This window comes from Hemiscyllium ocellatum, chromosome 6 (genome assembly GCF_020745735.1).
Source record: "Hemiscyllium ocellatum isolate sHemOce1 chromosome 6, sHemOce1.pat.X.cur, whole genome shotgun sequence".
NCBI classification, from domain to species: Eukaryota; Metazoa; Chordata; class Chondrichthyes; order Orectolobiformes; family Hemiscylliidae; genus Hemiscyllium; species Hemiscyllium ocellatum.
In genome coordinates, this window is record NC_083406.1 from 118,940,944 (window position 1) to 119,013,032 (window position 72,089).

Below are 72,089 nucleotides of genomic sequence, written 5' to 3' on the forward strand. Positions count from 1 at the left end.
TTCAGCAACATTCCCTAGGACCTTACCATTAAGTGTATAAGTCCTGCTAAGATTTGTTTTCCCAAAATGCAGTGCCTCGTTTTTATCTGAATTAAACTCCATCTGCCACTTCTCAGCCCATGGGCCCATCTGGTCAAGATCCTGTTGTAATCTGAGGTAACCCTCTTCACTGTCCACTACACCTCCAATTTTGGTGTAATCTGCAAACTTACTAACTGTACCTCTTATGCTCTTATCTAAATCATTTATGTAAATGACAAAAAGTAGAGGACCCAGCACCGATCCTTGTCGCAGGCCTCCAGTCTGAAAAACAACTCTCCACCACCACCCTCTGGCTTCTCCCTTTGAGCCAGTTCTGTATCCAAATGGCTAGTTCTCCCTGTATTCCATGAGATCTAACCTTGCTAATCAGTCTCCCATGGGGAACTTTGTCAAGTGCCTTACTGAAGTCCATATAGATCACACCTACTGCTCTGCCCTCATCAATCTTCTTTGTTACTTCAAAAAACTCAATCAAGTTTGTGAGACATGATTTCCCATGCACAAACCATGTTGACTATCCCTAATCAGTCCTTGCCTTTCCAAATACATGTACATCCTGTCCCTCAGGATTCCCTCCAACAAATTGCCCACCACTGAGGTCAGGCTCACCGGTCTCTAGCTCCCTGGCTTGTCTTTACCGCCCTTCTTAAACAGTGGAAATACATTTACCAACCTCCAGTCTTCCGGCACCTCACCTGTGACTATCGATGATACAAATATCTCAGCAAGAGGCCCAACAATCACTTCTCTAGTTTCCCACATGGTTTGTGGGTGGAATGAACTTCCAGAGGAAATGGTGGATGTGGGTACAGGGATATGTTAGGAAGATGGGTCTGGATGGGTTTGTGTAGACTTGTTTCTGAATGGCCTGTTTCTACAATGTAAGGACTCTGTGGAGGAAGTGGTGGATGCAGGTATACAGTTACAATGTTTAAAAGACATTTAGCTAAGTACACAAATGAGAAATGTTTGGAGGGATATGGGCCAAGTGTAGGCAGGTGCTACTGCTTTAGTTTGGCGTTATGGTCGGCATGGACTGGTTGAACTAAAGGGTTTGTTTCAATGCTGTATGATTCTATAAGTAAGTACCTTGTGTAACTTTAGTTAAAAGTCACACAACACCATGTTATAGTCCAACAGGTTTATTTGGAAGTTGAAGCGTTCAGAGCGCTGCTCCTTTCTCAGGTAGCTCATGGGGCAGGATCACAGAACAGAGAATTTAAAGTAAAAGATCAAAGTGTCACCTTTTTTATAAAACCTTGTTATCTTGGGACTGTGACTTGAAAGAAGTTCTGGAATTTACATATTAATCAATTCTCATTCTAAGCGATTTATACTTAATAGCAATCTCAGTTTATTAAATATATCACATCAGTTGTATGACACTTTGATCTTTTACTATAAATTCTGTGTCTATAATCCTGTCCCACTAGCTGCCTGATGAAGGAGCAGCGCTCCGAAAGCTTGTTGGACTATGATGTGGTGTTGTATGATTTTTAACTTGGTCCAAACCCAACACCTCCACATCCTATATAGGTTTGATGAGGAAGTGCCAGTGTTAAACTGAGTTTGAGGAGAAAGTGAGGACTGCAGATGCTGAAGATCAGAGCTGAAAATGTGTTGCTGGAAAAGCGCAGCAGGTCAGGCAGCATCCAAGGAGCAGGAGAATCGACGTTTCGGGCATGAGCCCCTTCTTCAGGAATTCTTCATGAAGGGCTTCTGCCCGAAACGTCGAATCTCCTGTTCCTTGGATGCTGCCTGACCTGCTGCGCTTTTCCAGCAACACATTTTCAGCTCTGATCTCCAGCATCTGCAGTCCTCACTTTCTCCTCAAACTCAGTTTAACACTGGCACTTCCTCATCAAACCTATATAGGATGTGGAGGTGTTGGGTTTGGACCAAGTTAAAAATCAAACAACCCCAGGTTATAGTCCAACAGGTTTATTTGCAAGTACAAGCTTTCGGAGCTTTCATCAGTTGGCTAATGGAGTAGGATCATAGGACACAGAATTTACAGCCTACTCCACTAGCTACCTAACAAAGGAGCAGCGCTTCAAAAGGTTATAATTACAAATAAACCCATTGGACTATAACCTTGTGGTGTGATTTTTATTTTTTCGATACCCAATCCAACACCAAAATTTCCACATTCCATGCATCCTTCATTGCGACTGCTGACACCGAGGAGCATGCGCAGTTACAGCCCCCGGAAGGGAGGAGGCGGACCGTGGCGTGGCCAGGCATTGTGGGATACTGGAGGACCAGCGGCACTCTGCCAGGCGGCGTGCGTGCTGGCGTCACGGCAAAGGCGCGTCAAAGCCCTCGGAGCTCTGGCGATTTTCAATCGTTCGGCGGCGGCCGAGCCTGTGGTCCTCCGCCGGAGGGAGAGAAACAAGCGTGCAAGAGGAGGAAAACAACTGATTTCGAGACGATGCCGAACTTCTGCGCGGCACCCAACTGCAGCAGGAAAAGCACCAACTGCCCAGACATCCCTTTCTTCAGGTTCCCCAAAGACCCCGAGAGGTGAGGCAGCCCCGTTACTGGAATGTTCTACCGATTGCACACAGTTAGGGAGCTCTTCATCACCCCGTGTTGCTGTACTAATCGATGTGTCCCTTTGTTTGTTGTCTCCCTCCTGGGCCCACCAACACCAACACCAACACCAACACGTCGGACGGTGACCAGTGCGCATGCGCCTGCCCCTGGGCCCCCCCAGTTCTCATCATAGAGAGTCTCCACAGTGTGGAAACAGGCCATTCGGCCCAACAAGTCCACACTAACCCTCAGTAGAGCATCCCACCCAGACCCCTCCCTCTACCCTGAACTCTTCTCTCCTCCACCTCACTCAAGATGTCTCTCAATTCCCTTACTGTACACAAATGCTGCCAACTCACTTGCCAGAGTGAGTCTTCTGGCTTTGTGATGATCTGCGCAAACCCATGCTTTACCCCTCCCCCCACAGAGTCAACATCATAAGATGATTTTAGGGGGCTCTTGTGGCACAGCAGTACTGTTCTTTTCCCTAGCCCAGAAGGGCACGGTTTCGAGTACCATCTGACCTGGAGGTGTGTCACAGCATGTCAGAACAGGTTGATTAGATTGAATGGTTAACAAGAAACTGTCATTCTTTCTTAGTCCCTTGTATACCTTCATGGTACAGCTTGGAGCCATCAGTGTGGCCCAAATGGGGTTTCACAGTGTGTGATCTGAATTCTGATCATTGTCGTGATGTTGGCAGTTGTGATCATCACCAACTTGGTGCATACTGCAAAGTCCCAGAGGGCTTTTGGCTGAAAAGATTGGAATTGTGATTCCTGTTGTTTTATATGAAATTACCAATTTTACATGCACAGCAAAGTACCACAAATGGCAGACAGTGGCCAGATCATCTGTTTCAGTGAATTTTTTAAAAAAAATTACTTCATTGCTCTTTACATACAGTGCCCTTGCATCCTTCTGTTTGGAGCCTTTAGTTTAAAAATTTCTCTGAAATATGACGTCTGACAATGCCACAGTAAGATATGCCAGATTAAACTGGACTGATGCTGAAGTTGCTGAAGTGGAGCTAGATCTGAGAGCCTTCTGATTCAGAAATGAAAGTGTGACCAGTGGGCTAGTAAACAAAAGAATTTTAGCATTGAGGAGTTGTCAGATTGGGAACTGATATAAATTAGCCATCAACACGGTGATGAATCAATCAAACATGGCGCTAATTAAATATAAGTCGCAAAGTTTTGGCTCAGGGCAAAACCTGCTGCAGGACTGTTCATAAAATGTTAGTCAAGCTTCTGCCTCCCTTTTGACCAGAGCTGGAAGAAAAAGCCAAATGATTATGACTCTATGAAGAAAATAAAGTACAAATTGGTGACAATAAATCTCCTCTGATAATGGTCTGAGGAGATTGCAAGTGAGATGTGTGAAATATGGCCAAAAATATGAGATCTTTTAAAAAATGTACCTGAGACATCACCTGTCACTGCACAGTGCACTAGTACTTCAGAGGTGCAGATCTTGGAGATTGAGCTCAAATCCCACCACAGCAGCTGGTCTGATTGAACTCAATAACTCTGGGATATAAAGCTAGTCTCAGAAATGGTGAACGTAATACTATTAACATAAAATCAATTGTCATAAAAAACACATCTGGTTCACTACTGTGGGAAGAAAATTTGCATTGAACTACATATGACTCTCTACACACAGCAATATGGTTGACTGTTAAATGACCTGTGAAATGGTCTAGCAAGGCACTCTGATCAAAAACGATTAAGGTTGGGCACCAAGTGTCAACCTTGTCAGTGACACGCATGTTTCATGGTAAAGAAAATATCTTGTAGAATGTTAACATAAAGCTGTACACAAGCCATTTGCCATATTATAAGAAAGGCATAGTCATAAATTACTTAAGTGACTTGAAAGATTTTTCCTCGTTGTTCTTCACCCTTTGAGACTGCAGAAGAATGGTGTCATTAACAATATCTATTCAGCTGGCTAGATCTATTCTTGCGTAGCTCCATTCTTATCTAACTAACCCATAGCTAGAGAATTATTTGCAATGGTTTCACTTGCTGCTGTGCCACCATTAACACTGTTTTCTTATGTATGCTAATGACACCAGCTGTACGTACAAAACACCTTCTTAAATCCTCCACTGTTGCTAAATTATCAGATTGCTTATTTGAAATCCAGTGATAGATGGCCAAAAATTTCTAAAATGCTCATTTTTGTTTTTAAATCTTTCCATGGTGCCATCCACCCCCTCACTGTATCTCATCCAATCCCACAACCTTCTGAGGTAGCTACATTCCTTTTAATCCTGGCTTCCTGTGCATTCCAATTACAACCTCTCTTCCATTTTGGCTGTGCCTTCAAATAACTCAATCCTGAACTATATAATTCCCTCCCTACAGCTATGCCTCTCAATCTCATTTTCTTCCTATAAGATACACCTTGTCAGAATCTCCTTGTTGGGCATGTTTGTTACAGTGTGGCTTCCATTAAGCAAAAGCCTTTGAATTGGGTCTCTTTCATTCCTTGTTAAAAGAGAAAACTGAAGGGTGACCAAACATGATGAAGGATTTTAAGAGACTGACAGAAATAATATTCCCAGATGTAGGGAAAAACAAAACTAGAGGTCATTGACAGTCACCAAGAAATCCAGTTGGCAATTCAGAAGAAACTTCTTTATCCAAAGTATGGTGAGAATGTAGCGCTCTCTACCAGATGATGTGATGAAAGTGCATCGTAGAAATGTAAGTAAGAGAGAAGGAAATGCAAGGTTATGTAATGACACAGCAGTGAACCTAATGCTAATTAAATCAAACACATAGAAAAGCTTAGGTAAAAACAAGGTTTCCAGCATCTGCAGTCCTTGTTTTTGCCACATAGAAAAGCTTACCTCGCCTTGTAAGCTGTTAAAGTATGAGTGACAGAGAACTTCCCAAATTCCACTATTTAAAGAAAAATATCAAGTTTATTCTTTAACTCTAAAAGTGAACATTAAACAACAACTATTTACAACTCTAAGCCTCCTTTCTCTTAAAGGTCTGTTACCTACCTCCAACTCTATAACACTATACTGATCCCATTAAAATTGCATCAACTTAATTTTCAAAACCACCCAGCGATTTGGTGTCAGTGCTTATCGTCTTTCAGCTGGAGATCTCCCTAGGACATCTTTGATCTTTTGCTGCAAGATGTTTCCTATGAAAAATGTACCATTTGATAGTCAATGTTTTGAATAGCAGTCTCTCTCTCGATAGCAGATTGTCGAGCTGTCTGGCTAACTCTCCAAAATGCCAGCTTCTTTTATACCCTGAACATCGGATCATCTCATTGGTTTGATGTTGTCAAAACAGTAAAATTCAAATTTGATTGGGTTTTAGTATCCTGAGGCATAATTTAAACTGATTGGATAAATTCAAACTGTTGTGAACATAGCAGCCAAATGTTACATATTTTCAATTTTCCAGTACACTCTGAGACTGCTAGTCAGTCACATAACGGGTGCCTGCAAACTCTCACTGCCAAAACAGCTTTCACTCTCTCTTAAAGGTACAGTACATGCCTTCAACTTCATAACAGTTATGATGATGGAATTGGATGAGGAAACTGTGATGGCAAATAAATAGTGACATAAATTGATTATGCCAAATTATTTGTTATTATGTTGCTTTGCTATGTCAGAAATGTATGGGGTAGAATCAGGCTATTCAGCCCAACTAGTTTACATTCTATGGGAAAAACCATTCAGCAGCCTTCATCAAACTTCATCAATAAGATAATTTTCTTGCTTCCCTTAAACATCTTTATGCTGTTTGCCTTGAATGCTCCTTCTGGCAGTCGAATGATTGTCAATACAAAAACTAGCTTTCGATATAAACTCAATGGCTGAAAGTAAGATATTAGAATTTTTTCAGTCATTTAGGATGAAGCATAGGATTGTAAAAATTAAGCATTGTCAGACTGGAAGCTTTTATTATAAATTAGCAAGCACCAGGCCAATTAGTGAATGAAATTGATTGACTGAATTAAGATCTGAACAAAAACAAAGTTGAATAACTACAAATTCATGCAGCATGGAAGATGATAGACTAGACATAACAAACTAGGAATGAGGGTTTCAGCATCACAGGAGCTGAAGAAGGGATCTAGCTAAGTGATGTTACAGAGGTGGCAATAGGAACTCTTTAATGATCTTGGTCAGAACTGAAACCAAGTTTGCGAACAGTCTGGTTCAGGCTCAGACGGTTGCCAGCGAGTGGGCTGAAGGTGATATTTAGGAAATGGCATTTGCAACAGGATCAAAAATGATGCCTTCTTTCTTCCCAAAGTATTTGTTTGAAGGACATTTCTGCTCATCAGGACAGGTACAATAGTGGCATCTATCCCTCAGTGTGGAAAATTGTCCATGTATGTCCTGTGCACAAAAACACCAAATTCAAACAACCCTGGAATGTGTCATCACCAAGTAGCATGTGCACAGTGATAACCACTTCACTGACATCCAGTTTGAATTCCACCAGGATCACTAAACTCTTGACCTTATTACAGCCTTAGTTCAAGCATAGATAAAAGAACTGAATTCCAGAGGTGAGATTAGAGTGGCTAACCTTGACATCAAGGTCTCATTAGATTGTGTGTGGCAAAACTGTTGTCAATAGAAATTGGAGGGTCGGGGGATCTCTGCTGATTGGTGTCATATCAGGTAAATAGGAAGATAGTTGTACTTAAAGTCATAGAGATGTACGGCGTGGAAACAGATCCTTTGGTCGAACTTGCTGACCAGTCTACTCTCATTTGCCAGCAATTGGCCCATATCCTTCTAAACTCTTCCTGTTCATGTACACATCTAGACGTCTTTTAAATGTTGTAATTGTACCAGTCTCCTCCATTGCCTCTGGCAGCTTGTTCCATATATACACTACTCTTTGTGTACAAAAGTTGCCCCTTAGGTCCCTTTAAACTCTTTCCCCTCTCTCCATAAAACTATGCACTCTAGTTCTGGACTCCCCCACCCAGGGAAAAGACCTTGTCTATTTACCCTATCCATGCCCCTCATGATCTTATAAACCTCTATAAGGCCACCCCTCAGCCTCCGCTGCTCCAGGGAAAAAGTATTTGTTGGAAGTCAGTTATCTCCGATGCACGAATTCCTCAGGGTAGTTTTTTTTAGTCCACTTACTTGGAGAAGTTACACGCCTGTAGAATAGGTACGACTTGAATCTAGACCTCCTGGACCAGAGGTAGAAACACTACCATTGTGCTACAAGAGCCCTTAGTTCCTCAGGGTAGAGTCCTAGGCCCAATCATCTTCAGCTGCTTTCTCAATGACCTTCCCTCCATCATAAGGCCAGAAGTAGGAATGTTCACTAATGATTGCATAATGTTCAGCACCATTCATAACTCCTCAGAAACTGAAGCTGCACTTGAAATTGAATGCAAGATTTGGCTCAAAAGTGGTAAATAACATTTGTGCCACAGAAATGTCCGGCAATGACCATCTCAAATAAGAGACAATCTAACCATCTCCATTTGACATTCAATGGCATTACCATCACTGAATCGCACACTACCAACATCCTGGAAGTTACCATTGACCAGAAACTTAAATAGACTAGCCATATAAATACAAGGGCAAATCAGAGGCTAGGAATACTGCAGGGAGTAACTCATCTCCTGACTCCAAAATCCTCCGCAATGTATACAAGGCACAAGTAAGTTGTGTGATTGGATACTCCCTACTAATCTGGATGAGTGAAGCTCTAACAACACTCAAAAAACTTGAAACTATCAGGAGAAACAGCCTGTTTAATTGGCACTGCATTGACAAGCAGCCACTATCTCTGCCATCGACACTTAGTAGCTGCAGTTTGTATGCTGCAGAAATTCATTGAAGATACTTCGGAAGCATCTTGGAAGCCCACAAACATTTCCATCTGGAAGGACAATGGCGGCAGATACATTGGAATACCATCACCTGCAGGTTTCCCTCCAAGACATTCACAATCCTAAGTTGGAAGTATATCACAGTGTTGCCAGGTCAAAATCCTGGAATTCATTCCCTAACTGCTGTTTTTTTTTATGTAACATCCTCCATGACTTCCAGATGCACCAAAAGCATTTTACAGTAATTTTGAAATTAGCCAATGCTGAAATGTCAGAAAATGAGTGGCCAATCTGTACACACTGAAGTTTCACAAAAATTAATTAAATGTATAACCAGATAATCTTTAGTTCATGTTGGTAAAGGAATAATTATTACCGAGGAACCCATGAAGAGTTCCTCTGTTCTCCTTCAAATGGTGGCTGTTCTCACACCCTGCTTCCGCGACATCCTAGTACACTGCCCAAAGACTCCTCACACTTCTTAACACCCTGTAATGACAGGATGTAACACTTGCCCTTTCACCTCCTGCATCCTCACTGTCTAAAGCCCCAAACGTTCCTTGTATATTTTGTGACTTTGTAACCAGTGTGGCCTTGTGAGTTCAAGGTTTGGGGAGCAATGGCTGCCCAGGGTTGCAATGTCCATGCACCACAAGTTGTTGATTTAAAAAGCAAACTCCTCTATCCTTTGTTTTACCCGAGGACACTGTGTGGTCCATACAATGGATAGAAAAACCATCAGCCTGAAGTGCGCAGTTGGGAATGGATGGGTTGATCAGGTTTGTGTGTGCAGCAATCCCACAGTTCACACTGGAAGCTGATCTGTGATCTGAGTTCGTTCATCTTGTTCTCCAGAGATTGAACATTTGCCAGGAGTAAGCTAGGAAGGGAGGTCTTGAAACTGCGTAGTCTCAGTCTTACTATCAGGCTGGCACACATACCCAGCTTCCTTGCAGGTTTCTTACATTTGGGTGGTCTGGTGGAGTGAATTCTGACTCCTTTCAGTTTAGTGATCCACCCTAGGAGCCTGTGGACCAGGTAGGTTGCAGTTTGGTGTATTTTTGCAGAGGGTCTGCTTAGGACCCAATGGAGACGGTAAGTTTCTGCTTCTGTTCTGATTTGTCCAGTTAGTTCCTGGTTTCAGTTGCTGCCAACTTGTTGCTTCAGCTCCAGCCACGTTTTTAGCAGAGGTGTTTGGGCTGCTCTCCAGGTAAGTTCTGATAGATTTCATGTCAGGTAGGTGTCTTATGGGACCAGGAACCTTTTGTGTCAGTTCTGCTTCCCAGGGCGGTCTCTTGGATCCCTCAGTTTTCCAGCAGGCTGCCCCAGGGTGGTCAGACGGGTCGTGGGTACCACATGGTCTGCTGCCTTCATCCAGTAAGCTGGCTTTGAGGATCGTAGGAGCTTCAAACCTGTGAATATAGATAAAACAGAGGTATAAGTACTTTTTAAAAGGATACTATTAAGTTTAGAGTGTGGAACAATTGTGGGAAATAGGAAACTTAGATCTGCACGCAGGAGTTCGCAAGGAGACGACCATATCCAGCACCGTCTTGCTTCAGTGCCTGTGTATCTTAGAGAGAACAGCAGTGCCTGTTACAAAGATTTATTTGGAAGTACTAGTTTCCAAATAACCCTGTTGGACTATAACCTGGTGTTGTTTGGACCCAGTCTAATATCGGCACCTCCACATAATGTACACAAGACCTCATTGTGAGCAGTGAGTTCAAGGTACATTCCTTGTAGAAGGACGCACTGGTTACAAAGGCCCGACAACATCTCCTCTTCCTCAGGCAGCTGAGGAAATTTGACATGACAGCGAATACCCTTGTCAACTTTTATAGGTGTGCCATTGAGAGCATTCTGTTTCACTACCTGTTATGGCAACATTCAAGATCGGAGATGGTTACAGAGAGTGGTGAACTCGGCCTGGACAATCACAAAGGCCAACCTCTCATCTGTAGTATCTATCTACCAGGCACACTGTCAAGAAAAGGCTGCCAGCATTCTTAAAGATCCATCCCACCCTGGCAATGTTTTTCTACAACCTCTACCATCAGGGAGAAGGTACAGAAGCCTGAACACACACACCAGCTGGTTTTGTTACAGTTTCTACCCTACTGTTGTTAGAATACTGAATGGACTCACATACTCTTAACATTTGCCTGTACCTGTGTTTTTGTTTTTGCCGCTGTTTACCTATTATTTACTATCTATGCTACTTAACTCTGTGATCTGCCTGTATTGCTTGCAAGACAAAGCTTTTCACTGTCTCAGTACACATGACAATAAATTCAATGCAAATTCAAATTCAATTCAAATGACATCTTGCAATTTAGTCTTTTCCTTTCAGTGCTCACAATGAGGTCTTGTGAACATTATGTGGGGGTGCCGATATTGGACTGGGGTGAGCAAAGTTAAAAATCGAGCCACACCAGGTTATAGTCCAATAGGTTTATTTGGAAGCTAGTACTTTTCTGAATTATCTCCTCATTCCATATCTGACTGCAATTTGATTGATCTGTTCTCAGTGTAAATTAGCTTACTAATCAGAACAATCCCTATCTTAGTAATAGCCTATCTCATCATCATCATCAATATTCAGTAGCTGCAATGCCTATCTAAATTACTTTACCATCTACAAGATGCCCTGCAGAAATGTAAAGATCCTTAAAAAGTAGCTTTGACTGTAGCCTTCGATCTTTAGTCTTGATTTCTTCTTATAAACAATTTCAGTAATCTCATTATGAATTTTAATTGAAACAAGTTATTGGAGAAATTGTTCAGGGATGATTTCGCATCACTTCTCAGTTGGACTTGTTAACAAGATACACCAAAAGTCTTTACCCAACTTAATAGTAAAATGTCAATTTTTGTTTTTCTCATATGGGTTCTGAACTTAAGAAATTTAAAACAGCAGCAAAAAATGAAATACTATACATAATAGGTACATCAAAAAGCACATAAGGTTCCAGCAGTGTTCTTAATGCAACGAGGAATGTTATGAAATGGGTGAAAGGTTGGTGACAGCAGATTTAATAATAACTTTCAAAAGGAAGTTGGATCCATTCTTAAAGGGGTGAAATTTAAATCGTTGTGGGGAGTGAGATGAATTGGATAGCTCTTTGATAGAGCTGGCAAAGGCACAATGGACCAAATATGAGCTGTAAGGTTTAAGAATTAGAAGCAGGTTACTCTAAGAATTAACCCACCCTATCTACCAGCATTTACCTTCCACGTAATCAAATAGTTGCACATGAAAAGCAAAAGTAAGCCTTTCTCAAGCCTACTCTGCCTTTCAACAAGGTTATGATTGTTCTGACAGTAAACTCAAATCCATTTTCTCACCTGCCCTGATAAATGTTTACCCACTTGCTTAACAAGAAGCTGTTTACATGTGCCTTAAAATATTTGTTTTCTGTTTCGCTTCAATCACCTTTTCAGGAGGCATTACAAAGACATACAGTTTTGCCTTGCCCTTTTGACTCCTGAGTTTTAAAAAGTAAACCCTAGTTTTTGATTCCCCCACAAGAGAAAATACTCACGAAATCCAACATGTCAAGATCAGTTTGGGTCAATTATGTTTCAATCAAGTCTGGAGTAAGGTTTTGAAGCTTGAGGATCTTCAAGTCTGAGTTGAGATGGAATCTGAATTGCAATCATTGCACCACATTAGGGAATAGGAAAGGTTTCCTTTCTTTTTCACTTGTGATACATAGTAAATGCTGGTCCAACCTGGCTCTAGTTCCCCTTGAGTAAGTCATAGTGAGTGTGCTGCCTTGAACGTGCATTACGTGTACTGTAAATAGACCCACAATGCTGTTGGGGAGGAAATTCCAGGATTTTGACCTAGCAACACTGAAAAAATGGTGATATATCTCCAAGTCAGGAGGGAATCTTGCAGGTGTTGATCCCATGTATCTGCTACTCTTGTCCTTCTAGATGTTAATGATTGTGGATGTGGAAGCTACTTTTTAAGGATCTTTGCATTTCTGCGGGCATCCTGTAGATGGTAAAGCAGTTTGGATAGGCATTGCAGCTACTGAATATTGATGGTGAGACAGTGGATGTGATGCCAGTCAAGTGGGTTGCATTGTCCTGGGTGGAGTTAATCTTCTTGAAATGTTTTTGGAGCTGCCCCCATCCAGGCAAGTGGGGAATGTGCCATCACTCTCCTCATTTGTTCACTTGCAGATGGTCAACAGGCTTTGAGGAGTCAGGAGATGAGTTACTCGCTGCAATATTCCTAACTGCTGTACAGTGCGCATGAACATGCACCACGGGCATACACACACACGGAAGGGACACCAGCATAAAAGAAACTTAAGAGAATTGGGGTACAGAGGTGAGTGTAATGGCCATCACTAAGCTGGAAGGTCTGAGGGTAGGTAAATCACCTCGACCAGAAGGACTATACCTCTGAGTTCTGATGGAGATAGGAAAAGATTGTATAGCCAGGAGTCACTGGAATCAGAGAAGGTGTCAAAGGTCTGCAAATGGCTAATGTAACACCCCTGTCTAAGAAGGGAAGGAGACAGAAGACAGGAAAATATAAGTCAGTTAGCCTGACCTCAATCATTGGTAAGCATTTAGAGTCTATTATTAAGGAAGAGATTGTGAAGTACTTAGAAGTCCATGGTAAAGTAGAGCTGAGTTAGCACGGCTTTGTCAAGGGGAGGTCATTCCTGTCAGGACAAATTTGCTACAATTCTTTGAGGAGATAATGAACAAGTTAGACAAAAGGGAGCCAGTGGACATGACGTGTTTGGATTTCCAGAGGCCTTTGACAAAGTACAACACAGGAAGCTGCTAAATAAGATTAAAAGTTCATGGTCTTGGGATACTGGCAAGGATGGAGGATTGGCTGACTGGCAGAAAACAGAACAGGGATAAAGCAGTGTTTTTCAGGGTGGCATCCTGTGATTAAGAGTTCTGCAGGAGTCCTTGCTGGACCACATCTATTTACGTTATACATTAATAATCTGGATAAAGGAACTGGGGGCCTTCTTGTGAAGTTTGCACATGACACAAAGTTGGTGGAGGGACAAGTGGTGCTGAGGAAGCAGGGAGGCTGCAGAAGGATTTAGACAGGCTAAGAGACTGGGCAAAGAAGTGGCAGGTGGAATACAATGAGGTTTTGCATTGTGGAAGGAAGAATAGAGGTGTCAGGTGTATTTTTTGAACAGGGAAAGAGTTCAAAAATTTGAATCACAGGGATTTAGGAGTCCTAGTTGAGGATTCTCTGAAGTTTAACACGCAAGTTCAGTTGGCAATTACAAATGCATACGCGATATTAGCTCCATTTCAAGAGGGCTAGAATATCTGAGCAGAGATGTACTTTGAGGCTGTTTCAGGTTCTGGTCAGCCTGCATTTGGAATATTATGAGCAGTTTTGGGCCCCATACCTAAAGAAGGATGTTCTGGCCTGTGAGGGTGTTAGGTTTACAGGAATGATCCCAAAATGAAGAGCTTGTATGAGTAGCAGTTGTGTCTGTACTTAGAGTCATAGAGATGTATAGCATGGAAACAGACCCTTCGATCCAACCTGTCTATGCCGACCAGATATCCCATCCCACTTAATGGAGTTTTAAATGATCTTAAAAGATCAGAGGGTATATCATTTAAATATGCAGAATATTGAGAGGTCTGGATAGAGAGAACATGAAGAAGATGTCTCCACTAGTAGGAGAGACTAGGACTTATGTTAGGTTCTTTTTCTTGAGATTCTTATAAACCTGATGCAAATACAATATGCCAACTTCTGTGAACAGCCAAAATTTTATTAAGCAAGTACAAGCTTTGGAGGATCACTTAATATCTTTGCAATGCCTGCAAAGCGTGTTAAGAGAAGCTCGCGCTCTCTGAACAAAGGAACAGTCCTCCCTTTATACAAAATCTTTACATCAAAGTCAGTAATACCACAAACAACCCCATCCATTCTCCCACAGTCACCTGCCACTCAAGGCACAATGTAGTGATCACAAACAATATTATGTAACTCATCCTTTAATGACCAGATCTGTTGTTAATCATTTTTTTAACTGTAGGGAGTAGTCAGAATTTTAATTGTAATGTTCTTATTGATTCTGAATAGGGGATGATAATGTAAATTCTTTTACTCTGAGTAATTAGAAAATGGCCATGTAAATTGCTCTGAATGGCAAGAGATGGGAATGTAAATTCCTTACATTCTACCTGTAAGACATAGACAGGCCACCCTAAGACAGAGGCATATTACCCTATCCCCGGGACATCCAATGTCCTACAGTTCAGCAGAGCAAATTAACCCTTTAATATCTCAACCTGAGGACACAGCCTTTAATACTGAGATGAGGTGGAATCTCTTCAGCCAGAGGGGGGTTAATCTGTGGAACTCATTGCTGCAGAGGGCTGTGGAGGCCAAGTCACTGAGTGTATTTAAGACAGAGGTAGATAGTTTTCTCAACCCCATTCTCCTCATATGCTTGATCCCCTTACTAAGCAAGAGCCTATCAGCTATGATTGAATGGCGGAGCAGACAAATGGCCTAATGATGGGCCAAATGGCCTACTTCTGCTCCTATATTGTATGGTTGTGTAAGGGAGGCAGATTCACTTGTACCATTCTTTGAAACATTGGAAATAGGAGCAGGAATAGGCTTTGGGCTCCTAGACCCCGCTCATCATTCAACACGATTGTGGCTGACTATCTCAATGCCCTATTTCTGCGCAGTACTCGTATCCTTTGCCTTCCAGAAATCTCTCTATTTTGTTTGCAAATATATAATCAGCAACTGAGCCTTAACCCATTGTTATAGAACCCTGGTTGGGAGTCCCTTCATACAGTCTGTTTAGCCCTGTCAGAATTTCAGAAGGGTTTGGAAGGGTATAAACCAAACACATGCAAATGTCAGTTTGGGAAACCTGATCAGTATGGATGGGTTGGGTTGAAGGGCCTGTGTCCTTACTGTATGATTGAGTATAAAAGGCCTACATTTGTCTCCGCTGAAAATGTGTTGCTGGTTAAAGCACAGCAGGTCAGGCAGCATCCAAGGAACAGGAAATTCGACGTTTCGGGCCAGAGCCCTTCATCAGGACTACTACATTTGTCTCCACCAACCATCTTTTTACATGCTTATAGAAGTTCTTGCAATCTGCTTTTATATTCCTTGCAAGGTTGCTCATATTCATTTCTTTCCCCTCTTAAACAGCTGCTTTGTTGAATTTTGAATTGCTCCCAGACCATGGGCTTGCTACATTTTTTGAGCAGTTTTATGATTTCTCATTGGTCTAATACTATCCTTAATTTGTTTTTTAACCATCATTGGACCTCTTTTCCTGCTGTGTTCTTTTCACCTGAAAGAACACCTTCCAACCCCCAACCCCCATTTGTGCATTCATGGGTGCCCTCTTGAGGTGCAGTAGTAATGTCCTTACCCCAGACCAAGAGGCCTAGGTTCAAGTCCCACCTACTCTAGAGGTGTGTAATAACCTCTCCCAACAGGTTGATTTAGAAAAATAGGTTTGTGCACTCATTCCTTAAATATTCACTATTGCTGTCAGTTGTACTGAGGTTGTAATAGGGTTGTCTGGTGCATTGCAGCCAACTTAACTCTGAAACTTTTGTACTCTGCTTAGATTTAGGACCTTAGTTTTGGATTGGATTTCTTTATGTTCCATCCCAATGAAGAATTCTATCCTGTTTTGGTCACTCTTGCCTAATGGAACTCTCCCAATAAGACTTAATTAGCTTCTCCTTGTTGCACAAAACCAAATCTCGGATAGCCTGTTCCTGAACTGGTTGCTCAAATGTATTGGTTTGTGAAAAACATTTGTAAACACTCCAAGAATTTCTGTACTACTTTCCTTCCATTTCTATCTGTTTCCCTTGCTCTTGTCTTCCCATTCAGGCTCCTCTCCCTGCCATTCTAGTTTAAATCATCCCCGGTTGTACAAGTGAACTGCAAGGATATTGGTCACAGCCCTGCAGGGGTACAACCTGTCCACCTTCTACAGGCCCCATCTCGCCTGGAATTGGGAATGTACTGTTACTAAAAAGAAGAAATGAGTAGGGTTATGAGAAGAAGGCCAGAGAGTGGCACCAGATGGGATTCTCATTTGAAGAGCTGGCACAGACACAATGGACCAAATAACCACCTTCTACACCATAACAGTTCTGTTATTTTGTGTATTTTCCTGCTTCTCGGATGCTGCCTGACCTGATGTGTTTTGATCAGTGATGTTAGATCAACATCAAATTTTAAATCTGAAAATGATATAATGCTATCCAAAGTTATAAAGGAAATACATCTGTGGTGGTGGGATCCGTTTGTAGGTGGCGAAGGATGATGCGATGTATCTGGAGGTTGGGGGGGTTGGTAGGTGTTCTGTCCTCCTTGCGTTGGGAGAGGTGGGGAAGGGCGGTGGAGGAGCTATTTGTAGGAGCTTGTTGTGTGCAAACTGACTGACTCTTTCCTGTATTGCAACAATAATTAACTATAGTTCAAAGTTTCTTACTTGGTTGTAAAGCACTTTGAGATGTTCTGTTGTGAAAACATTATTTTTTATGCTGATACCCTTTTCATATATCAAAACTTCTTACTCTTTCCATCCTCTTCTGTCCAGATCTCTTTAGAAGCCAGTTACATTGCTTGTTTCATATTCCTCCTCGCTGATTCCACAATGCACTTGCACTTTGGAAGAAGCTCTTCCTGATATATCCTTTGATTTTACTTCAAATTTTTTAACCGGATTGAACAATTTCTTTTCATTGAGTTTTGTATCTTCTGGTTGCATGTGAAAACTTGATCTACACTATTCTGAAAATTTCTCCTTTTCCAGATAAAAGCCCAGCTTCCTAAACTTTCCCTTATAATGTCTTAATCACTTTTCTCACTAAACCTTTACAATGCCAGCACTTACACCACTTATTGATGAGGTTGCCCTTCAGGAAACAGGTTTGTCACTTATTGTGATGAAGACCGGAACTTCGACTGTCCTGCTCCTTGAATGCTGCCTGACCGGCTGTGCTTTTCCAGCACCACACTGATCTCTAGCATCTACAGTCCTCACTTTCTCCCATGTAATAGCATGTATGCTATTTTTGAAAGGGCCTTCGGTATAGGAGTAAAGGCGTTGTTAGAGTGCCCTTTGAAGATTATTAATGCACTAGTTGACAAGTGGGTAGGCTTGATTTATGGAAATCCAAAACATGGGGACACAGTTGGGACCAGATATTTATTTAAACCTTCTGAGTGAAGTGATTTATTATGAAAATCTGGAATTCTTTACTGCAGAGGGTTGTGAATACGGCATCATTGAATATATTTGATCCTGATATTAACAGCTTTTTGGTGTCTCAAAGAATTGACATATCGAAGAGAGTTGAGTTGACATGATTGATCACGATTGTATTAAATAGCAGAAGAGGTTAGCTAATCTTAGTGGACAATGCCTTTTCAGATAATTTAACTTATTTAATAATTGTTTATTTTGAGTCCAATTGAAAATCTTTCATTCACTACAAAAATATGAGTGCTTTTAAAATCAGACACATTGATGTGAGGTAGTACCACTATTTTCTTGTTCCCTATTGTGCAGTTTCTTGTGTGTCTCTGGAGACATGAGTGAATATATGTTTCATGTTCTGATTCCTTCATGTCCTCCCAGAACAAAAGTAAATATTTTCTAATTTACCTGTTCAGGAATGTTGTTACACGCTTGTGGTGGGACTTAACCCAGGCCTCCTGTTCAGAAGTTGGGACACTACCACAGTACCACAAAAGAATCTCTACCATCATAAAAGTAGTAGTGTTTTCCACGTTTTTAAATTGGAGTAATTTGGAAGATTTTTGAAGCTGGTCCGGATCTCCTGATGGCCTCGCAGCTGACACTTGCCAGCAGCATTCTGCCTGTGCAATTTATATTTTCTAAATCAATCGATTCAGAGATATTATTGCACACCTCTGGATCAGGTGGGACTTATCCCCCTGGTCTCACGACCAATACGCCACCAACAGCCTCTCCAGATGGGCAGTATCCTGAGAGCTCTGATAGCTGGAAACTTAATGAGTTACTATTATTGTATCTGAATGTGTGGGGTTGGTTTGGCGCGTCGGCGCGGCGCATTGTGGTCTAGCGGAGGTCCTCACTTGACCTCCCAAGCCGCATCTGTAACAGAGCAACCCAGTGGAAGAGGCGTTGTTGCTTCAGAGGAAGGGGGTGGGGCAGGAGGGATAGTCCCCGCTTTTTTCCAAACAAAAGGGAAGATAAATAAATTAAATCTATACGAAATGCCGAATTTTTGCGCGGCTCCGAACTGTAGCCGCGGGAGCACCAATTACCCGGACTTACCTTTTTTCAGGTTTCCTAGAGACCGCGAGAGGTGAGCACTCGATATTTTATCAATCTGTTCTGCCTTCAATTAAAAACGACTTCTTTTCGTGAAACGCTTTGCTGCCACCCCCACGGTCGCGCAGATGTTGGCTCGGAGCTTCGATGTTGACCCAAAAATTTAACCTCAGGCTTGTGCTTCCACTTCCCGTCGCTAGGCCCCGCAGACCAAGGAGGGCGCATGCGCAAAACCTGCTTCACTCTCCGGAGCCTCTTAACAATGTGCATCGTTGATATGGTTCAAAGACTAGAACAGAATCCCTACAGTGCGGAAACAGGCCCAGCAGGTCCACACTGACCCTCCCGAAGAATAACCCATCCAGACCCATTCCCCAACCCTGCTACTTTACATTTACCCCTAACTAATGCACCTATCTTACACATCCCTGAGCCCTATCGGTAATTAGATTAGATTAGACTTAGTGTGGAAACAGGCCCTTCGGCCCAACAAGTCCACGCCGAAGCGCAACCCACCCGTACCCCTACATTTACCCCTTACCTAACACTACAATCACCTAACCCGCACATCTTTGGACTGTGGGAGGAAACCGGAGCACCCGGAGGAAACCCACACAGACACGGGGAGAACGTGCAAACTCCACACAGTCAGTCGCCTGAGTCGGGAATTGAACCCGGGTCTCAGGCGCTGTGAGGCAGCAGTGCTAACCACTGTGCCACCGTGCCGCCCACGATTTAACATGGCCAATTCACCTAACCTGCATATGTTTGGACTGTGGGAGGAAATCCATACAGGGACGTGGAGAAACTGCAAACTCCACACAGACAGTCGCCCAAGGCTGCGGGTCCCTGATGCTGTGAAGCAGCAGTGCTAAATTGCTCTATCCATGCGCTCGCTCGGCTCTCTCTCTCTCCCCCTCACACGCTCTTCCCTGCCCACTCATTTATCCAAAATGTCGCCATCTCCACCACCTGATGCTGCCTGGCTTGCTATGCTCTTTCAGCCTCCTTGTCAACCCATCTCTAAAAGCAAGGTTGCTGTAAATTTGACATTAAAAGTAGAAGACGCTGGTAAAACTCAGCATCAACACAGTTAATGTTTAAAATTAAGTCACATACGACAGGTGTGGAAATGTCTTCCATGACAACAGTTGACGCTAAACCAGTAGTTAATTTTAAATCTGACATAGATAATTTTTTGTTTCGCGAAAGCGTGCGAAAGCATGAAGGGATGTGGGCCAAAGGTAAATACATGGAGTTAGATTCAATAAAATGTGGTGCTGGAAAAAACACAGCAGGTCAGGCAGCGTCTGAGGAGCAAGAGAATAAATGTTTTGGGCTAAACGCTTCATCATTAGGCCACAGATCAGCCACAATCTCATTGAATGGCAAAACAGGCTTGAGGGCACTGAAATACTTACTCCTGTTGTTATATGATCTGAACAAGTATTGAGGTTGAAGCATTAACTGTGTTCTCTCTACAGGTGCTGCCAGAGCTGCTGAGTTTCTCCAGCAGTGTTGGTTTTCATATTTGTTCATTGAGTGTAGATACACTGACAAGGCCACTGATTGCTGCCATACTTGTTTATGCTGTAAATACTTGCTGTCCTCTCACCCACTCATTTGTATGTTCTTCATCTCACCCTAACAACGTACCCTCTTATTCCTTTCTCCGTCCAGTTCATTCAGTTTGCCCTCTACCGTGGTAAGTGTGCCACATCCTGTACCTATGTCTAATGCACGTTGTCACACTCTGCTTTTGGTGTATACTGTTTTCCATGCTCCTTTTACCCTTTCCGGGTCATAATCTATTCTGACATGCAACTTTCTGAATCAGCATTTCTGCTGTGTCCTTTTCTTGAGGCACATGTTTTCTGTGCTGTAGGTGGTGACCTTTCCTTCAATTGTGCTTGCTCCCCCTCTGTTATTTCTGCTCTGACTTACTCCAGGCCTGAACCGAGATAGACTTTAATACCTTTCACTGTGTAAGCTTTGACATTCAATATTACAATTTACTGCAGGCACCTGCACAATGCCATCACAATATATATAATCCCCTCCACTTTCGCCATTCTGAAGCATCTGTTTCCTATGTGACACTTTGGTGTGCACCTTACTTATCCCTAGCTCTTCCTTTCCTACAAAAGCTTCTCATGCAAGCTCAGGAGCTGTAACATCTGCCTCCTTGTCTCCTCCCTATTCATCATCCAGTGCCACAAATACTATCTTTACGTGAAATAGTGATATACTTGTTTTTTATTCTCATTTGGGTCTACTGTATTTCCATTTTTTGTTGATCTCTTGAGGAGAATTCAAAAGATTGCGTGACTACTTTGTCCAACACTTGTATTCAACCGTGAGTGTGGTTGCAAACTTCCAGAAGTATTAATTTTCCCCCCTCATCCCATACTTCCACTGCCTTCCCTATTCTCTTCTAATATAGAGTCATGGAGATGTACAGCACGAAACAGACCCTTCTGTCCAACACAACCATGCTGACCAGATATCCCAACCCAATCTAGTCCCACCTGCCAGCACCCAGTCCATATCCTTCTAAACTCTTCCTATTCATATACCCATCCAAATGTTGCAGTTGTACCAGCCACCACCACTTCCTCTGGCATCCTCATTCCATACACATACCACCCTCTGCATGAAAAAGTTGCCGCTTAGGTCTCTTTTATATCTTTTCCCCTCTCACCCTAAACCGCTGCCCTCTAGTTCTGGACTCCCCCACCCCAGGGAAAAGACTTTGTCTATTTATCCTATCCATGCCCCTCATGATTTTTAAACCTATATAAAGTATGAATGCTAGCTTTTTGTGATTTCATCCATGAGGATCCTGAAATCCTTCTGTATATCTTGCATTTGATAAGGAGCCTATCAAAGGAATTTACCACTAAAATTATGATCCTCTTTGCAGTGCAACATTTTTGTCTCATTTGTTGTCATTGCTTCACTTTAGATGAGTTGTGTTTTCTTGCTTGTTTCCACTCTAGTGCTCCATTTTTAACTACCTAATAGGTCTTTTTATACTACAGGATGGGGCTGAATAAGGAATAAGTATTAAGTTTCTTCAAGGAGATGGTCATAAATTTGTTCGGGAAGAGGCCAATATCAATTTAACCTTTTTTGTTACAGCACTGTTTAAAAACTATTTTTGAGAAGATTTATAGCTGAGGTTGGTGCTAAGTATGTAAGCTAGCTTGCTGAACTTGTTTGTTTTCAGACGTTTCGTCACCATACTCGGTAACATCAGTGAGAGTCACCCATGAAGCACTGGTGGTATGTCCTGCCTCTCTCTTTTATTACTTCAACGAGCTACATCGCACTGCAGCACCCAAGAACTACAAAAAGAGCTACAAGAAGAAAACTATCTCTACAAAGTTTTCATGAAAAACAAATACTCAGTAAACGCAATCCGCCAAATCTTCAGAAATAAGCCCAAACAAGCAGGCACAATGCAACCAAAAACTATAGCACATTATGTAACATCAAAGATATATCAGAAATGACTTCCTGTCCACTCATACCTTGTGGCATCATGGTAGCCCACAAATCTTCCAAACACACTTAAGCAGCGACTAATGAAACTAAAGGATCCATTAGATATTACCAACAAATCCGATGTCATTTGCAAGATACCATGCAAGAACTGTAAAAAAACACTATGTTACCGAACAAGCAGGAAACTTTCCACCAAGATACACGAACACCAACTAGCCACCAAAGACATGACCCACTATCACTAATTTCCATACATATAGAGAAACAAGGGCACCACCTTAATTGGGAAAACACACACAGTCTAGGACAGGCAAAACAGATACGCACAAAAATTCTCAGAGGCATGGTATTCTAACCAGAGCTCCATTAATAATCACATTGATCTAGATCCTGTTGACCTTCCCTTGGGGGGTGGGGGGGAATGAACCAGAAATGACATCACCCACCTTAAGAAACCAAGACCTATAAATAGAGAGGCAGAACATACCAACAGCCTTTACTGGAGACTCTGATGATGTTACGAAATGTGGTGACGAAACGTCTGAAAACAAATCTTCCAGCTCAGTGAGCTAGCTAACTTATTATGTAAAAACCCCAAGACTGTAGGCAGACAAATATTGATGCTTGTTTTGGATTGTATAAATTCTGAAGGTGCTTTCATCTTCAGTAAGGTTGTTGATTTCTGCAATGGGGAGTGAAAGAGAAGGGAAAAACTTTACAGTAGAACCAGTAAGAAATTTTTCAGTCTTAGCTAAACCAAATTAGCTTCATGCAACCCTGAAGTCTTCCACTTCAAAGTACCGAGGCACTGTTTTGAAAAGTTTTTATTTTGCTGGAAAAGTAATTGGCAATAAACCTATAACATCATACTCATTATGACAGAGAGACACCATTTGGCCCATTGAGTTTATGCATTTCTTTCTCATAACGAAAACATAATCTGTCTGAAATGCAATCTGTTGTATCAGATGTTGGGTCATAACAGTCATTATTTTTCTTCTATTGATGTAGGTGTCAGAAATGGGTAGAGAATTGTCGCCGAGCTGACTTGGAAAATAGGTCCGCTGAGCAGCTTCACAAACAGTACCGACTCTGTGCAAGACACTTTGAACAATCCTTGATATGCACAAATGTAAGTTGGAATTCTGTTTATTCCACATCAAGCTGTTAGAGATAATAAGGAATGGCCATTTGGATTTGTTCTATGCATCCCACCAACCAAGTCCCAGCCCACTTCTTCTTATAACTAAGATGTGTATTGCTCAACCTTTTGATCTTCCAGCAAAATAAACTCCTCTGTAAGGTCACAAATTTGAACAAAAATCAGACAGTACTGCAGTCTTCCTCAACAGTCATATACTTAATTGACATTTGTCTCTACCTCTGGGCTGTACAGTTTTTGTAGGGTTGGCCATTCAACTTGTCAAGCCTTCTCTTCATTCCATTGAATCATATCTGCTACAATATGTACATTGACTCTAATTATTCACTTAGTTCAATGTTCTTTGATATGTTTACCCAATAAAACAAGCATCCCATCCTAATACATTTCTGACATTCTAACCATGAATGCTGTATTTTGTAACTTGGGCACTCATTTCATTGCAGATGTTGCAACTACCCTTGCTCACAATTGCAGAAACAAGTAAACAAAACTAAATAGAAGGGGTGAGGGGTGCACGTACAGAAATAAAACTGAGGCAGAGAGACACTGTGGGTACAAGAGAGCAAAGGTTGTCAGGGTGGGATGGTGTGAAAATGACTAAAAAAAATGTGCTTTTTAAATTTTATGGACTTTTCTCCAATATGTAAATTGATATTTTTTGAAAACTTTTTAGGCTAATTCTATTTCCTCATTTCAGTGACCAGTTTTTCAAAAACAAAAAATTATCCCCAGCCCCCTGCGTGTAGAGAGTTGGTTGGTTTCAGTCTTTGAAAACTGAGATAGTTCCTTAGTGGCTTTTTGAGCAAACTAAGTGCGAAACTAAATCATACAGTACCAGGTTAACTTCAGTCCTTGCCTTATGATAGGAGTGCTGCTATTGGCTTTATCATTTCAAGGGCAAGGAGGGAGAACATTCTGGTCAACAATCTTGCCTGTGGTTAAAATACTATGATCCTGCTGGAGGGTTTTGTACTTTTTCTCATCAGACATTCTCAATTAGGAACCGAGGGATTGCTGCATGAGAAAAGACAGAGGTCAGTCTTATTTGCCTTCCATTATCCTGTGATGTTAATAGCGGTAATGGTTAATCAACCTCTACAAACTGGTTTGCAACAGGCCCAGCAATGAGACAACAAAATTCTCAACCCTTGAAAAGCGTTCAGAAGTGCAGGAGCAAAGTCATCTTTCCATCCAAGCCTGAGACATTTGTTCAAGTAACCCGTGTACAGTATTATGATTATTATTCTGAACAATGTCAATCTAAGTTGCATTTAAATGAATCAATGTTTGCTGCTTCTCTACTTCCTAAGCTAGCAAGTATATGTTCTGACAAAGAGTCATTGGACTTGGAACATTAACACTGTTTTTTCTCTACCAATGGTGCCAAACCGGCTGAGTTTCTGCTTGCTGTCTTTGTTTCACAAATCCAACATTTACAGTTCTTAGTGTTTATTAAGTGTAGTAGATTGGTTGCTTTCTCACTGAAGCATTCTTGTCTCTGGCTTTGTTATAATTTGAGTGCCATACCGTCTGTTTGTACTATCCTGGACAAAATAAAGAAGCATTGGGCTATATTCTCTATTTGCTGTTAAATCTTAAAAACGGCCATCTTAACATCTCTTGGGCTTCCTTTCTCAAGTGGCAACATAAACAAGTTGTATAGTCTTCACAAGCTGATTAGTATACTCTCTAGGTCAGTGTAGTCATTCTCCTCTGTGCTGTCTCCAGAGGTACAGTATTATTACTAAACCAGCAAGAACTGCACACTGACTTTGAAGTGAGATTAAATTGCAAGCTTAGTTTGCAATTTCACTTGAATATTAGCTTTTTTTTAATGTATCCAGCATCCTAATTGCATATATATAAAAGGTAAAATACAGTAGAAATGGGAAATCTGGAAAAAAAAACACATCTGGGAAAACTCAACAGGTCAGGTGAAAGGTTACCAACATGAAATGTTTCAGTCTTTTCTCTCCACAGGTGCTGCTGACTTCCTGAATTATACGGGGTTTTATTTTAATTTGCTGTACACGTTCATGAAGTGGCCTATGACTGTCAAATATTATGTACGACTTGGTATCTGGCTGTAATATTATGAACTGGCTGAATAAGTTAGAGGCTATGAGACAGCAACAGAGAAACTGTAAATGGGGAAATTTGAGTTAGAAAGCAATTTGATATCAACAGTAAAGCATGTAACATTATTTGAAATTATAAACTTGTTTCCAGAGCCCTTACAGAACTGTCCTTAAGGATAATGCCGTGCCAACTTTGTTTGACTTAACGAGCCATCTCAATAAACCTGAAGGCAAACACAGAAAGCACAAGAGAATAAAAGACCTGGTAAAGTCACTTCATTACAATAATTGTCGCTTTTTTCCTCTTTTTGTGAACCTCAGGATATGTTAAGATGGTATAAAGCCTTTTCCTTTTCTTTCCTTCTTGTTATAGACTGAGGAAGATTTATTAAGGGTGAAGGCACCAAGAAGTAAGTAGCTCCATCACGCGTAAAGTATGTAACCCTGAAAATAGTATGAACTGATCATATGTTTTTTTTTTAAACGTATATTCCTGGAGCTTTAATTTTTAGTAGGCTGTCTAACCAGATATATGTTTGAACTGGAAGGTGTTATTTCAGCATTAAAAATGATTTCACAAATATTTCTAGAAATATTCTTTCAGAAATAGCTCAATTGCTTATATGATGGCAAGTGACTATAATGTAAAAATGGCACCTTAGAAAATGCCTTGTGTGTACATCCTCTATAGGAATACAGATAATGCATGTAAAATGATTAGGAAAGTTATGACTGAAAGCTAAGTGTGCAAGAAAACAAATTTTTAAAAACCTATAACTTGCATCAGAAAATGTCAAAGCAATTAAAGGTTATGACATGGTCACAAATGAAAGAACCAAGTGCTCAGAGATTGGTGACTGCTGATTCTGAAAGGAAAAATATATACCTGAAGGAAAATGATGAGACGTCTAGCTTAGGGTAAAAAGAGAACTGGTTGATTTGGAGAAAGAGGATCAAGAGGTGGATTTCTTGCATAAGCTGAGTTTGTGGCGAAGAAAGGCAAAATGCTAGAGTAAATGTTTGTTTGACATGGAGTTGAACATGAGTGAACAACGTGGAGTTGCTAAAGGAAAAGATTTAAGTCTTGGGCCAAGAGATACTATGGTCTAACTATGGTCTCAGTTTTGGTGGGGAGAACATTTAAAGTCTAAGTTTGTTCTGAAAAGTAACTAGGATAGTTTGACAAACCCACAAAGTTGGAATCCAACCAACAGCATTAAGGTGAAGTCTATGCTGGTAGAGAGACAGAAAAGAGATTGTGTAATAATAAGGGCACTGAATATGAGATGAATGATTAATTATGCAAGTTGACAAATGCAGATGTCATGATAATATCCAGGCCAAAACTGAAGGAGTTGTATCTAGTTGGAATTAACCTAGAGAGAGAGAGAGAGAATTTTGTGCAAGTGATGGAAATAATGAGATTGAAGGAAGGTGAAGTTAATGATAAAATGGTCAGCCAAAGTCTTTTGTCAACAAGCCCATTTGCAGAAAGATTACAAGATTGAATGTGCATCTGAGGGTGTTTAGTTTATTTTTAATTTGTTCTTGAGATCTGAATGTTATGGGCTAGTGTGGTACTTACTGTTGTTGCCCACAAGGTCTGATGCTTAGCTTCCTGGAACTGTTGCAATTGCGAAGGCATATCCACAGAGCTGTTCGGAAGGGTGGTTCATGACTCTATGACAAGTAAAGGAACGACGATTACAGCTTTAAGTCAGAATGGTGTGTAACTTGCTGGAAAACCTGGTGGTGTTCCTATTGCATCTGCTGCCTTGACAGCTGGAATGAATTTTGAGGTGTAGAGCAAAACTTGTTTAAATTCAGATTGAAATTAGTTCATTATTGATGCTGAGGGAAGAGAAGTACTTGGAAAATTTACATTTTTTATATTTGTTGTTTATTTAATAACTGGGAAATGATGGGCATTTTTAAACAAATGACCTAAAGTATTTCTCTTGGGAGCACAGCCACCTGCAAGTTCCTCGCTGAGCCAGTCACCATCCTGGCTTGGAAAATTATCAGCATTCTTTTTGTATCACTAGGTCAAAATCCTGGAGCTCCTTACCTAACAGCTTTGTGGATGTACCTACCCTCAGTGAGCTTCAGTTTAAGAAAGCAGCTTGTCACCACCTGTTCAAGGGCAGCTACGGATGAGTGATTAATGATGGCTCAATCAGCAAAGCCCATGATCCAGGCATAAAACAAATCTTTGGCCCAACCACAATCCCATTTTAAGGAATTTCTAATTATTTTGGGATCTATTTGCTTTTGATGTTTGAAAGCTACAATCCACACTAGATCTGAAACAACCTTAAACTCTTACCTGTTGTGGTGACCGTTTGGTACTTCAGTGACACCAGAGTTCTAATTTATATAAATCCTCTGAGTGGCCAATTTCTTATCGTATAAATTTCTTCCTATCTATACCAAATTTACCTTCCTCCTTGTATGATTGCAGCTGGTGTTACCACAGGTCAAGCTAGATGCCAGAATGAAATCTGGCATAGTTGATCACAACGCAAACATTGAAGGCTACTCTCTTTAACAGTCAAAGAGAAGTTTGATATATCAACGAAATACAAAAAAGTAAACCAAGCCACGCTATCTATATATAGCAGATTAAAAGATTTCAAAACACAGAGCAAAACTAAGTCTTGTTCACTTTTCATCTGTACCAGTACTGTGAGCTATGAAGCCTTTTCAGAGCTTAGATTTCCTCAGTCTTTTAATAATCTGTTGAGTTTTAATCAAATGCTCCTGCCTTGGAAATTAAACAAACAGCTTTTAATTGCGGTTGTTTATTTCTTTAACTGGTCTGAATGATATCTTTTTTGTAGGAGAGACTATGTTTCTGATCCTGGTCAAGCCACCTTTGAATTGCACCCAAAACACTTCTGAACTCATCCTAGATTCTGCAGCTTAATATTTTCTCTCTCCTATTGTAAAGCTGTACAATATAAACAAACTTCCGTGACCACTTCAGGACGCCTTGCAGTCATCTGCAATCTGAAGCGTATTGGTTTAAAAATGTGATCTAGAAAGAGTGACCGAGTTAAATTTAAATCACTTTGCAAAATTAGATTAACACCCATGTTCCACCAGTGTGAATAGTTGCTAAAATATATCATTTGCATTACCAAGCAGCAAAAAAATTACTGGAGCCCAGGAACTGCAGCAATATCATTGATGTTTTCCAGAAATCTGAAGCTGATACAATAATTTTTAGTATCCTAGTCTAACTCTTCTTTCACAATGTATGGGTACCATTCTGTTAGGTACTTGCTGTACTCTGATTCAGTGATATGTAAGCAATCTGTTTTAGCCTGTTTATCCCCGATACATTTTGGTCTTCACTGGCACAAAACTAAAATGGGAAAGGTGGCCTAACCATGGCTAACAAGGGAAATTAAGGATAGTATCTCATCCAAGAAAATGACATCTAAATTGGACAAAAGAAAACCGTAGATGTGTGGATAGAGAGCAGTTTAGATTCAGCAAAGGAGGATTAAGGGATTGAATAAGAGGGTGGAAATTAGTGGAGGGGGCGGTGATTGGGTTCAAGAGCCTCAAGGTTATGTTGCAGATCTGTAGAACCCAGGTTACACCATACTTGGACTATTGTGTTCGGTTCTGGTTGCTCATTATATGAAGGATGTGGAAGCTTCGGAGAGGGGACAGAGGAGATTTACCAGGATGCTGTCTGGACTAGAGGCCATGGTCTTATGAAAAAAGATTGAGGAGGCTAGGGCTTTTCTCATTGGAGCGAAGAAGGATGAGCGGTGACTTGATAGAGAGGTACAAAATGATGAGAACCATAGTTAGAGTGGATAGCCAGAGATCTTTTCCTAGGATGGAAATGGCTATCGCTAGGGGGCATAATTTTAAGGTGATTGGATGAAGGTCTAAGGGAGATGTCAGAGGTAGGTTCTGTACTCAGAGAGTGATTGATACATGGAATGCACTACCAGCAGTGGTAGCAGACTCAGATACATTTAAGGACATTTAAACGACTCTTGGATCGGCACATGGGAGGTAGTACAATGAAAGGTATGTAGGTTAGTCTGACCTTATAGGAGCAATGTCAAGGGCTGAAGGGCCTGTACAGTTCTATGTTCTATGAAATAAGTACTAGAGTAAGATTGTGGAAAAGATACAGAATCTTTTACAAGCAAGTTGAATGTAAGTGAAGGGCAGAAAATTAATGAAGAAAAATGTAGGTCTCATCACAGACACGGAAGTTATAATGGGGAACAAAGAATGTCAGACCAACTAAATACATTAGACAATAGGTGCAGGAGGAGGCCATTCTGTCCTTTGAGCCTGCACCACCGTTCAATGTGATCATGGCTGATCATCCTTAATCAGTATCCTGTTCCTGTCTTATCTCCATAACCCTTGATTCCACAATCCTCGAGAGCTCTATCCAACTCTTTCTTAAATGAATCCAGAGACTGGGCCTCCACTGCCCTCTGGGGCAGAGCATTCCACACAGCCACCACTCTCTGGGTGAAGAAGTTTCTCCTCATCTCTGTCCTAAATGGTCTACCCTGTATTTTTAAGCTGTGTCCTCTGGTTCGGCACTCACCCATCAGTGGAAACATGTTCCCTGCCTCCAGAGTGTCCAATCCTTTAATAATCTTACATATCTCAATCAGATCCCCCTCTCAGTCTTCTAAAACTCAAGGATATACAAGCCCAGTCGCTCCAGTCATTCAGTGTAAGGTAATCCTGCCATTCCAGGAATTGAGCTCGTGAACCTACGCTGCACTCTCTCAATAGCCAGAATGTCTTTCCTCAAATTTGGAGACCAGAACTGCACACAGTACTCCAGGTGTGGTCTCACCAGGACCAAATACATTGTTAGTTTTGCCTTCACAAAGGATACAAATAATGCTCTAAAAATGTTGGGGATCCCTGGGTTTCGAGAGAGGGAAGAACTGAAGGAAATCAGTATTGATAGGGAATTGGTGTAGGGAAAATTTAAAATGATTGAAGCCTGATTTAAAAACTTAGGCCCAATAATCTACACTCTAAAGTACTTCAGAAAGTGACTGTTGAAATAGTAGATGCATTGGTGGTCATCTATCAAGCTTCTATAAACTCTGGAGTAGTTCCTATGGATTGCAGAGTAGCTAATGTAGCCCTCCTGTCTAAAAAGGAAGTAGAGAGAAAATGGAGTTATAGACCAAGTAGCCTGACATCAGTCGTGTGAAAAAAATCCATTCAACAAGATTTAATAGTACAGCATTTGGGAAACAGTGACAGGATTGGCTAAATGGATTTACAAAAGGGAAATCATTCTCAATGCATCTCCTGGAAAGTTTCAAAGATGTAATTAGTTGATTTGATAAGGAGGAGCTAGTGGATGTGATTTATTTGGACTTTCAGAAGGTGTTTGATAAAGTCTGAAATAAGAGATTAACATGTAAAATTGAAGTATATCAGATTGGGGGTAGTGTACTGATATCGATACAGAAGTGGTTAGCAGATGCGAAGCCATGGAAATAAATGGGTCTTCTTCCAAATTGCAGACAGAGACCAGTGACGTACTGCCAAAGTTAGTGTTTGGACCCCAGCTATTCACAATGTGATAATTTGGGTTAAGAAACTAAACGTAATATGTCCTAAGTTTGCAAAACATGCAAAGCTGGGTGGGAAGATGAGCTGTGAGAATAGAGACATACTTCAGTGTGATTTAGATAAGTTGAGTGAGTGGATAAATGCGTGGCAGATGAAGTATAATGTGAGGTTATCCATTTTGGTCGTAGGAAAGCAGATAATCTGAATAGCAATCGATTAGAAAAGGAGGAGGTGAGTCCTGGGTACCCTTGTACACCAGTTACTGAAAGTAAGCAAGTCCAGCATAGGGTGAAGAAGGCAAATGGTATTTGACCTTGGTGAGATCACGCCTAAAATATTGTGTGCACTTTTGGCCTCCTTATCTGTGAAAAATGGTTTGGCTATAGAGTGAGTGTAATAAAGTTTTACCAAGGTGACTCCTGTAACAGCAGGACTGACGTATGTTTCCAGTGACTGGGAAGACTAGAACCAGTGGTCACAGTTTACAATATGGGATAGGCTGACCAAAATGAGGAGAAATTTCTTCATCCAGAGAGTGGTAAGCCTATGAAATTCTTTGCCACAGAATGAAGTTGTGGAGAAGGAGTTAGATATAATTCTTGGAACTAAAGCGGTCAAAGGATATGTGGGGAAAAGGTACAAGCTCCTGAGTTGGATGATTAGCGGTGATCATGTTGAATGATGATGTATGCTCAATGTGCCAAATGCCTGCTCCTCCTAGTTTCTGTTTCTATATAATGCTGCATTTCAAATCTATAAATTCCCTTGTACATTTATTCCATTAGGATCGCCGATGCTTTTCGAGTTGTGATGCAATAATATACTGATGCACTAATAATACCACTTGACTTTCAATCTACATCTTAGCATTTTTGGCCTGTTAATATTATTTACAGTCTTGAGTTTAGAAGTTAAAAGTAGACAAGGTGAATATAAGAGAGTAACTTAATTGAGTTAGTATTTATTCTTCAGATTTTTGTGTCACAGGTTTGTGCTTATAAACATAGCGCTATAATTCTGTGTAAATTTTGTCCTTAATTTAATTGTCTTTAGCCAGGAAATAACTTGTGTAAATATGTTGAATATGTGACTCTTGTGTTAGCAGAACTTACAGGGAGAGTTTGTCAAATCAACATTTAAGTTGGGTGTATGATTAAGTATAATAAAAATTTTGGCAATAGTTTAAAACATTTTTTTTAATGTTTTTAAGCTGACTGTGATGTCCTGAGAGGTCTGCAGTGTAAACAGGAGGCAATCAATGAACTTGACAAAACAGAACTGGAAGGTGCTACAGAGAGCCTTGAAGAGTCTACTCTTTTGGAAGAATCTTTGAATTTGACACCTGAAGAGAAAGGGAACAAAGAATTTCTCAAAGTTTTATTTGAAACTGTATTGTTGTTGGGGAGGCAAAATGTCCCTTTGGGAGGATCAGCCACTGAAAACCTGAGTAACTTGTGCAATACTCCTGACAACATTCAAGCACTACTGGAATTCCGAATGAATGCAGGCGATGAAATTCTTAGAAAGAGATTTGAAACAACTGCTGTGAATGCAGTGTACTGCCCTAAGAACTTGCAAAAAGACCTTTTGGACATCTGTGAGATGTGCATACGGGAGGAGGTACTCCGAGAAGTTCGTGACAGCAACTTCTTCTCAATTGTGACAGATGAAGTGATCAATGTAGCAGGACTTGACCATGTGTCCCTGTTAATTCGGTTTGTAGATGAGTCTGACTGTCTGAGGCAAGAATTTGTTGGCTTCATACCCTGTGATCTTGACGGGGAGTTCTTGGCCAGTCGGATCCATGAGACTCTTACAGAAAAGTGGGGTCTGAACATGTATTACTGCCGTGGACAAGCATACAATGGTTCTGGCACAATGTGTTACAAAAAGCGAGTTGTTGTGGCTAGCATTTTACAGCAGTGTCCAAAGGCATTGAGCACTCCTTGTTCTTCCTATCCCCTAAACATATGGATTGCGAAGTCCAGTCTCATTTTTGGTATTAACATGGTATTAAGTTTGATGGAAAACATTGTATCATTTTTCAGTTTGTCACCTCAACTCCAGAAGGTTTTTGATGTTGGTGTTGACGGTGTCTATCAAACAAATGAGGAGAAGGCAAAGGAGCTGAAAAAACTCTTTCAAATTAATTGGTATGAAAGACATGACTCTTTTGAAATCTTGGCAGATCTTTATGAAGTACTGGTGACGTGCTTGGATGAGATCAGTTACGATACATGTGGTAGGTGGAATGCTGAGATAGCGACCCAGGCCAGCATGTTGTCCTCAACCATGAGAGATTTTGAAATAGTTGTCTCTGTTATGGTGTTGAAAAATGTTCTCTCATACACAAGAGCCTTTGGCAAAAATCTCCAAGGTCAAGCATCAGACACTTATTTTGCCTCAAGCACTTTGACTGCGGTCCTGCACTCATTAAACGAAATGAGGGACAATATTGATGTGTATCATGAGTTCTGGTTAGAAGAAGCCACCAATTTGTCAATCAAAATGGGAATTGAACTAAAGCTGCCTTGGCGATGCCGCAGGCAGCCTCAAAGTGAAGAGGTTTCTGAGGACACTCCTGAAAACTACTATAAGGAAGCAATTACTGCACCCTTTTTGGACCACATTATTTTAGAAATTGAGGACATGTTTTCCGAGCAGCAGCTAAAGGCTCTCAAGTGCCTGTCGTTGGTGCCTTCTGTTATGGCTCAGCTGAAATATAATACTGCAGAGGAAAACATGGCTGATTTATATAAAGACGATCTTCCAAATCCCGATACCCTTTCAGCAGAATTGCACTGTTGGAAGATAAAATGGAAGCATCGAAGCAGAGATGTTGAACTTCCTAGTACTGTTTTTGACACGCTACGCCATCCTGACATCAAATTCTTTCCAAATGTGTACACTTTACTTAAAATTGTCTCAAACCTACCTATTATCAAGCTCGAAACTGACAAGTATGAAATTGGACGGAAACGGCTGAAAGCGTACTTAAAAATCACTCCGGTTGAGGAACGGACAACCAGTCTGGCACTAATCCACATCAGTTATGATGCTAAACATGACTATGACATGATGGTTGATACCTATGCAAAACTGTACCCAGAGAAAATGCAGCTCGCCCATGTGACTGATTCAGATAGTGTGGACATTAGCAATCATGATGGAAACAGTGTTGAAATTAATAATTTGGATACAAGCACTCGGACAGTGTATGAGGTTGATGGCGAGTGCATGGAGGTGGCAAGCCATACAGTGGCAAGTGGGGTTGTACTCCACCATCAGTCTGCAGGAAGCCTCATGGAGGTCTGCCAGAATTCAGATAAGACTATCATAGAAGTGACCCAGCATCCAGAGGGGACCACAGTAGAACTGCAGCAGTTTCCTGTAAGCGGTACTATGATTGTGACTCAGCATACAGCCGAATCCAGTGTGGAATTGCAACACCATCCGGAAGGGGCTCAGATCAGCCAGCAGCCAATAGAAAGCAGTGTGGGACTGCAGCACCACATAGAGGGAAGAGTGGTGGAGGTGATCCACCATCCAGAGGTGAATGGTGTAGAATTGCAGCATCACTCGGAGGTGAATGGCTTGGAATTGCAGCACCATCCAACAAGCCAAGTTATTGAGGTGAGCACTGTGGAGCTCCAGCCACAAATGGAGTCCAGCAGTGTGGAGTTGCAGCACCAGGTACAGGAGGGTGCAGTATCTCTGCAGCACCATCTGGAGGAAAATACTGTTGAACTACAGCACCACCCAGACACCAATACTGTGGAATTGCACAATCCACAAACTAGCACTATTGAGCTGAGCCATGGAATAGAAGAGACCACCATGGAGGTGGGTCATTGTTTAGAGACTAGTGCCACAACAATAATACAACAACAACAACAGCCACAGCATGGTGCTGTGGAAATGCAGAGCCAGTGCGACTTGCAGCCTAGTGAGATGGAGATACGGCCGCATAAGGTGTCTGTTGCTACAGAGACAGACCATCCGGAGATCGATGAAGTAGATATCATGCCCCATGTGGAACCAGTTGCTACAGAGGTGCAACATCCTTCAGAAGTTACTAGCATAGAAATCCAACATAACCCAGAGCCTGGTGCTACAGAGGTGCAGCAACATTCGGAATCAATCTCTGCAGAGGTACAGCAACCACTGCAGACTAATGCCCCAGATTTGCCTCATTGTGATGAATCTAGTACTGTGATGGAGGACAATCCAGAGAAAGGCGTAGAGGCAATAGAACACCAATCTGTGGAATTCGATCCACATCCCGAGTCGCGTGCCATTGAGCTGGAACAATGCCCTGAGGCAAATGTGGTGGAACTGGAGAACCGTCCAGAAGCAACAGATCTGCAGAACCCTCCTACAGAAGCAGCCACAGTGGAAGTAGACAAAGTGAGCTTGTGTAATCAGGATCTGAATGGTGATGGAATAAAGGTTTTGGAAATAAAAAATTCAGAAGACAGAAATTCAGAGACAGACATTTCTAGTGTAAGTAATGTAAATAGCTCTGAAGTAGCAGTACAATAAAATGATACATTTGCTACTTCCATTATACTTATAACAGTCAACGACTTTAATCTGTGACCAATGCAGGTTGGGCATGTTGAAATGTGAAGACTCCTGCATGAGGGTGCTCTTCAAGATAAGATGTTCGTTTAAGGGTGAAATAAACAACAATTTTTGAATTATTTTCATTCATTGTTTTATTACCCTTCCCTTTGAGTACCATGACATCTTTTACCCATCTCCAATTACCTCTGATTTAAAAATTCTTTGGGCCCAGGAAGGTACCCTTGCCAAAGACACGTCCATGTGTGCAACCTGCTTGCCCATGATGTTTGTTCAAAGGAGTGATATGCTTTTCCTTTAAATGTAGTCTTTGTCAAAACTGCTAAAGTTAAGTATCGAAAAAATGTGAAGGTAAATAACATTTATATACGAACAACAATGTTTAAATTGACATTCTTACCTAGGTACCTTTTCTGGGAGTTGAATTTCCTTAACCTTAAATCTGTGATTTGGAATTTGGTTGTGTCATATTACTCTGATACTTCGTATGAATTTGTAGTGGTTTACCCAGTGTCCATATAAATGTATTGGGTGCTCAACAGGAGTGCAAATTCAGCCTGTACGTTTTAATGCTTTCTTATTTTCCCCTTTGCCCTCAACTGAGATGGAGATACTGATGATATGGTTTGAGCATTTTAATTTCCTGATCTGTTGTAAAAAAAAAGTTACAATCATTGATGGCCATCAAGCTTATTTTAGCAATATGTTTTAACTGAAATGTTTTCTCAAATTGTTTGTCCACCTGCGGTGTCTTTTAAAAGATAATTTGTTTAATAGTTTTTCCTGGGGCAGCTTTGATCCAGTTAGCTCCCCTCACTCCCCCCAGCATTCTCTCTCACTTTCAGATACCATGTCTGTCCTTTCTGTCTCCACTGCTAGGAAAACAAGAATTGGGTGCCACCGCATACTATTTGATAACAATTGAAAATGCTAAAGCTGTTGTGAATTAATGAGCAGTTTCAGAAATTATGTTCTAATTCTTTACATCGCCCCCCCACACCATTCTGGAATGTATTAATTCCGAGCTGACACCTTTTTCTGATATCTGATCAATGGCACTCTTCCACTCTTTACCTAGGTAAGAGGCATAAGATCCACTAAACTGGTCATCATCCTCACCATTAGCCTGGAGTCCAATGATAGGGTTTAGAAGCATTGGCTAACTATCCTGGAAACCAACTTAGTAAAGGAACTATTTAAAGTAAAAATTAACAACTTTATTTCTTAAAGTATAACAGAGAATAATTAACGAACTGCTATTTACAATTTCTTTCTCTAACCTATCTTTTAGCTTCCTTCTATAATACTAGTCTGATAAAACTCCCAATTAAAATTTACAAAACACTTCTTATCTCAAAACCAGGCGACTGTAGGTTCTTGTCTCCAGAGCTTCATGCGTCATCTTTTCTCCTTGTTAGGAATTTCTGCATTGCAGGTTACTGATTGAAAAGGTACTTTTAAGAGAGAGCTACTTTCAAGCAGTGTGTTTACATGCTGGGCTGTGGCACTTCTCCTCTCAACTGTTCAATTTTCCCCAGTCTTACGCTCCAGAACATTGGAATGTGTCGTTGGCTTTTAAGATTGTTAATATGCTTATTTCAAACTTGATTGGAGTTTATGTTTGGGGTATAATTTAACCTGATTGGCCAAATTTGAATTTGTTTTTGTCTCCCAGCAATGAGCTAATAGAGTTTTTTCGATCCAGTGTTATATTGTTTCCTTTTTGGGAACTCTTGGTGCTGTGTTTGGTAGTTCTGCTGTTTTTAACTGTCTTAAAGGTATGCCCACATCTACATGACAACTGGGTGTAATAGTAATCGAAGCAATGTGTTCTTTCTGTCTCCAAGACACAACTTTTAATATTCTTCACTTCACCTTTGTCCATGTGTACTGAGGCTAATTGTAACCATCCGCCTGGGTAAAAGGTGAGGAATGTTTCAGAAATATACTTGACCTCTTCTATCTTAGACTTAGAGATGAGCAAGGAGTGCTGAGTTGCAAAATAATTTCCTCCTTTAAAATCCTGTCTTGAACGCCAGACTTCTGCTTTCACCCCATACTTCTTGTTACCTTTAGCTTAAAGACACTGCTCTTCACTGACAAGTCCACAGGTTTCACCATCCACTGTAACGACATTTCTTCTCATCTCAGTTTGAAACGGCCTACCATGTATACTGAAACCATGACCCCTTGTTCTGGTCTACTCCCTGGCTTAGGGAAGTATCATTCCTGCATCCAATCTGTCCGAACCTGTCAGAAATGTAAATATTTCAGTAAGATCTCCACTTATTCTTCTGAGGTCTAGTGAATACAGGCCCAGTCAAACAATCTCGCTGCATGCCTGGCAAACCTGCCAGCCCAGGAGTCAGTCTGGTGAGTTTTCACAGCATTCCCTCTCCTCCGGCAAAGTACACGATGTGTAAGGAGAACAAAACTGCACATAGTTCTCTGGGTGTGTTCTCACTAAGGCTCCGAACAGCTGGAGTAAGATTTAATAGCTGCTGTCCTCCTAACCTTCACAATGAAAGCCAACATGCAGTTTACCTTTTAAATATTTGTCATCAATGATGAATGTTCAAGGACACTTTCGTTCCTTTGCATATCATTTTCCAATCTCTCACCATTTAAATATTGTTTTGCCAATTTGTTTTCCCACCGAAGTGGATAATTTTACATTATCTATGTTGCACTACATCTGCTATGCATTTTCTCGCTCTTTTTGCCTCTGTCTTCCTCATGGCTCAAAGTCCCATCTAGTTCTGTCTCATCAGCTAATTTGGAAGTATTATGCTTGAATATCTCATCTGAATTGTTGATTTACATTATGGATAGCTGGAACTCGAACATTGATGCCTGAAGTCCTCCACTCCAGAAATAACACATTCTGTTTTCCGCTCTGTTTTTCAAATAGATAACTCAATCTATACCAGTATATTACCAGCAACTTCATGTGTGTTATCCTATATGGGATTTTATTAAATGGTTTTGAAAATTCAAATTCATTGGTCTCTCCATCCATTTTGTCATGTACTCAAAAATAAAACTTCCAGATGGTTTGTCAATTTCCTTTCATAACTCCATGTTAACTTAGTGTAATCTCATTAGTAATTTCTAAGTGCTATATTATGACATTCTTAATTATTGACCTGCACTGTGATTATTTCCTTGCACTACTGAAAACACAATCAGCTGTAATTCCTGATTTTTTTTCCTTTTTTCTTAAACAGTGCGGTTACTTTGTCCCCCCTGTAATTTGTTGGGGTTGTTCCAGAATCTATGCAAATAATGTATTCATGATTTCTTTGGCCACCTCCTTTAGCTACATGGCATGCAGGTAATCAGGCCCTGGGAATTTACCAACTTTTTGTTCTTCTTTTTTAAACTAATACAATATTTCATTCCGTTCCCCTTCCCAAAAGACCCTAGCACCTCTGGGAAATTATTTGTGTCATCTTATGTGATGACAGAACTGAAATAGTTTAGTTGTCCTGCCGTTTCCTTATTCTCCATGATCAATTTCTTGTTTCAGGGTGTAAGGGGCCTTCGTTTGTCTTTCCTATTTTACATACTTAGTTTTTCCAGACTGCTTTTTTATATTCTTTGCAAGCTTGCTCTCATTTTATTTTCCCCTGTTCAGTAATAGTTTGGTTCTCCTTTGCTGAATTCTACACTGCTCCCAATCCTTATGCTCTGCATTTTTTGAGTACTTTATATGACTACTCTTGAGACCCAAAACACCATCCTTAATTTCTTTAATTAACCACGGTTGGAGAACTTTTCCTATTGTGTTCTTTCACCTGAAAATTATAACTGTAGCAATGCATGCATTTGTTCCTTAAATATTAACCATTGTCTGTTGTCACCTGTCACTGTCCACTATTGCATCTTTTGAATTGAGTCACCTTGTCCATTGCAGTTAATTTGTGTCACATCTTCATTGCTTTCTTTGTTTAGATTTTTCAATTTGACCTCTTTTCGACTTCAGTTAAAGAATTCTAAAAGGAAAAAAACGTGATCATAAAGAACTCCTCAGAAGAATATTAATTAACCCCTCGCTGCAGAAAGCCAAATCTAGGATAGTCTTATTCCTTCATTGGTTCCTCAATGTGCTGGTCAAAAAGAAAATCTAATACACCACTCCAGGAATTCACCCACGATGGTATTATTGGTAGTGTTATTTGTACAGTCTATATTGGAATTAAAACCACCAAAGGTTACAGTAGCACTCTTGTACGTTTCTAATTTCCCGTTTAAAGCTATGCTAGGTCACCACTACTGTGTGGAGGCCTAAAGATGAACTCTTCCTAATGTTTTTCACTCCTTGTTGCTTCTTTGCTACACCTGGACAGATTCCACATCTAGTTAACCAGTTTGTATCACGTTGTGGTAATGTTAGTGCGGTAACCCTCTATTTCCTAAATAATCGAAACTATGGATAGGGTAAGCTGCTTACACCTGCCAAATAAAGACCCAGTGGGTAAGTGGTATTGATACAGATAGATGGAGAAAAGTGTATGATCTGAAATGTGCTAAATGTCTTAATCTCACCCATGGTGGCAGGTAGAAGATTAGAGGCCAGTGAAGTGAAAACACTTTGGTCTGCTGATGTCTGTGAAACAGTAATTCTTCATTAGTCATCATTACAAAAGAGGAGGGAAGGCAGAAAAATATATAGTCATTACTGTATTTTAAAACCAATTTAAATCGATATCTTGGAGTTAAGAGAAAAAAAAATATATATATTATATCTAACACATCAGTTTCTTTATTCAGTTAGTGTTTTGTACTTCCAAGGTGAAAATTCCAGCAATACAACATCTGACATGACACCAAAATGTCAAGCATGAGAAAAGGCCACCTATCAATTAAGTCAGGAATCATATGACATCAGGTTATAGTCCAGCAGATGTATTTGAAATCACAAGCTTTTGGAGCGCTGCTCCTTCAGATGAAGTGACTTGGACTATAAACTGGTGTGTGAATTCTGACTGTGTCCACCCCAGCCCAACACTAGCACCTCCACATCAATTTAGACAGCTATTTCTGTTCCCCATAGAATTTAACTGTATTACATGTTAATTTAGTTGATGCTGCTTGGCATCAGCTTTATACTAAACATCTTATTAACAGAATTTACCACTAATTTGCAGGAGGATAAGCCAAGGCAATCTGAGCAAGTCAGTATTTGATCTTACTAAATTAATTCTTGCATTTAAACAGTGACGATTCTTATCTCAGGATCTCTGGGAGTGTGCAGCAATCTTGCCAACAGCCAGAATGCTAAGAAAATATCAGATTACTTTCAAGTTTAGGTTTTATTCCCCTTTTAATGTGTTGATCAGTGATTTATGGTGGCTGACTCAAGAAAGGGAGGAATCCACCAGCTAATGCTGAAACTTTTGCCGTTTTCTTAAACCTGCTCAGAAAAGGAGCACTGTCTCCAGAAAAATTGATTAATTACTCATTGAAAGAAGTGATTGCTATCACCATTAAGTGCATCTCCACAAAGTTAGTATGGAGATATGTATTTAGGACAATTATAGGGCCAACTTCAAGATGCCTGTGGGTAAACCATGATTTGTATCCAAATATACCCATGTTGCTGATGTGAAAGTTGGAGTTGAATTAACTTGTTTTCTAGGAAATTATCATCCTGCAGATTTTTTAAGTATTGTTTTCTATTGGGGCAAATTTCTCAAGTTATGATTCTGTTTTATATGGATAGTGCATTTAAATTAATTGTTCACTTTTCTTCCCAGTGTCTACTGAGCCACATTGTGGTCTATGTTCCATCCTAATCTGTGCCAAATTGAGACTACATTTGGCTTCAATGCCTGTGGATAATGAAGGCAGAAAAATAATTTGTGATTCCAATCCATTTTGTATATATATCAGTGTAGCCTGAGGACTGGACTGTAGTCTCCTTTGTAGAATTGTTGCTGGCCAGAACTCGCACACTGATTACACTCAAGTCAAAAATGACTGCTTGGGTGAGGGCTAGTGTTGCAACCTGTGGAACTACATCCTGTGTTGGTACCTTTGGAGAGGAAAGAAAATGTTTGTTACTATAGGTGTACAGTATATTGGTAGATAGGGCGGTTCTGTGATATGTGTGTACAATGTAGCTGCAATTATCCAGAACTCAAGTATTTTCCTATTATACAATTAAACAATTCCTCAAGGTGTTGGATGGGGAAAGGGAACATTAACACTAGCTTTGAATAAATTCTGCAGTTATTGCAAAGATTGATACAACGGGTTGTGGCTTCTTTGGAACTTGGTACAGGCAATTTGACCAAAGAATCAGTTTGACCTGAGGACACACATAGATGTACTAGTTCCACGTGCAGATACATTTCTAGACTCCCCTTGTAGCTGTTTCACACACCCGAGGAGAAGACTCAGCAGCCCATTTGTTTGTCATGATTGAATCTAAACATCCCCATCAGCAAGTGATCATCCTGAATGAAAATCATTAACTAGGCTGATTCATTGCTGCATCCAAGTTTCGGTTCTCACCTGGTGAAAGTTAACTGGCTCGGCTTAGAAAGGATCTTAAACTTGGGACCATATACTACACTGGATGATGCAGTTCTATACTAGGCCATTGGAGGTAGCTATTTCCATCTTTAATGTAGGTTGTATAGAAAATGCAATGATGATACAGCGCATGACCCTCTATCTAGTTTTTAAGGGGTTGAGTGGATTCCAACAACTCTTATCAGATTTACTAGGTTGAATAATTGATCTGTTTTTATTTGTGTAAAAATTCTATCATTGCTTTCGTGCAGTTGTGTTACACCTGATGCAGCAGGAGCACTATTTCAGTGTGTAAAAGCATGTCTGTATAGACTAATTAACTATTAGCCTGTTACAATTAATTGGTAACTGTTTTATATTTGTTTTAATTTTCAAAGCTACTTGCATTCCAATAGCTGATTGCTTTGGAAATTCATTTCTGTGAATTTTGAATTAATATTGTTTCTTTCAAATTACACTTAAAAGGCTTGCTATTTGTGTTCTCCTTTAATTTATATATTTTTAATAAAAATACACCCACTTGTGAGTTTCCTAAGCCACTTATTAATGTGGAAAGTTATTTTTGTAATGCCCTGTATTATGTACTTGTTAAACATATTTCCAGTTTTTAAAATAAATGCTCCAGTATTATGACTGCCGTTGCCCAATCCCACAACCGTGGCTTAGAGTTTCAGGCATCTGATAAGATCTCTTGTTTGATTTTCAATCTCAGCATCATTTGCTGGGCACAGATAAGGCAAAGGAGCATCACAGTCATGGCACCACCCCTCAGCTTAAGTGAAAGAAAAGGTTTGGTCTAGGCATCTGCTTCCAGTAGCTACCCAATTCGCTGGGCACTGGGTGAGACCAGGATCGAAGACTTGCTTATTGTTCTCTCAATACACTGTTGAAGTTTATACTGAAATGAAGGTTATTTGGTGAATTTCTGGAATAAATGGTGCAATAATGTATATTTTGTCCATTTCTGAACAAGATGTTTATTTCTAACTATTGTATGTAAATATTGGTTTGGGGCAGGGCCTTGTCTCATCCCCCCACACACACAATACTACTTCTGAAAGCCATGATGGGACCTCATTCCCACTTCCATCTTCGCTACTTTTTCCTCACCTGTGCACCCAACTAGAAATAAATGAAAAGCCTCAACATTCAACTTTAAACAGTGTCTTATGTTCTGTTTTATTTTTTGTTTTAATACTTCCACTACAATAAATAATCAAGCACTGCTTAGAAACAGCTCCTGGTATGAGTGAATATGGTTGGTGCTGTTGCTAATGTTTCCCTTTTCAAATAGCCAGCACGTTTCATCGTTTAGGCCATCTCTTGTTTGTTCTGAGCCTAAGAGTCCTGTACTTCAGTGTACTGCTAGGCCTTGATCTATAAAACATTGGAAGAAAAATCTCCTCCACTTGTTTATTCTTGTAGCCTTTTAATTAATTATGAAAGAATCCTGTCAGAATTGTTACCTTTTGTAGAAAGTGAATACAGTGGAATAAGTCGCATTTATGTGTTCTTGTTTTATGTTTACTGTTGCAAGAACTTCTAATTTGGCTTATTTCTGCAGTCTAGACGTTGCATAAATTTTGTGTATCTGTATTTTACAATAAATTGAAAACTTAATGAATGACTTGTGTTATCTTTTCAGAAATCCTTTTGGTCTCTATCTCCCCATCCCCACCTTTTCCTCCTTTTTTGACTTTGCAGAAAAGCACTGTATGCCGCACCTTTTTTTTTAATGAAAGATGTTTAATTTGACCTAGGATACTGGCAACAGGCTTTGTACCCTTAGGGGTTAGATGTCCTAAATTCTCTCCTTTATGTCTGTGTAAGTTTTCTCTTTCTCTCGCACTTTTGTTTTTTCAATCAAAGTTGTGTTGCAACATTCTGTGGTTTTTCCCAATTTAAATAATACTGTTCTCCCTTCCAAAATGTGCTTCACATTTTACCACAGTATACTTCATTTGTTAGTCCAGGTGATAATGGACTTTCATTATCCATTAACCTGCAACCTCGCAACCCTCTGAGATCTTCCATTATCGCCTTGTAACCTTGCCTCTAGAATTCCCTCCATAGATTTCTCTCGCTTTTAAATTTCTTCTTAAGATTAATCCTTAAGCTTCTGTTTCATTGAAATCATGTTTAAGATTATCTGTATTTCTCTATTAGCTGTTGCAGGTAGCAAAGTTTTAACTTTACATTACTGCACTGTCAATTTTTTTAGATTGTTAAAAATAACTTGATGGAAAGTAGTTTTAATCTTGGGTCCTTCTCCCCTTTTAACTTCAGAAGATTGTGCCTGAACAGTTTTTGTTCTTTCATGAGTTGTGGGTGCTGCTGATAAGGCAAGCATTTGTTGTCCATCCCTAATTGCCCTTGAGCTAAGAACAATTGAAAGTCAATCACATTTCTGTAGGTCTGGACCAGTCTGAGGAAGGATGGTAGATTTTCTTCCCTAGAGGGCATAACAAATTCGATGAGCTTTAAAAACTTCAATCAAACAATGGTAGTTGCTGTGGTCAGTTACTGAAGCTAACATTTGATTCAGAATTTAATTGCTTGATTTTTAATTCTGCCACTTGTCATGGTCGGATTTGAGCCCATGCCTCCAGACCATTACCTGAGTCGCTCGAGTATTACTGTCATTGCCACTGTGCTACCACCTTTCCTGACTGCTACATGGATGAAAATTTTACAATTTCAGTAAAGGCTGAATGACCTGCACCTATCTTGTCAGGGGCAGCTTTTCGAAAGTACTATTCTGGGGAGGACATTACCTAATGGTATTACCATTGGACCGTTAATCCTGAGACTTGGGTAATGATCTGAGGACCCAGGTTCGAATATTGCCGCAGCAAATCATGAAATTTAAATTCAGTAAGAGTCTAATGATAACTGTGAATCCATTCTCGATTGTTGGTGAACCTCATCTGGTTCATTAATGCCTTTTTAGGGAAGAAAACTGCTGTCCTTGTCTGGTCAAAATGTGGCTGCCTCTTAACTACCTTGTGGAATGGGTAATAAATGCTGGCATAGCCAGCGAAACCTTCCTCCCATTAATGAATTTTTAAAAATCTTTTTAATTCCATTGCTTTGCTCATTCTATTCTGCAAAATCTGATTAGTTTGATTCAGCTCATTTGACTGGCAAGGCAATATGGCAGTACTTAGACAATATGTGCAGGAGTAGGCCATTCTGCCCTTTGAGCCTGCACCACCATTCAATATGATCATGGCTGATCATCCTTCATCAGTATCCTGTTCCTGCCTTATCTCCATAACCCTTGATTCCACTATCCTTGAGAGTTCTATCCAACGGATTCTTAAATGAATCCAGAGACTGGGCCTCCATTGCCCTCTGGGGCAAAGCATTCCACACTGCCACCACTCTCTGGGTGAAGAAGTTTCTCCTCATCTCTGTCCTAAATGGTCTACTCCGTATTTTTAAGCTGTGTCCTCTGGTTTGGCACACACCCATCAGCGGAAACATGTTTCCTGCCTCCAGAGTGTCCAATCCTTTAATAATCTTATACGTCTCAATCATATCCCCTCAGTCTTTTAAACTCAAGAGTAAACAAGCCCAGTCGCTCCAGTCTTTCAGTGTAAGGTAATCCTGCCATTCCAGGAATTGAGCTAGTGAACCTACGCTGCGCTCCCTCAATAGCCAGAATGTCTTTCCTCAAATTTGGAGATCAGAACTACACACAGTACTCCAGGTGTGGCCTCACCAGGGCCCTGTACAGCTGCAGAAGAAACTCTTTTGCTTCTATACTCAATCCCTCTTGTTATGAAGGCCAGCATGCTATCAGCCGCCTTCACTACCTGCTGTACCTGCATGCTTACCTTCATTGACTGGTGTACAAGAACACCCAGATCTCTCTAATTCCATTTAGGTAGTAATCTGCCTTCCTGTTCTTGCCACCAAAGTGGATGAACATACATTTATCCACATTAAACTGTGTCTGCCATGCATCTGACCACTCACCTAACTTGTCCAAGTCACCCTGTAATCTCCTAACATCCTCATCACATTTCATCCTGCCACCCAGCTTTGTATCATCAGCAAATTTGCTAATGTTATCACTAATACCATCTTCTATATCATTAATATATATTGTAAAAAGCTGCGGTCCCAGTACGGATCCCTGTGGTACTCCACTGGTTACTGCCTGCCATTCCGAAATGGAGCCGTTTATCGCTATTCTTTGTTTCCTATCAGCCAACCAACTTTCAATCCAAGTTAGTACTCTGACCCCAATACCATGCGTCCTAATTTTGCTCACTAACCTCCTATGTAGGACTTTATCAAAAGCTTTCTGAAAGTCCAGGTACACTACATCCACTGGATCTCCCTTGTCCATCTTCAGAGTTACATCCTCAAAAAATTCCAGAAGATTGGTCAAGCATGATTTCCCCTTCATAAATCCATGCTAACTCTGACCTATCCTGTTACTACTATCCAGATGTGTCGTAATTTCATCCTTTATAATAGACTCCAGCATCTTTCCTACCACTGAGGTCAGACTAACTGGTCTATAATTTCCTGCTTTCTCTCTCCCACCTTTCTTAAAAAGTGGTACAACATTAGCCACCCTCCAATCCGCAGGAACTGATCCCGAATCTATCGAACTCTGGAAAATAATCACCAACGCATCCATGATTTCTCGAGCCACCTCCTTCAGTACCCTGGGATGTCGACCATCAGGCCCAGGGAACTTATCAATCTTCAGACCTAACAGTCTCTCCAACATCAATTCCTGGTAAATATAAATTCTTTTAAGTTCAGGTCCTTCAGCCATTGTTACCTCAGGGAGATTGCTTGTGTCTTCCCCAGTGAACACAGATCTGAAGTACCACTTCAATTCTTCTGCCATTTCTTTGTTCCCCATAATCCCCTGTTTCTGTCTTCAAGGGCCCAATTTTAGTCTAAACCATTTTTTTGCCTTTCACATACCTAAAAAAACGTTTACTATCCTCCTTTATATTATTGGTCAGTTTGCCTTTGTACCTCATTTTTTTCTCTGCGTATTTCCTTCTTAGTAATCCTCTGTTCTTTAAAAGCTTCCAAGTCCTCCGTTTTCCCATTTATCTTTGCTACGTTATACTTTTTCTCTTTTAACTTTATATGTTTCTTAACTTCTCTTGTCAGCCACGGCCACCCATGCCTCCTCCTAGGATCTTTCTTCCTTTTTAGAATGAACTGATCCTGCAACTTCTGCATTATACATGGAAATATCTGCCATTATTCATCCACTGTCATCCCTGCTAAGGTATTGCACCATTGAACTTTGGCCAGCTCCTCCCTCATAGCGCCTTGGTTCCCTTTATTCAACAGAAACATTGTCACTTCTGATTGTACCCTCTCCCTCTCAAATTGCAGATTGAAGCTTATTGTATTATGGTCACTACTTCCCAATGGCTCCTTCACTTCGAGGTCCCTGACCAATTCTGGTTCGTTGCACAATACCAGATCCAGAATTGCCTTCTCCCTGGTCGGCTCCAGCACCAGCTGATCTAAGAATCCATCTCTGAGGCACTCCACAAAGTCTCTTACAATACCATACTGATTCTCCCAGTCTACCTGCATGTTGAAATCCCCCATAACAACTGTAGTAACATCTTTGCAACAGGCCAATTTCAGCTCTGATTTAACTTGCATCCTGACATACAGCCTACTGTTTGGGGGCCTGTAGATAACTCCCAAGAGGGTCTTTTTACCCTTAGTGTGGATAGAGCTGAGAAATACTGACTCTACATACCCTGATTCTAGGTCCCCTCACGCAAATGACTGAATATCATCCCTTACCACCATGGCCACCCCACCCCCTGTGCTCATCGGTCTGTCCTTACGATAGCATGTGTAGCCTTGAATTTTCATTTCCCAGGCCCTGTCCACTTGAAGCCACGTTTCAGTTATCCCCACAATATCGTATCTGCCAATTTCCAAAAGAGCCTCAAGCTCATCCATCTTATTTCTAATGCTTCATGCATTCAGGTATAGTATTTTTAATTTGTTACTGCCCTCACCCTTCTCATCAACTCCTATTTCACTTAACCTTACAGCATGATCCCTTTCTGAGTTTTCTGCCTCATTGATACTGTTGTCTTTCTTGACTTCCCTTGTTCTAACTTTCCCTTCAATTTCCTTCTTAAACTTCCAGTTTGTTCCCCCCCCCCGCAACTTAGTTTAAACACAGTTGTGTTGCAGTAACAAACCTGCCTGCCAGAATGCTGGTCCCTCACCTATTAAGGTGCAAACCGTCTCTCGTGTAGAATTTATGCTTACCACAAAACATACCCCAGTGATCCAAGAATTTAAATCCAAAAAAATACTTCTGTTAAAGTATTGCCCCATTGTGGCTGCCTCATCTCTTTATTGATTAATGCAATTTTTTTAACACTAATCCTAAAATAAGCATCAAGAAAGCAGCTAATTAACAGTAGCATTTGGGTTAGAAGATGTGAACCACTACTATAATGGAGTCTGGGTTGACATATGATTGTTATATTCTCCAAAATAGAAAAAAAAATGCCATTTGTAGTAATACAGAACTTGAATGTTGCTGAGAAGCGACATCTTACTAGAGCATTTGTTTTGCATTCATCAGAACAAATGCAAAAATACAGAATTTCAAATTATCACAATTTATACTGCAGGAGAAAAGGGTGTAGAGTGACTGTAGACTATAGGGACTAGGGGCAGGATAAGACTTCAGCCCCTTGAGCCTGCTCTGCCATTCAGTAGGTTCATGGCTGATCCAAACATTTCTCACATCCATTTCCTACCTTTTCCCATTACCCTTGGTTCCCCTACTGATCAAGAATCTATCTCAGCCTTAAAAATACACAAGGGTTCTTCCCTCACAGCTCTGTGGCAAGAAATTCCAAAGACAACACTCAAGTGAAGAAATTCCTCATCTCAGTCTTAAGTTGATGCCTTTTTATTCTGAGACCGTGCTCTCTGGTATCAGATTTCTCCATTAAGGGAAACATCCTCTTTGCATTTACTCTCTCAAGCCCCTTAAGAATCCAAAATCTCTCAATGAGATCACCTTCTTGTTTGAAATTCCAATGAGTCTCAAGCTGAGCCTTTGCTCATAAGACAATCCCTTCACAACAAGGATCATCCTAGTGAACTTTTTTTCTGAATTTCCCCAATGAAATAATATCTTAAATGAGGGAAGCAAAACTGTTTACACTACTCCAGCTGTAGTCTCACCAGCACCTTGTACATTTGCATTAAGACTTACTGGTTACCAGCTCCATCCCTAAGCTAGTTCTGTGCACAGAAGTCCCTCTGTATTGCAACTTTCTGCACATTTTTCCCCATTAAAATAACATTGTTCTTTTGTTCTCCCAAAATAAACAACTTCACATTTTACCACAGAATACTTAATTTGCTAGTTTTTTGATCCGTTAACCAATCTTATCAAGGCTAACTTATCAATATATCTCTGTAAACTGTTTATCCTTCTTGCAAATTGCCTTTCTACCTATTTTTGTGTCATATGCAAGTTTGGCTACAGTATATTTGCTTCCTTCCTTCCAAGACATTAAGATATGAGCACCTACTGTCCCAGAATTTATCCCTGTGAAACCCCATTGGCTACCCATTGCCAATCTGAAAAAGAACCCCTTATCCCACTTGCTGTTTCCTGACCATCAGCCAATTGTCTATCCATTGCCAATATGCAACTTCCAACTCATGGGTTCTTATGGCTTGACTTTTCATAAGGTACCTTGTTAAATTCCTTTTGGAAGTTCAAATACAACCCATCTGGTTCTGCTGCATCCATTCTGGGGAGCTTTGTGCAGGGCAGTACTTCAGCCAGAGTCAACATGCCAACCATTCAGTACCCATTGCTCCTTCTGTAAAAATTGTGATTATTTGAAATTTGGCCTGATGAGAGCTGGATGGAAAGCTTTGACAATGTATCTCTTTTTTTTTCAGAGACATTGAAGCTATGCTCAATATCCTGGGTCTAGTTGTTAATTGTTGGCAGGCATTGCTATTCTGTTGAAAGCTAAATATGAATGAGGGTTGAAGAGAAGGAAATGCTGAAGGATTAGTCTGATGGTTCTCAAAATCTTTTTATTTAGATTTAGATTACTTACAGTGTGGAAACAGGCCCTTCGGCCCAACAAGTCCACACCGCCCCACCCATACCCCTACATTTACCCCTTACCTAACACTATGGGCAATTTAGCATGGCCAATTCACCTGACCTGCACATCTTTGGACTGTGGGAGGAAACCCACGCAGACACAAGGAGAACGCGCAAACTCCACACAGTCAGTCGCCTGAGGTGGGAATTGAACCCGGGTCTCTGGCGCTGTGAGGCAGCAGTGCTATCCACCGTGCCACCCACAAAAGAACCTTTGATTAGTGGTTGTGGATAATCTGTCTAAATTATAACAAATGACATTGAAGTGCTACTTTTAAAGGGTGGGTCAATGCTTTCAAGGGAGTTGGTACTTGCTTACAGCTTACTTAAAATATGCCGACGCATACTGACCTTGGTGCCTTTGTCAGTGCATTAGTTTTGTTTACAGGCTCCCCCATAGGTGAGATAGCTAGCTAACTCACTGTAGTGCAAATGTGGCTGTGCTGCTCTGCTCTTGTCTCTGAGTGTCCATGTAAGTAAGTACTTGCATGATATGTGACCCCTTGGAAAGTCTCTCCACCCAATTTGAGAACTACTGGATTTAATGAAAAAGTGGGAACATGGGGACGAATCTCTTTTCCATGCTGTAGGCCCTATGTAATTCCTTGGTGATCAGCACTGTAGGAATTGTGGGTTGAAAAACAGATATGTGTTAATTATGTGATGCCTATTTTGCATACCCATGCAGGAGTTTTTGGGATGCTTTGTGATTTCTAGTTTCTTGGCCACTGTGTCACCTGGAGTCAGCAACTTTTACGAAAGAATATCTGCTCTCTACAGTGGGCCATGTCTTCAAAAGATAAACCTTGTAGAATGTTTTTGTGCGTACATCTGCCTCCACATTCTGAGGAAGCATGAGAAAGCAGCTGGATGTAAGATCCACATAACTATATATGGATTATCACCCTACATCTCCAATTTATCACTGGGTCTAAGGTTCATTGTAAATGACACACAGCTATTTACAATGTGCTCAGCAGGGCCAACTCTCTGTCACAAAGGTTTGTAGATAGCAGATCAAAGGGGAACGTGACATCAAAGCTGACAGGTAAATGGAAAATATTCATTCATGAGAAAACCTAAGCTTACTCAGTCAGGTTTGGAAAGAGAATTTTCAGTAAACAAATTGTTGGAATAAAATCTGAGTGACCTTCAAATGGAAAAAGGGCTGATATGTTTGGCATTCTACCTATGCTATGAAGACTGATTCCTTTGTCATCAATGCTCCAAGTGTAATTCTATTCATTTATTCTTTGCTGTTAAAAGTATTAAATTGCAGATGGTTAGGAAAGAGCTTGCATTTCACAATCTCGACACATCCCAAAGTGCTGGGACCATTGGATAACTTTTGAAGTTTAATTGCTGTCTTAATGCAGAAAAAAACTATTTGTACACCAGAGGATCCCACAACAGCACTGTGACAAGTGACCAATTACAGTAACTGTTTCTCTGAAGTTTGCTTGTTGAGAGGTTGAATAGGGTAAAAGTTCTGCTGTTCTTCCACCAATGCTGTGGGATTGCTCCTGTTCAACACCTAATCTGAAACAAAACACCTGTCATTGTTGCGCCTCTTCAGAACCACTTCCTGATCCATACCAAATGCCCTTTCTCATGGCATGTCTTAAAGCCCAGTCTAAAGTATTAAAATCTGTATAAAGTTAAAAATCACACAACACCAGGTTATAGTCCAACAGTTTTAATTGGAAGCACTGGCTTTCGGAGCATTGCTCCTTCATCGCAACCACCTGATGAAGGAGCAGCGCTCTGAAAGCTAGTGCTTCCAATTAAACCTGTTGGACTATAACCTCGTATTGTGTGATTTTTAACTTTGTACACCCCAGTCCAACACCGGCATCTCTAAATCAAAATCTGTATAGACTTTATAGAACTAACACTTGCCTGTTCTTCAATTTGTGATGCCTTTCATTGAATCCATCATCCAAATTTGTTAATAACAGTTGGCTAACAATAATTCAGTTAATACTGTAAGGACTTCTTTGAAGTACAATTTGACATAGACTTCTGGATGATATTGTAGCTTGTTGGAAAACCGTGCAAGAGAATGTTTAAATTAAAGCAGAACTGTGAATGCTGGAAATCTTAAAAGCACCCAGACATTTTCTGGAGAAACTCAACAGGTTTGGCAGCATCTGTGCTGAGAAAACAAAGTTAACATTCTGGAACCAATGACCATTCCTTGGAATATTTAGGTGTCAGCCATGGTTCAGTAGATAGCGTCAAATTTAATTTTGACACTCCCGAACCATTCTGGGAAGTGCCCTTTCAGATTAGATTAAATTTAGGTCCTTCCCTCTCAGAAGGATTTAGGTGAACCTATGACCCAGTTTCAAATATCAATAAAGCTCTTTGTTAACCAGCAAATCTGGTCATCATTCTATTGCACGTTGTGGAATCTTACTCTGCATTCTGACCGCTGTGTTCTCTACATTAATGTAATGTACCTATAATGGGGTGCCTATCAGCAACTTGAGACAACTCAGAGCACTTCAAAAATATTGAATTGATTATATTGTCAATATGTCGTGTAGGCAGTACAGCAGTCACTCTGTACACCACAAAATCCAGCAAACAGCAATGTGATCATGGCCAGTTTTGTTTTGATAGTGGTATGAGTATTGAGCAGGACACTGGGAAGAACTCTGCATCTCTTTAAAATAGTGTTGAGAGATATTTTATGGCTATGTGAGAGGAAAAACAGGGCTTTGGTATAACACCTCATCCAAAAGAGAATGAGATGACGCTTCAAAAGTACTTTGTTGGCCATAAACCAATTTTTTTAACCACACAGCTATCTACACTGAACTTTAGACCCAGTGGTAAACTGTAGTCTACGGCTATTAATCCATTTGTGTCTTTGTTGTGAGGAAGCATGAGAGAGCAGCTGGATGCTCAAAGCAGAAAGAAGCATGAAAAAATTCCTCAAGGTTAATCTTGTAAAGATACTGTTTACTGTGGTATGAGTCCCAAAGAGCAGATAGTCTCTGATCAAAGCTATTACTTCAGCTGGTGCAGCAGCTAAATGTTATTATTTGCCTCTGTGGATCTAGTGCCCTGGGAACCACGACGTGTTTCAATTATCCTGAGGTGGTGAAAGACACACTATAAATGCAAGTCTTTTAGTTGTGCACTGTATCGTTTCATCTATGCTACTGGAGCTGGTGATAATGGCAAACTTACTATGACCTGTTATAATCATCATCACCAGATGGGTGTGGGGGGGTTGGGGAAGGGGGGAGGGAATTGGAAGGAAAAACAACAGAGAAATAGCTTGCATATACACATGGAGTTTTATTTTTTGTTTGAATTGTTTACAAAGTACACTTCCCTCCCCAGAATCACTCAACCACTGATTCTTGACCTTGTGGTTTCATACAGTTGCCAAACCAATACCAGAGATCAATGAACTTATTTCAGAGCTGGAATTGGACCTCTTATGGTTGTAAGATTGTGTGGTATTGCACAGTACCATTACCTACTGGATTTTGAGAAAGCAGAAGACATCCTTGCATTATTTTGGTTTTTATAAAATAATGTTTTTGTCACCTTGGAAGGGCTGTTATTTTACACAAGACCAGTTGAAGAGCCCCTCAATCTGCATTTACGGAGTGTATTTTAACATGGCGACCATATCACAACTTCAGAAGGGCATAAATGACACAGCCAGATATGGGCAGGTGATTGAAACCTTAGTCAGGGAGGTAAGCTTTAAGATCAATCATGAACACGTACAGAGGAATGGAGAAGTTAAGAGAGAGCAGTTTCCAAGTCCAGGTGGCTGAGGTAAGTGTTGCCAGTGGAACAGCTGAGGAAATGAAAGAAACTAGAAGCAGAGGAGCGCAATGATCTGGGGGCTGAAGGACATTACAGAGGTAGAGGCTTGGAAACTACATTGAATGTTTAAATTGAAATGTTGCCAGATTGCAAACCAATGGGCTCAATGAGCGCAGGGTGATGAATGGAATTTGGTGAAACTCAGGATTGGAGCAGCAGTGTGTTTTTAGGGAGTCAATTTTATGGGGGGTAGGGTATAGCAGGCTGACCAGGAGAATAATACAGACATTGGATGAAGTTTCAACAGCAGATAATCTTTGCAGAATTGAGGCTTTGTTGTGAGAGTGTGAGAAGACGTTTTTGGTATGGACTAGATATGTGGTCACAGTTCATCTGGGTTCAAATGGTCAGGTTCAGCCATTCTGAGGCAGTTCAGTATTTTAGCAGTGGATCAAAACCCGAGAACGTTCTAATATTGCAGAAGCACTTTCACCTTGCAGATGGCAATCATTGAAAACCCAACACCACCTCGAGGGCAACTAGGGATCACCAATGGCTCCATGGTTAGCACTGTTGCCTCACAGCACCAGGGTTCGATTCCAGCCTCAGGCAACTGTCTGTGTGGAGTTTGTGCATTCTCCCCGTGTCTGCGTGGGTTTCCTGCAGGTCCTCTGGTTTCCTCCCACAGTCCAAAGATGTGCAAGTTGGGTGAATTGACCATGTTAAATTGCTCACAGTGTTCAGATGTGTAGGTTAGGAACATTAGTCAGGAGTAAATGTAGAGTAATATGGGGAAAGGATCTAGGTGGGTTACTCTTTGGATGGTCAGTGTGGACTTGTTGGGCCAAAGGGCCTGTTTCCACACTGTAGGGATTCTTTGATTATATTATTCCACACAGTAAATTACAAAGCGATCAGTGAGTTCCAGTGGAGAGAATCATAGGACCAGCCTTGGACATCAACTGCCTGGTTACAGACTGTTACTTGCAAAGGACTAGGAGAAAGTCTATTAACCTGTCAACTGCATTAGTGATTCGGTCAGCTTAATGGTTCTGAATAACTTGCTTCCTTTTGATGGAGTTACATTAATGAACTACTTCATTGACTTAAAAATATTCTGTGACATCCCAAGATCATAAAAGATAACAAAAACTTACATATTAATATAACAAAGAATCTCAAGGGAATTCATGGGACCAACAGAAAACAAAGTATGGCAACAAAGGACGATCAGGCCAGGCGAGAATAGATGAGAAAAGGCCTTGTTCACAGAAGGGAGACAATGGCATAGTGAAACTCTTCACTGGAATCAGAATCACCTTCTCAGCTAATACCACCTCCTTTATTCTTTTCTCTGTGATTTTCCTTGGCCAGCTAGCGTTTCCTAGCTCTATGGAGTTCAATTATCTTTTTCCTTAAATTCCATCTGTTCCTTCATTATCCTTTATTTCCTCCTTCTTCCCTTTTCATTTCAAGCTTTCTTAGCTGTGTCCTTTTTAATTACCCTCTGCTTGTTTTTCTGTCCTCTTATTCATCTTCCTTTTTCTCTTCCCTCAATTTCCATTATCCTTTTTTTCTTTGACTTCAAGCCTTCACATTCAAACTGGGAGAAAGTAATGACTGCAGATGCTGGAGATCAGAGTTGAAGAGTGTGGTGCTGGAAAGGCATAGCAGGTCAGGCAGCATCCATGGAGCAGGAGTATCGACGTTTTGGGTATAAGCCCTTCATCAGGAAAGGGTTAATGCCTGAAACAACGATTCTCCCGCTCCTCGGATGCTTCCTGAACGGCTGTGCTTTTCACATTCTAACTGCTTCTTAGCTAATTCCAGCTGTGACATCCCATGTTCAGGTTTCCTTTCTTCCAGTTCCAATGTTAAATAAATATTTGAAGCATCATCTCCTTACAAGATCCTACTTTTATTTCTACCTTCAATTTATCTGCTCTCTCAGTATAGCTTTGGTCAAAGGATTCAAATAATCTCCTGTTTTATCTTCCAATTCCAGAGAAATCTTAGCAACACTCAAAGCTACTTTCGAAATCTGCAATAAACTGTACATCACAGCTGTTTTATGTCTGCAACCACCCAACGTCAGCAGTCCATCAGCGCGATTGGCCCCAGTGACAAAGAGATGTGGCTGAAGACTCCGATGTTGGTGAGTTCAGTGCAGGCATTGGAGGGGCAGTGCCACAGATATCATTGGTCAGCTGGCTCTGGACTCATGGTGGAGGTGGTGAAAAGAAGATGGACTTCCTTTTAGCTTTATCTTTTTCATTTGTTTTTCTTAAAATATTCAAAATGGTGCAAGATTGTGGCAAAGTTAAAGCTTCTTACTGTATTTTATTGTGTTGTTCATTGTATAGAGAACAAGTGACAATAAATCATCATCATTATCATTCCTTCATTCATTCCATATGCTCATTACTTTCAAAATGAAATATGCAGATCCCTCTTAAATCCAATAAATTCAAATCCCACAAGGACCCTGAATTATTATGATCTCGGCTGATGATGTTACTGGAGATAGAAATTAAGATAATGAAGAAACAATGTGCTTATGACAAGTGTCAGGCAGAAAACAACATTGAGAACCAAGAGGAACATTCAAGGTTCAGAGGGGAGGTGAAAAAACAAATAACAAAGCAAAGAGAAATTATGAGAAAAGGCTGGTAGCCAACATACTAGAGGTGTCCCAAAGTCTTCTCTGGGCATCTGACCAGCAAAAGGGTGGTGAAAGGAGGGAAAGCACAAAAAACTGTGGATACTGGAAATTTGAAAAAAAAATCTGAAGAAATACATCAGGTCTGGCAGCATCTGTATATAGAAACTCAGTTAACTTTTCAACTCCAGTGTCATTCGTCAAACTGTTGGATTAGTAAAAGCATGGAGTTTGAAAGTGGAAATTGTGTTTCACTAACTCACTAGGATTTTTGAAGAGATAACATGGACATCCAGCTCCACACAACAGAGCTCAGGAAAGTTATGGGTCATGTTATAAAAGGGACATTAATAACGTGGTTGCAAATTTGGCCGGGAGATCGGAGACAGAGTAATGGCTGGGATATGTTTGTAGTGGAGTTATCCAAAAGACGGTCTGGGTCCCTTGCTTTTCCTGATATACATCAATAATTTAGAACTTGGTGTGCAGGGGGCAACTTCAAAATTTGCAGATGACACAAAACTTGGAAGAATTATAAATCATGGATCCTCAAGAGTTTTCACCCCAGGGTGGAAATGTCAAATAGTAGAGGGCATAGGTTTAAGGTGAGAAAGGGAAAGTATAAAGGAGATCTGTGAGGCAAGGCTTTTTTGTATAGAGAGTGGGAGGTGTCTGGAACACACAGTCAGGGGAGGTGGTAGACACAGATACGATAGTCAGTGTTTAAGAGGCATTTAGATAGACACATAGACAGGGAATAGAGGGATACAGACCATATGCAGGCAGATGGGATTAATTTAGAATGGTATGGTCAGCATAGACATAATGGGCTGAAGGGCCTGTTCCTGTGGTGTGCTGCTCTATGTTAACAGTATAGAATTCCAGAAAAGACACAGATGGATTGGTGGAGTGGGCTGATAGGCGGCAGAGAAATGTGAGGTGATGCACTTTAGATCGCAACAATACTTAAAGATGTAGACTATAGGGGTTATAATTCTCAAGGGGATGCAGGAGCAGAGGGACCTGGGTGTATATGCATGTAATGCATTTAATGTGGCAGGAGAGGCAGAGAGCAGTTAATAAAGCATGCAGTGTTCTTGGCTTCTTTAAATAGAGGCAGAGAGTACAAGAGAGCAAGGAGATGATGTTGCACCTGCACAAGACACATTAGTCTTCAGCTGAAGTATTGGGTACAGCTCTGGGAACTACATTATAGGAAGGATGTGAACCCATTGCAGTAAGGACAGAAGCAGTTTAAAAGACTCATTCCGGAGTTGAGGGACTTCAGTTATGAGGATAGATTGAAGGCGTTCAGACTGTTCTCCCTGAAGAGAAAAAGCAATCTGATTGAGGTTTACAAAATTATGAGCAGGCCGGATAAAGTGAAACTATTCCTGTTTGTCAAAGGAACAAGGACATAGGTCGTATCGTGATCTGCAATAGGAGTTAGGGTGAAGTGTCAGATTAGATTTAGATTCCCTACAGTGTGGAATCAGGCCCTTTGGCCCAACAAGTCCACACCAACCCTATTCCCCTAACACTATGGGCAATTTAGCACAGCCAATTCACCTGGCCTGCACATTTTTGAACCGTGGGAGGAACCAGAGCATCTGGAGGAAACCCACACAGACACAGGGAAACTCCAACAGACATTTGCCTGAGGTGGGAATTGAACCCAGAGCTCTGGTGCTGTGAGGCAGCAGTGCTAACCACTCAACCACCGTGTCATCCCTACACCTCAATGAGCAGTGAGGGAATGGAATGCACTGCATTCAAATGGGTATTGGGTGGTTATCTGGATAAAAATATTATACAATGATGTGAGAATGGCAGGGGATTTGTACCCCGATCCAAGCTAGTGCAAGCACAATGTGCCAAATGGCATCCTTCTGTACTGTAATTCTTCTGTGGTTTTTCTGTGATTCTGAATAAGTCACATTGTAGACTGAAATCTGCCTTCATCAATCCTTTTTTGTTGTTTACTAGATAATCTTGCAATGAAACAGAAGCAGTCAATGCTCCAGATCTGGTCTTAGATATAAATAATATTATTATACAAAATGAAAGATTTTTTAAAAAAATCAGGCTACTTAAATATAGCACAGTTGAAAGATTTCAACACACATGGTAGAAATACCATGATCCTCCCTTTACACTACTTAAATGCCAGAGAGGATACCCTTTTGTATGGTATCTATAGGTTTGAGTCAACTGTTGCTTTCAATTCCCTGTCTTTAGGGTTTGATCGTCTTTTGCTTGAACATGGGGAGGTGGTATGGTGGCTCAGTGGTTAGCACTGCTGCCTCCTAATGCCAAGGATGCAGGTTTGATTCTACCCTCGGGGCGACTGTCTGTGTGGAGTTTACACATTCTCCCCATGTATGCATGGGTTTCCTCCTACAGTCCAAAGATGTGTAGATTAGAATGGATTGGCCATGCTAAATTGTCCATACTGTTAGGTGCATTAGTCAGGGGTAAATATAGGGTAGGGGAATGGTTCTGGGTGGGTTACTCTTCAGAGGGTTAGTGTGAACTTGTTGGGTAAAATGGCCTGTTTCTGTACTGTAGGGAATCTAATCTTTAAAAAACTGCAGCCCAATAATATTTTGCTAAATTTGATTAGTCCATTATTAATTATGATAGTCTTGTCATGGAGGTAATGACAGCTTAGTTACTGTCTGTGTGCAGTTTGCACATTCTCCCCGTGTCTGTGTGGGTTTCCTCCTGCAAGCCAAAGATGTGCAAGTTAGGTGAATTGGTCATGCTAAATTACCCATAGTGTTCAGGGAGGTGTCAGTTAGATGCAGTAGTCAGGAGGAAATGTAGAGTAATAGGGGAATGGGACTGGTTGGGTTACTCTTTGGAGGTTTGGTGTGGACTTGCTGGGCTACAGTTTCCACACTGTAGGGATTCTGATTCTAATTCTAATTCGAATATTCACACAACTAAACTTAAATGTTCCCAGCTTTAAATAACCACTTCAAGGTTCTAAACTAGAAAGTGTGTAGAAAAGATTTACTAGGATACTACCTGTAAAAAATGAGGTCTGCAGATGCTGGAGATCACAGCTGCAAATGTGTTGCTGGTCAAAGCACAGCAGGCCAGGCAGCATCTCAGGAATAGAGAATTCGACGTTTCGAGCATAAGCCCTTCATCAGGAATAAGAGAGAGAGAGCCAAGCCGGCTGAGATAAAAGGTAGGGAGGAGGGACTAGGGGGAGGGGCGATGGAGGTGGGATAGGTGGAAGGAGGTCAAGGTGAGGGTGATAGGCCGGAGTGGGGTGGGGGCGGAGAGGTCAGGAAGAGGATTGCAGGTTAGGAGGGCGGTGCTGAGTTGAGGGAACCGACTGAGACAAGGTGGGGGGAGGGGAAATGAGGAAGCTGGAGAAATCTGAATTCATACCTTGTGGTTGGAGGGTTCCCAGGCGGAAGATGAGGCGCTCCTCCTCCAGTCGTCGTGTAGTTGTGTTCTGCCGGTGGAGGAGTCCAAGGACCTGCATGTCCTCGGTGGAGTGGAAGGGGGAGTTAAAGTGTTGAGCCACGGGGTGATTGGGTTGGTTGGTTCGGGCGGCCCAGAGGTGTTCTCTGAAGCGTTCCGCAAGTAAGCGGCCTGTCTCACCAATATAGAGGAGGCCACATCGGGTGCAGCGGATGCAATAGATGATGTGTGTGGAGGTACAGGTGAACTTGTGGCGGATATGGAAGGATCCCTTGGGGCCTTGGAGGGAAGTGAGTGTGGAGGTGTGGGCGCAAGTTTTACATTTCCTGCGGTTGCAGGGGAAGGTGCCGGGGGTGGAGGTTGGGTTGGTGGGGGGTGTGGATCTGACAAGGGAGTCACGAAGGGAGTGGTCCTTGCGGAACGCTGATAGGGGAGGGGAGGGAAATATATCCTTGGTGGTGGGGTCCGTTTGGAGGTGGCGGAAATGGCGGTGGATAATACGTTGTATGCGCAGGTTGGTGGGGTGGTAGGTGAGAACCAGTGGGGTTCTGACTTGGTGGCGGTTGGAGGAGCGGGGCTCAAGGGCGGAGGAGCGGGAAGTGGAGGAGATGCGGTGGAGGGCATCGTCGATCACGTCTGGGGGGAATCTGCGGTCCTTGAAGAAGGAGGCCATCTGGGTTGTGCGGTGTTGGAATTGGTCCTCCTGGGAGCAGATGCGGCGGAGACGAAGGAATTGGGAATATGGGATGGCGTTTTTACAGGGGGCAGGGTGGGAGGAGGTGTAGTCCAGGTAGCTGTGGGAGTCAGTCGGTTTATAATAGATGTCTGTGTTGAGTCGGTCGCCCGAGATAGAAATGGAAAGGTCTAGGAAGGGGAGGGAGGAGTCTGAGACAGTCCAGGTGAATTTCAGGTCGGGATGGAAGGTGTTAGTAAAGTTGATGAACTGTTCAACCTCCTCGTGGGAGCACGAGGCAGCGCCGATACAGTCATCGATGTAGCGGAGGAAAAGGTGGGGGGTGGTGCCAGTGTAGTTGCGGAAGATGGACTGTCCCACATATCCTACGAAGAGGCAGGCATAGCTGGGGCCCATGCGGGTGCCCATGGCAACTCCTTTAGTTTGGAGGAAGTGGGAGGATTGAAAAGAGAAGTTATTCAGGGTGAGGACCAGTTCAGTCAGTCGAAGGAGGGTGTCAGTGGAAGGGTACTGGTTAGTGCGGCGGGAAAGGAAGAAGCGGAGGGCTTTGAGTCCTTCGTGATGGGGGATGGAGGTGTACAGGGACTGGATGTCCATAGTGAAAATAAGGCATTGGGGACCGGGGAAGCGAAAATCCTGGAGGAGGTGGAGGGCGTGGGTGGTGTCCCGAACGTAGGTGGGGAGTTCTTGGACTAAAGGGGACAGGACCGTGTCGAGGTATTGGGAGATGAGTTCGGTGGGGCAGGAGCCCACAACCCCGCACCGCCCGTTTCTACCTCCTGCCCAAAATCCACAAACCTGCCTGCCCCGGCCGACCCATTGTCTCAGCCTGCTCCTGCCCCACCGAACTCATCTCCCAATACCTCGACACGGTCCTGTCCCCTTTAGTCCAAGAACTCCCCACCTACGTTTGGGACACCACCCACGCCCTCCACCTCCTCCAGGATTTTCGCTTCCCCGGTCCCCAATGCCTTATTTTCACTATGGACATCCAGTCCCTGTACACCTCCATCCCCCATCACGAAGGACTCAAAGCTTTCCGCTTCTTCCTTTCCCGCCGCACTAACCAGTACCCTTCCACTGACACCCTCCTTCGACTGACTGAACTGGTCCTCACCCTGAATAACTTCTCTTTTCAATCCTCCCACTTCCTCCAAACTAAAGGAGTTGCCATGGGCACCCGCATGGGCCCCAGCTATGCCTGCCTCTTCGTAGGATATGTGGAACAGTCCATCTTCTGCAACTACACTGGCACCACCCCCCACCTTTTCCTCCGCTACATCGATGACTGTATCGGCGCTGCCTCGTGCTCCCACGAGGAGGTTGAACAGTTCATCAACTTTACTAACACCTTCCATCCCGACCTGAAATTCACCTGGACTGTCTCAGACTCCTCTCTCCCCTTCCTAGACCTTTCCATTTCTATCTCGGGCGACCGACTCAACACAGACATCTATTATAAACCGACTGACTCCCACAGCTACCTGGACTACACCTCCTCCCACCCTGCCCCCTGTAAAAACGCCATCCCATATTCCCAATTCCTTCGTCTCCGCCGCATCTGCTCCCAGGAGGACCAATTCCAACACCGCACAACCCAGATGGCCTCCTTCTTCAAGGACCGCAGATTCCCCCCAGACGTGATCGACGATGCCCTCCACTGCATCTCCTCCACTTCCCGCTCCTCCGCCCTTGAGCCCCGCTCCTCCAACCGCCACCAAGACAGAACCCCACTGGTTCTCACCTACCACCCCACCAACCTGCGCATACAACGTATTATCCGCCGCCATTTCCGCCACCTCCAAACGGCCCCCACCACCAAGGATATATTTCCCTCCCCTCCCCTATCAGCGTTCCGCAAGGACCACTCCCTTCGTGACTCCCTTGTCAGATCCACACCCCCCACCAACCCAACCTCCACCCCCGGCACCTTCCCCTGCAACCGCAGGAAATGTAAAACTTGCGCCCACACCTCCACACTCACTTCCCTCCAAGGCCCCAAGGGATCCTTCCATATCCGCCACAAGTTCACCTGTACCTCCACACACATCATCTATTGCATCCGCTGCACCCGATGTGGCCTCCTCTATATTGGTGAGACAGGCCGCTTACTTGCGGAACGCTTCAGAGAACACCTCTGGGCCGCCCGAACCAACCAACCCAATCACCCCGTGGCTCAACACTTTAACTCCCCCTTCCACTCCACCGAGGACATGCAGGTCCTTGGACTCCTCCACCGGCAGAACACAACTACACGACGGCTGGAGGAGGAGCGCCTCATCTTCCGCCTGGGAACCCTCCAACCACAAGGTATGAATTCAGATTTCTCCAGCTTCCTCATTTCCCCTCCCCCCACCTTGTCTCAGTCGGTTCCCTCAACTCAGCACCGCCCTCCTAACCTGCAATCCTCTTCCTGACCTCTCCGCCCCCACCCCACTCCGGCCTATCACCCTCACCTTGACCTCCTTCCACCTATCCCACCTCCATCGCCCCTCCCCCTAGTCCCTCCTCCCTACCTTTTATCTCAGCCGGCTTGGCTCTCTCTCTCTTATTCCTGATGAAGGGCTTATGCTCGAAACGTCGAATTCTCTATTCCTGAGATGCTGCCTAACCTGCTGTGCTTTACCAGCAACACATTTGCAGCTAGGATACTACCTGGACTGGAAGGTTTGAGTTATAAGGAAAGGTCAGATAGGTTGGGACTTTTATCTGTGGAGCACAGAATACTGAGGGGTGACCTTAAAGAGGGCTATAAAATCATGAGAGGCATAGTTAATCTGGAATGCCAATGGTTTTTCCCCATAGCAGGGGAGTCTAAAACTAGAGGCCATAGGTTTAAGGTGAGAGGCGAGACATACAAAAGGGTCTAGAGGGGCATTTTTTTTAATACAGAGGGTAGTGAGTGTCTGGAGCAGGTTGCTAGAGATAGTGCTGAAAGTGAGCATTTCTTAAATGCTCCATTTAAGAAACATTTAGACAGGTACATGGCTGGCATAGGTATTGGAGGGATTTGGACCAAACACAGGCAAATGGTACTGGTTCAATTGTGAAAACTGGACGGCATGAGCAAGTTGGGCCGAAGGGCCTGTTTCCATGTTATAAACCTCTATAAGTCTAAATGCTACTGGTCTGGAATGTTCAAACTAAATCCCTTTCACTGAGGTAACCTATTTCCTAACATTTCGAACCAGCTCTTTTTACTCAGAGAATTTAATTCATGCATCCTGCTTCAGCCAAAATTCCGCGAGCTGCTTTCCAAACACTGGGTTTTTCCCTCTAAGCACAAAAAAACCCAAAATCCTCATCCTACTTACTGAGAGCAAGCTAATGTTTACTCTGTCCAATTTTCAAATTCTCCCCATGTAATCACCAGTCCAGGAGCTCTCTCACACATTAATTTTTTCAAATGTGGCTCCTGAAATACAACAGATTTAATCTTTAAATCCCCTCATACACACAGAGCAAGCCTATATGCCATCAGTTCAAAATCCAAATTCTGAAATAAATGATAAATGCAAAGTCTTGCACATCAGAAAAAAGAATACAAGCATGGACTACTTTCTAAATGGTGAGAAAATTCGTAAAGCCAAAATACAAAGGGATCTGGGAGTGCTAGTCGAGGATTCTCTAAAGGTAAACATGCAGGTTGAGTCCATGATTAAGAAAGCGAATGCAATGTTGTCATTTATCTCAAGAGGGTTGGAATATAAAAGCAGCGATGTGCTACTGAGACTTTATAAAACTCTGGTTAGGCCCCATTTGGAGTACTGTGTCCAGTTTTGGTCCCCACACCTCTGGAAGGACATACTGGCACTGGAACGTGTCCAGCGGAGATTCACACGGATTCATACCATCTCTGGAATGGTAGGTCTAATATACGAGGAACGGCTGAGGATCCTGGGATTGTATTCATTGGAGTTTAGAAGATTAAGGGGAGACTTAGTAGAAACTTACAAGATAATACATGGCTTGGAAAGGGTGGATGCTAGGAAATTGTTTCCGTTAGGCGAGGAGACTAGGACCCGTGGACACAGCCTGAGAATTAGAGGGGGTCAATTCAGAACAGAAATGTGGAGACATTTCTTCAGCCAGAGAGTGGTGGGCCTGTGGAATTCATTGCCGCAGAGTGTAGTGGAGGCCAGGACGCTAAATATCTTCAAGGCAGAGATTGATAGATTCTTGATGTCACAAGGAATTAAGGGCTACGGGGAGAATGCGGGTAAGTGGAGTTGAAATGTCCATCAGCCATGATTGAATGGCGGAGGGGACTCGATGGGCTGAATGGCCTTACTTCCACTCCTATGTCTTATGGTCTTATATTGAAATACACATGTAAAAATCACACACTTTACATCAGGCTGGGGATCACAACAATCACAGCTGGAGGAATAGAGATATCCCAGAAGGTTGCTGAGTTGGAGAAGATCAGAGAGATCGGGAGAAACGGCAGAGGGGTGCGTGGTGGGGTGCAGCTTATGTGGGGAATTTTAAGGAATTTTAAACTAAGAGTGAGAATTACAAAATGAAGGCATTCTTTGCCCAGGTCAACAAGCACAATGTTAACAAAAGTAAGGGACTTGCCGCAAGTTAAGAATTCAGACAATCAATTTTGGATTTCAATTTGACAGAGGTTTAATAGGGAAGACCAGTCTAGAGGTAAGGAATAGAAGAGGGTTTCAAAAACATATAAGTTCATTTAGAATCGTAGAGTTACATAGCATGGAAACAGATCCTTTGGTTCAACTCGTCTATGCCGACCAGATATCCTAAATTAATCTAGTCCCATTTGCCAACATATGGCCCATACCCCTCTAAATCCTTCCTACTCAAGTACCCATTCAGCTGCTTTTAAATGTAATTGTATCACCATTTCCTCTGGCAGCTCATTCCATACACAACCACCATCTGCGTGAAAAAGTTGACCCTCGGGTCCCTTCTGTATCTTTCCCCTCTCACCTTAAAACTAAGACCTCTAGTTTTGGACTTTGCTACTCTAGAGCCTACTCTAGTGCTCCACAAGGACTCTGGTTGTCTTTTTAACCACTGATCATCTCAAATGTTTACAATGAATGAAGTACACAGCCACTATGATGCAGTAGTACTCAATGTATAACACAGCAAGTTCTCATACACAGCAGTGAGATTGTTATCAGGTCATTTCATCCACAGGAACATGAACTGGATTTCGACCATTGTCAGACAGTATGATCTTACTCTATTGACGTCACTGGAAAGGCCCATACCCAATTCTATTTAATCCAGTGGTTTGCTGCTACATTCCAGATGGCCATTAAGAGTCAACCACATTGTTGCAGGCGAAAATGAGGACTGCAGATGCTGGAGATGAGAGTCAAGAGTGTGGTGCTGGAAAAGCCCAGCAGGTCAGGCAGCATCCGAGGAGCAGGAGAGTCGATGTTTCGGGCGAAAGCCCTTCATCATTGTTGCAGGTTTGGAATCGCATGTAGGCAAAGATTAGGCAAGGGCAATAGATTTCCCTCCCTAAAGGGTAAACGTGAAACTGATAGACTTTGTTTTTATCACAATCTGAGTGTTACATGCTAACGGTAACTTTCTAATTTCAGTTATTTTTAGGAACTGAATTTAAATTCCCCAGCTGCTGTAGTAGAGTCATCTTTGGATTGATCATGCAGATCTCAACATCTCTCATCCAGTAATATAATCAGATGTTACTATTCCCAAATGTAAACATGAAGTGTTAACTCTGACTAACTCCCTTAGACGTTGCCAAACCTGCTGCATGCTCTCAGCATTTTCTGTTTTTATTTCAGGTTTCCAGCCTCTGCAGTATTTTGCTGTTCTTTAAACCCATATTGAAGATGTTCTTGAACAACAAATCCTGCTTAATACTTCAAAAAGACTTTGGGAATATTGGAGAAAAGGGACTGGAGAAAAGTGAGAGTTTTGTGGTTTTTAAATCACTCTCCTATTGCATCTAGTTTGAAAAGCAAAGACTGCGGAGTGACTTAATTATTAAATAATTAAAATGATGTCGCAGTTTGATAGATTGGATGTACAGAAGATATATCCATTTTTTGGAATGACCAGAACTAAAGGTTGCAGTAATAATTCCTGTATGGAATTACCCAGAGAGTGGTGAGACTTGCTGCCTAATGGAGGTGATTTGAGGGAAATAATGGAGGTGCAGTTCACAGGAGGCTGTTTAAGACCATAAGACATAGGAGTGGAAGTAAGACCATTTGGCCCATCGGGACCACTCCACCATTCAATCATGGCTGATGGGCATTTCAATGCCACTTACCCGCTCTCTCCCTGAATCCCTTAATTCCTTGTGAGATTAAGAATTTATCAATTTCTGCATTGAAGACATTTAACATCCCAGCCTCCACTGCGCTCCGTGGCAATGAATTCCACAGGCCCACCACCCTCTGGCTGAAGAAATGTCTTGTCATTTCCATTTTAAATTGACCCCCTCTAATTCTAAGGCTGTGCCCACGGGTCCTAGTATCCCCGCCTGATGGAAACAATTTCCGAGCGTCCACCCTTTCTAAGCCATGCATTATCTTGTAAGTTACTATTAGATCTCCCCTCAACCTTCTAAACTCTAATGAATACAATCTCAGGATCCTCAGCCGTTCATCATGTGTTAGGTTGACCTTCCAGGGATCATCCTCTGGACACGCCCCAGTGTCAGTATGTCCTTCCTGAGGTGTGGGGCCCAAAACTGGACACTGTATTCTAAATGGGGCCTAACTAGAGCTTTATAAAGTCTCAGCAGTACATCACTGCTTTTATATTCCAACCTTCTTGAGATAAATGACAACATTACATTTTCTTTCTTAACCACGGACTCAATCTTACAAGTTTAAACTTTTAAGAGAGGGGAAAAGGAGTAGGAGGATACGCTATTGGGGGTAGCCTGAAACAGCAGCGAGAGGATGCACATGTGGATTACAAACACATGGCCTGTTATATTCATTGAAGTAAATTCACTTTTTTTTGAGGAAGTGACATAAAAGGCAACATTGAAGGAAGGAGGAGAAAAATCTGAATTCCTCGCAGACAGCAGTACTAACAACTGACACCAGAGGGTGCAATTCCTTTAATTTTTGTCCAAAAGACCATTCAGAAGTTGGCTGAGAATTTTCACATGCTGATGTTCACTAAGGGAAATCCCTTTTACCATCTCCTCAAATCAGAAACGATTGTATTGTATTTATTTTCTTTATTATGTTCATCTATGTAATTATTTTGAGTGCAGGTCTTACATTTTATATTTTATATGAAACACCAGCAAATCATTTATTAATCTAAAGTAAAAGACAAAAAAAAATCATGGCTTTACATAAAGCCTTATCTTTGGAATGTTCCAAAATGGCTTACAATCAATGGATTGCATTGAGGGTTAGACTTTATTAAAAGAACAATGTAAATGCCTTAAAAGCATGTGCAGGCCAGGTGAATTGGCCATGCTCAATTGCCCATAGCATTAGGTGCATTAGTCAGAGGGAAATGGGTCTGGGTGGGGTTTCTCTTCAGAGAGTCGGTGTGGACTTGTTGGGCCGAAGGGCCTGTTTCCACACTGTAAGTAATCTAATCTAATGTAAAAAAAACTTGCTCATTATCTCCTCAAACAATTTAACGATTTGTCAGGCATGATTTTTCCTTGATGAAGCTGTGCTGACTCATCCCTATTTTACCATAGACTTTTAAGTACTCCACAAACTCACCCTTAATAATGGATTCTAAAATCTTACCAACGACCGAGGTCAAGCTAACTGGTCTATAGGTCTCTGTCTTCTGCCTCCATCCCTTCTTTATCATGGATGTTACATTAACCATTTTCCAGTTCACTGTGACCCTCCCTAACTCCAGTGATTTCTGAAAGATCAGTACCAATGCCCCCACAATCTCCTTAACTATCTCCTTCAGAACTCCAGAGTGTAGTCCATCAGGTATGGGTGAGTTATGCACCTTCCACAAACAGTGGTGGATGCATGGTCTTGGAATATTTTAAGGCAGAGGGGGATAGATTCTTGATAAAGGAAGGTTATCAGTGGTAGACAGCAATCCAATCAGCCAAGATATTATTGGATGGCATTTGTTTGGTTGGTTGTAAGTTGAGTCACTCTCAATGATTATACAGCAAGCTCCCAATCAACGATGTGTTAATGACCAAATTATCTGGTGTGGAGGTGCCAGGGTTGGACTGGGGTGGACAAAGTCAGAAGTCACGTGACACCAGGTCAGAGTTCAACAGAGTTCAAGGAGAAAGTGAGGACTGAGGATGCTGGAGAGTCAGAGTCAAAAAACGTGGTGCTGGAAAAGAACAGCAGGTCAGGCAGCGTCCGAGGAGCAGGGGAGTCGACATTTCCGGCATGAGCCCTTCATCAGGAATGTGGGTGTGGGTGGGGAAAAGGGGCCTGAGAGATAAAGAGGAAGGTGGGAGTGGAGGTAGAGGGAAAGTAGCTGGAAAGGTGATAGGTAGATGCAGGTGGAGGATGATAGTGAGGGGAGAGTGAAGAGGATAGGTGGGAAGAAAGATGGATAGGTGGGATGGTTCAAGAGGACGGTGCCGAGTTGGAGGATTGGATCTGGGATAAGGTGGAGGGAGGGGAGATTTGGAAACTCATGAAGTTGATATTAATGCCATGTGGTTGTAGGGCCCCAAGGAAGATGAGGCAAGGTTCCTCCCGGCGTTGGGTGGCTAGGATTTGGCAATGGAGGAGGCCCAGGACCTGCATGTCCTTGGTGGAGTGGGAGGGGGAGTTGAAGTTGTCAGCCACAGAGACTATAACCTGGTGTCGTGTGACCTCTGGCAAATTGTCTGGGGCTGAATTTTACTGTGTTTTGGAAGGTTCAGGGGTGAGGATCAGGGGTCAGCGAATGATGGCAGCGGCTGCCTGTCAAGAATTCAAGGCGGAAAATGTGTTGCTGGTTAAAGCACAGCAGGTTAGGCAGCATCTCAGGAATAGGGAATTCGACGTTTCGAGCATAAGCCCTTCATCAGGAATGAGAGAGACTAGCCAAGCAGGCTAAGATAAAAGGTAGGGAGGAGGGACTTGGGGGAGGGGCGATGGAGGTGGGATAGGTGGAAGGAGGTCAAGGTGAGGGTGATAGGCCGGAGTGGGGTGGGGGCGGAGAGGTCAGGAAGAGGATTGCAGGTTAGGAGGGCGGTGCTGGGAACCCTCCAACCACAAGGTATGAATTCAGATTTCTCCAGTTTCCTCATTTCCCCTCCCCCCACCTTGTCTCAGTCGGTTCCCTCAACTCAGCACCGCCCTCCTAACCTGCAATCTCCTTCCTGACCTCTCCGCCCCCACCCCACTCCGGCCTATCACCCTCACCTTGACCTCCTTCCACCTATCCCACCTCCATCGCCCCTCCCCCAAGTCCCTCCTCCCTACCTTTTATCTTAGCCTGCTTGGCTACTCTCTCTCATTCCTGATGAAGGGCTTATGCTCGAAACGTCGAATTTCCTATTCCTGAGATGCTGCCTAACCTGCTGTGCTTTAACCAGCAACACATTTTCAGCTGTGATCTCCAGCATCTGCAGACCTCATTTTTTACTCGAAGAATTCAAGGCGACCAATCAGAGTTGTGGAAGGAGTCACCTGCACCTAATGGGGAATCACACAGAGACGTTACATGGGATCGGGGTTATGTGGTGAACAGGAAATCAGTCATGATCATTAAGTGAAAGGCCTCCCAAGCTTTCATTCTCTCCTTAATGTTTATGTCAGGAACAGAATCAAGTTTGGAAAATATACCGATCCTGCCATCTTCCCCAACAGACTTTGCTGCTACCTACAACCATGGTCCTGTTTGCAGGCCTTCTCGTTCACCTTATGCCACATCTTCAACCTGGCATAAAGCATTCCCAAACATATTCCCTTCCAAGGCCTGAAAACCCTTTGTTTATAGACTTGTGGGTTACAAACATTGCTGGCTAGGCCAGCATTTACTGATTATCTTTAAGAAGGTCATGGGGAGTGGCCATTATGGTTTGTTGGGACTAGGTACCCTCACCATGCTATTAAGGAAGGAGTTCCAGGATTTTGGTCAAAGATCAATGAAGGAACAATGATAAGTTTCCAAGTCAGGATGAGAGGGGAAAGATATAAAAGGGACCTAAGGGGCTACTTTTTCATGCAGAGGGTGGTGTGTGTATGGAGTAAGCTGCCAGAGGAAATGATGAGGGCTGGTACAATTGCAACATTGAAAAGACATCTGGATGGGGATATAAATTGGAAGGGTTGAGGTGGATGTGGGCCAAGTGCTGGCAAATGGGACTAGATTAGGTTCAGATATCAGTATTGAGAGTGTGTTGCTGGAAAAGCACAGCAAGTCAGGCAGCATCCAAGGAGCAGGAAAATCGACATTTCGGGCCAGAGCCCTTCATCAGGAAGGAAGGCCTCCAGCCCAAAATGTCGATTCTCCTGCTCCTCAGATGTTGCCTGACCTGCTGTACTTTTCCAGCAACACACTCTCAACTCTGATCTCCAGCATCTGCAGCCCTCACTGTCTCCCAGGTTAGGATATCAGTTCGGCATGGCTGAGTTGGACCTTACTATACCTATCTATGTGTGGCTCAGAGGGGAACTGAAGGTGGTGGTATTTCCATGCATCTGCGGCCTTCACCCTTCTGAGAATATTGGATTGCATCTCTGGATTCCTGGTCCAGTGACATGACAATATGCAACTTTCACCCTTGAGAATGTCCTGTGGGGCTCCATAATTGCTGTTTTTTCTTGCATTTGATGAGCTGACTATCTTGACGTTCAGCCTGCACAACTTGGGAATGTTACAAATGATGTGTGACTGTCTGGCATGCCCCCTTTAACATTGCAACTCTCTATCTTGTTACAGTAATAAAAAACTTAAATCATTCAGTGACCGTTCCATGCTGAGCAGAGCGGCTCAGCAGCCTTGAGTCTGATGAAACGTATCATGTGAAAGACATTAATCTGAAACGTCTGCCCATTGCTCCCTCCTGTTGTTGCAAAGACGTTTGCAGTGTCTAGTGTCTGGATTCTGGCTTGAGGGTGAATGTTGACCTCTGACCTCCCAGCTGATGTCAACTGTCACAGGGCAATGGGAGGGTGGTGTTTATCACTCTGTAAGAGTGTGAACAGCGGGCTGGGGCGAAAG

The 72,089-nt window shown here is 42.0% G+C and overlaps 1 protein-coding gene across 2 annotated transcripts; it reads left to right on the forward strand.

Annotated features, from left to right (window-relative positions):
- Positions 1 to 2,336: 2,336 nt before the first annotated feature.
- Positions 2,337 to 35,791, forward strand: LOC132816558 (52 kDa repressor of the inhibitor of the protein kinase-like). 2 transcript variants are annotated; one of them, XM_060826319.1, is made up of 5 exons: positions 2,337 to 2,565; positions 23,277 to 23,397; positions 25,660 to 25,773; positions 25,882 to 25,918; positions 32,302 to 35,791. In XM_060826319.1, the coding sequence occupies exons 1-5, from the start codon at positions 2,474 to 2,476 to the stop codon at positions 35,631 to 35,633; spliced, it is 3,696 nt and encodes a 1,231-aa protein (XP_060682302.1). In that variant the 5' UTR covers positions 2,337 to 2,473; the 3' UTR covers positions 35,634 to 35,791. The 2 variants fall into 2 exon arrangements, with proteins under 2 accessions (XP_060682302.1, XP_060682301.1); XM_060826318.1 differs by lacking the exon at positions 2,337 to 2,565 and adding an exon at positions 18,594 to 18,792.
- Positions 35,792 to 72,089: the final 36,298 nt, after the last annotated feature.

What these genes read in the sequence shown, in the direction of transcription:
- LOC132816558 (XM_060826319.1), top strand. Translation starts at nt 2,474, where the DNA reads ATGCCGAACTTCTGCGCGGCACCCAACTGCAGCAGGAAAAGCACCAAC. An exon ending in ACAAGAGAATAAAAGACCTG is followed by an intron (nt 25,774 to 25,881) that starts GTAAAGTCACTT and finishes TTCTTGTTATAG; the next exon opens with ACTGAGGAAGATTTATTAAG. An exon ending in AAGGGTGAAGGCACCAAGAA is followed by an intron (nt 25,919 to 32,301) that starts GTAAGTAGCTCC and finishes AATGTTTTTAAG; the next exon opens with CTGACTGTGATGTCCTGAGA.